Raw genomic sequence first — 62,495 nt, 5'->3', positions numbered from 1 at the left:
GCCCAGTTACCAGAAAAGCCCACAAGCCCTACACCCTGGGCTTCTATTGATGTGTGGTGATGCCTAGCCTCACTGGTAGGATAAAAAAGACTCAAGACAGACCAGACCTATACCCCCGGAACCTTCTGGATCCTAAGGGGGTTGCGTCGAAGCCCTCCTTCCCCTGCTTGGTCTGTATCTTTCTGCTGGAAAACCAGTATATTGGAGTCTCAGCCTAGAATCCTATGCTGTCACCCAGGGCCCTGACACTGTCCTACTCCTTGGCAGCTTCCAATGGGCTAAGGCGGGTGTGTGTGTGTGTCCGTGTCCTATTCTGCTGTCTCCACAAGATTCTTGCCCCTCTGGCTCTCAGTATCCCCAGGGAAACCAAGATAGACTGGCAGTCCTAGCCTGACGGACTTGGAGCTGGAATGGCCTTGGTGACTCCTGGGCAGTCAGCAACTCTGCAGGGACAGACTGAGCTAACAGGGTAGGGAAAGGGGTGTTCAGGTGTCCCCTACCTCCATCCCCTTGGCCACCAGTTCAGCATCTGTTAAACTTTTGCCAGCAGCCACTTACTGTCCCCTGCACCTGCTCCACCTCCATAGCATTCCTGGATAACCTACTACATACTCAGTGACCCCCTGGTCTTTGGGAAAGCCTGGAGGCAGTGTTCCCTGGATTTGCTGGACTTGTTCTCCAGAGCAGAGCAGAGCTCTGATTTCCAGATCCTTGTCCAGGTTCAGTCACTGGGTCTCTGCGGAGGTCATTGACTCAATGTGGTGGCATTGGGCATTTCATGATTGCCATCTGCTGCTGGTCCCCATCCTAGAAGTGTAAGACTCCTAGAATGGGCTCTGTCAGTGATGTTGGCATGTGCCAAGGTCAGTGTGTTGTTCTGGTGTGCATCCCACTATGTAGGGGCCTCCTCCTCATCTCTGCAGCGGCCAGCAGCACCCTCTTGGAGCACTGATACACACATGAGGACTAAAAAGAGGCTGAGAACGCCTGTTGTCCTACTCAAATTTCTCTCTGAGGGTTTTCCTTCCTCAAAATGCTCTGGCTGAAGGACCTGGTAGCTAAATGCACAGAGAAAATATCCCCAGGGTTTGACTCAGGATCTGCCGAGTTCAAGGACCCATGGTTGGTCAAGTAAGTGGACATATGTATGCATGGGTATTCTTGAGGTGACCGAAGAAGACAGGTGTTCAGATGATGGCCCTAGCATCCTCAGTCAGCAAGTAGGGGCTATCTCTGCAGAGCCTGGGGGCTGTGGAGGTGCCTGACTCACTCTGTGAAGCTCAGTCTGCTACTCTGAGCCTCAGTGTTGGTTCTCTAGAGAAATGGGTAGCAATGATACCCCCAATTCATCTGCTCTACAGGGCAGGCAGGTGACTATTTCTTCTACTCCACTTTCCAGAGGCTTTTGCTGTGTTGCCTGGGGCTCTACAGATGGTAGGGCCATAAGGCACCCAGTGGCTTCCCAAGACTGGGCACTGTCCACCACTGACCCATTTTTACACCTGGACAAGGCTCATGGCTGGCTCTCCCTCCCGTCAGGCCACAGTTCAATGCTGTTGATCACACCCTGTGGCACTCAACCCCACCTTTCACCAGTGATTGTTTTGTCCCATCCTCCCTGGCAAACTTGACTCAACCCTCAGAATATCCAGCAAGCTTGAAGGCAGAATGCCACTCACAACTGCAGGAAACAGATTGTTTCCCTCCCAAAGGGCAAAGGCCACACCCACTAAAGCCTTTAATGGTCCAGCCTTCTCTGAGTAGAGAAAAAGACAAGGGACAATGGCAAGTAAGACCCTCTGGCTAGCCATAAGGCACTAGGCTGCCCCCTTGCCCAGCTGACAGGGCCTCAGCAGTCATCTCTGGAAGGCTACTCAGGCTCCCAAACCCTTTTCAGAGTCCCACCCTGGGTCCCAGTCCAATAAACACAAGATATCCATTATATACCAAAACATTTAATTGAAATACCTGTATAAAAAATATGATTTTCAGACACTTTTGAACTTAAACAACCCCCACCCCTGATGCCTACTCACATCAGGGTCACAAAAACACAGCTGCTAAAATAAATTAAGGGCTTGAGACTCTGTCCCCCACCCCAGCTTTCAGAGCCAGCAAGCAGACTGTACAAGGTCAATAATTTAAAACCCACCCCCCAAGGCAAAGGTGCCCAGGGTGGCAGGGTCCCCCACTTCCCTTAAATTAGCCACTGTACAAGTTCTTCCTCCCACAGACATGTGGGCTGGGGACCTACTCCAGGTGCAGGAAGGAGGATGGGTTCTGTGGACTACAGAGCCACCCTTGACTGTCCTGTATACCCCAGGGGCCTGGAGGAGGTGGCTGTTTGGAGGAAGTAACCTCAGTAAATAAATTAAACAATAAATAGCCCCAGCAGGGCAGGGGCGCCCTCCAGGGTGGTCACACCATAAATAAGAGACCCTGGCACGCCTAAGTTGCATGCCTGGGGTGGCAGATGGGCATCAGTGGCCCAGCCGTTGCATTGCTTGTGCAGACATGCCCAGACGAACACCATGAGACTGGAGGGTGGGATGTGGGCACCACAGAGGTGCTCCATGTCAGACACAGTTGGTCAGGAAGGCTGCCTCCAAGATGCAGCAGCAGGATAGGGGTCTCTGGTTCAAGTATCCACCCGAAGCAGGCGGGACCTTGCTTAGCCCGCAGCCATCTTTGGACAGAAGAGCTCAAGAAAACCCAGGCCCTGTGGAGCAGCGTTCAAAAAGGCACTCAAAGCAAAGGAAACAGGCCCGGTGCCGAGAGCAAAGGTCACCAGGGGTCAGAGGTCACTGCTTTTGCAGGAGACATCCCAGGCAGAGAATGTTCATTCTGGGAGGGGACTGTCTAGGCTGAGCCCAGGCCCCCAGTGTGGACTTCAGGCTCCTCCTCCTCACAAGCTCTCACTGCTAGAAGTGGTGCTGGCTCCGTCATCAGGGTCCAGAGCACAGAGCCGAAGGTCACAGTTTTCTGGAACGCTCCCCTCTGTCCCCAGCATCCAGGGGTGGGCAGCAATTTGGTCCAGTGAGGGCCTCTCTGAGGGCCGCAGGGAGAGACACCACTCAATGAGCTGCTGGCACTCTGCAAGGAGAACAGGGGTCAGAGTCCTACCACTGCACTGCCCTGCTCCCAACCCAGATCTAGGCTATACAACACACACCTGGAGAGACCCTCCTCCGGAAAAACAGCCTGCCACGCAAGATTTCCTCATCCTGCTCGAAGGGAATGTCCCCACACACCATGTCATAGAGCAGTACACCCAGAGACCACACAGTGGCAGAGCGCCCGTGATAGCGGTGATAGCGGATCCACTCTGGGGGACTGTACACACGAGTGCCTAGGTAAGAGTCGGGATTAGCAACAATTAAGATATATAATGGAAGCTCGGCCGCACGCACTGGGCGCCCGCCCTCATTAGCTGGCAGCCTGCCTCCACCCTGGCCTCCCGAATCTTGCTTGTCATCACCCTGGAAAAACCCCAACACAGCAGCAGGCGGGGCTCAGGAAAGGAGGGACGTGGCGGGCAGGGGAGGGGCAGGAGTGAAAGGGAGGTGAAGGCCCACCCCCAACAGGCCCCACTGCAGGAGCACGTCACATGAGCTCCGGCTCCGGTTTCACAACAAACAGATACAAACGTAAGCTACAAGGAACCAAGCCGAGTGTTCCAGCTCCTCCCGCCCGGCTTGCAGGCTCAGCTCTGCGTGGCCAGAAAGGGAGGAGAGGAGCTCGGGAAGAGGAGGGGCGGGAGAGACAGGAGGAGGGAGGAGGCGTGGGGGAGCCCCGGCTTCCCCGCGCTCCGCAATGCGGGGATTTCTACTGCGGCGCCCCCGCGCTCCGCACGCACGCACGCGAGGGAGGCCCGCGAGCGCCCTCCCCGACACAGGGAGGGGCCAAGGCGCCGAGACGACTGGCTGTACCCTGCGTCACGCGCGCACCGCGGGTCTCCCTGGCTGCCACCCACCGTCCCCAGACCCTGCGCCCTAACACCGCAGAGGGCTACCCCGGTGTCCCCACTCGCCGTCCCCACCCCTCCCCCCCACCGCAAGCCCGACACGGCGCGCGGCCGCCCAACAGTCGCCGGAATGCTACCACCTGCTTACCGTCAAAGTCAGTGTAGACCGTGTCCTTGAGCAGCGCGCCCGAGCCGAAGTCGATGAGCTTCAGCTCTCCCGAGCGCAGGTCCACTAACAGGTTCTCGTCCTTGATGTCTCGGTGCACAACCCCGCAACCGTGGCAGTGCCGCACAGCGGCAAGCACCTGCGCGAAGAAGCGGCGCGCCAGGGGCTCGTCCAGGGCGCCGCGCTCCGTGATGAAGTCGAAGAGGTCCTGTGCCGGTTCCGGCCGCTCCAACACCAGCAGGAAGCCGTCGGGCCGCTCGAACCAGTCCAGCAGGCGGATGACGCCGCGTGCGCCGCCCGCCGCGCCCACCTTGCGCAGCAGCACCACCTCCAGGGGCACGGCCACTCCGCCCTGGGGGGACAAGACGGTCAGCGGACAAAGCCAAGGCGGCCCGCGCCTGCCCGCACCCGCACCCCCCGCGCCCGCACACTTACGAGGCTGCCCCACTCGGTCACCCGCTCCTTCACCACGTGCTTCACCGCCACCTGCGGGGGGGAAGGCGACACGCGAGCGGTCAGCCGGGTGGCAGAGCGTGGCCAGCGACCACGCGGGTGCGCCCGGAGCCCCGACTCACCGGGAGTCCGTCGGCGATGCGGCTACCCGCGTAGACCGTGCCGAAGCCCCCGCTGCCCAGCACGGCGCCCACCTGGTACACCTTCTCGAAGCTCTCCTTGTCCGCCTTGGCTGTGGGGGGACACGCAATCCGGTTGGTGATGGCCCAAAGCCCCTCCAGCCATCGCCCCGGCCCCCTCCCCGGCCCGCGCACGTACCTGGCTGCAGGATTTTCACCGGAAGGTGGTCCACGCCGCCAGGCCCGCAGAGGTGCGCCAGGGAGCCGAACTTAGACAGCAGCATCGCGGGTGGCCTCGCGTGCGGTGCCGCCTCTGACCCGTCCGGCACGGACGCGGGAGGGCGGTCTTCCCGACCGCAGACAGCGCGGCGGATCCCGCGGCCCCGAGGCCGAGCGCTCAGCGAGGCAGTCGCGCGGCGCAGTTACCCGGTGGCCGCGCGAAAGCGCGTAGACGGCAGCTGGCCGAGCGGCTCACACGCCCCGGCCGCCTCGCCCCGGGGTTTTGGACTACGGAGGTGCGTATCCTTCCGCGAAGGCGGGGCCGCCCGAGGCTCCGCCCCCCAGCCCGAGGCTTGCTTTGCTGTGCTGCTCTAGTATCGCAAGGCGTTGCTGGGAAAGCCGGACGTTCCCTGTCGGTTTGTCAAGGGCCCGTGGTGCGCGGGGACGGCGACCCGTCCGGACTAGCTTGCCGTAGTAGAGTCGCGGAGGCGCACGGCGTTCCGCGGCTATCCACACCACGCTCACTCTCCCTGCGCTTGCGCAGCTCGCGCGCGGGCGGCGGCCCCTCCGCCTCTGGCAGCGCGGGCGGGGCCGCATAAGCCAATGAAAACCGAGGTTTTGAAAGGACACGGGGACTCAGCCAATGGCGATGCGGGGCGGGGCCTTCCGAGCCTCACCCCCAGGCCGCGCAAAGGAAGGTCACTCTCCGGCTCCGTGAGTTACGCGTGTTCTTCCCCCGCTCTCCGTGGGCGTCCATTGCGCGTGGAGCGCGAGGAGCCGGCTCCGTCAGAGAGACGGAAGTCCGGGAGGACACCCATGCGGTTCTAAGCCTTCGCTGACACTCGCCTTGTGTGCGTCACCCACTGCTCGCGCGCCACGGTGCGCACGTGGCTGGCCGAGGGAGAAAGCATCGCCCTCAGACCTTTCAGCCCAGCCCCACCTCCCTGTAGCACGCCTTGTGTTTGCCCATCATCTGAGCTCAGACCTCATGATCCTAGCTGGGTACAATGGTAGCCTGCCTAACCTCTAGATCCTCTGCCCTGGGGTCCTGTCCCTCCGCTTTACAGCCACCTGACAATGTGTCCATCGGCTGCCCACAGCTACCAGTTGGCCTTCGTTGATGGCGATCATGTCCTTAGTCCCCTTCTGAGCAGTCCCTGTGCCCTTTTTAAGGCACTGGTGAAATTGGACTCTACTGTTGTTGACCCCAGGCCAAGTCACTGGCCCAAGAGCAGCCCAGGAGTTGACGATGTCAGCGGTCATCTGCCAGTCTTAGCTGAACCATGACGGTTGAGAGCAGGGAACTAAACATATTTCCCATCTCTCCCCGGACGATAGATAGAAGTCTAAACAATTCAGCTGATATTCCTGGGTAACTGGAGCCTGACCTCTTGCTCCTTGTAATTGTCCCTCTGCTTCATGCCACAGGTCACACGAGTTTCCCCACTCTGGAACCCTTCTGAGGTGTCACCTGTCTTGATCCAATCCAGGGCCCACCCAGTTTCCTTACCCCACCCCACCCACCCATCCCACCCCCCCGCCACACACACACACACACACACACACACACACACACACACACACTAGCTAGTGCTCTGAATGGGTCTCAAGTTCTTGGAGCTCCCTCTGGCTCTCCCCTGAAGAGCTTCCAGGCGCTGACCATATCTGTCCAAAACACCTGCAGCACCTACCAGTGGGATTCACAGGGTGGAGAGTCTGCCTATGGATGCTTTCAAAGGGCCAGCTAAGAGTCCAACAGGACCTGTCCTTTTCCTGGCCAAAATACTCTGGTTGTTTTGGACCCCAGACTTTGGGACCCAGAGGAGAGGGGAAGAGTGTTCCAGAGCTATCTGGATCTAGGTGGATAGTAAATTCAACGGTAAAGAATGGCTGGGGTTCCCCCTGGTTCCTCTCTAGTGACCCCTACCCAGCATGTGAATGTCTAAGCCAGTTCTCTCCAGATCATCCTGGTCTTCACCTTGGCTAGTTCCTCATAAAGTCAGCCTTACAAGACCAGAACTGGGGAGGATCATGCCATTCTTGCTCCCTAAACTCCTGAGGGGTGCTCCCAACACCTAGTATTTCCTCAAACTAACAGCAATGAGGAACTGATCCTCAAAGGTGCTCAGTCACCCATAGCTCCTCCCCCCTCACTTTGAAGGTAGACCGAAGACCCCTTGCAGTCCTAGAGGACCTGAGGAGAAGGAAGGGATCTGTGGAACAGAGCAGCCTTCTCCTCGGGTGGGGCTTTATCTTTATTGTGTTGAAGAGCGATTACTCTGTGGACCTCTGTGTGTGTGGAGGGCCCCAAACCTACTAAGCTCTGTGACATATCAGGATAGACCCTGGCCCTCACCCCCAGGGAACCATAGGAGCCTTATCATATTCAATTTGGCCTGAGGGAAGGTCTGGTAAGAGACTTGATCTGAACAGCTACCCACACATCTGTTCTGGAGTGGCATTGAGAAATTCCTGTGTCACCAAATAATCCCGCCTCATCCTATCCCCTACCAGCAGTTTATCAAATGGAGGTTCTGTTGGGTCCTGTCTGTGGAGCCTCCTTCCTCTTTGCACCGGAGTCTGTGCTCCCGCTAGGCACAGCTGTTGGAAGCTGGACCTCAGGCCGTCCCTGCTCTACAGGCTTCAACACCCCCAGCCAGTTCCTGTGCAAGGTACCAGTCCTCCGCCTGTTTTTTCCTGGTTCCTGGAAAGTCCATCCGGTAAGCCTTAAAAATAGCTCTGCGCCCCACAGGTCAGTTGTTCCATAGGTGGTGGCAGCAGAGCCAGAGTACTCCAGATGAGAAGGGTCTTGCTGCAGATACCCACGCCCTGTTCCTTGCCTTCCTACCACTCAAAGGCTGCCCTGGGTCCAGATCAGCGTGACACAGGTGCCCCATCTGTTGGCCTTCCTCTCTTAACCAGGTGTTACTCAAGGGAGGGTCTGTGGAGCCAGATAGATTCTACCAGACGGTCTGTACCCTTTTTCTCACTCAGCTCCCAAGTCATCCTCTCCCCATCTGCATGCAAGCTTGGAAACAGCCATTCCTGCCCTGCAGTGGGCACAGACAGAATGCACAGCCAGCCCCACCGGGTCACTCTGTCCTGCTGGTGGGAGGGGCTATGCTGTTGCTGTGGTGACAAGAGCCAGGCTGTCTTTCCTGGTAGGAAAGAAGAGGTGATGTACTGGACTGGAGGATGGTCAGGGCCTCAGCCTGCACGCGCGCACATGCACACACACACACACACACACACACACACACACACGTCATATGTATTTACAAACCCAGTCTCAAGTCATTGTCCTCAAAACAACATGCACGCATAGACACACAAAAGCACACTTCAGACACTCTACAGGTCTGTGATACTACAGAGGAGGGCGAAGTGGGGCACCTCCCACACTCTCCCCAAGCTGTCCTGCTCTGGCCCCTCAGATGCCTCCAAGTCTTCACCTCCCTGGGGATCTCATCCACATCGAGTGTTCTTGCCTATGACAACCCATGTCTGACTGCCCCATTGGTAGGCCCTGGGTCTTCTTAACCCTTGGCTGTCACTGACGTCCCTCCATCCTGAGAGTCTCCTCGCTTGCCCTTTGTTTACTACAGAGACCCATAGCTCTATTCTCTCCTTCCCATCAACCATTGTCTCTGGTTCCTTTGCTCATCCCAAGCCAGGCCCAGTTCAGGCCTCTGTGGCCATCGGGGTCAATCCTTTCCACAAACAGTTCCTGCTTGACCCTGAGCCACCTCTGACCTTGTTCCCCATGCAAGAACTGATGACCCCCAACTGAGCAGGCTCCTCCTTAGCCCCCCTCACCTAGCCAGGCACTCTCCCAGATAGGCACACACACCTGGCACCAGTCTCACACCCCTGGCCCTGGGCCCCAGATCTAGGCTTGGTGTTGTGCCAGGCCAACCTCTCCCTGAGCCTGGCCCTGGCCAGCTGATTAACCAACAGGGCCTGGCTGCACACACTGTCAGGCCTGTCCGAGGCCAGGCCCCCAGGCTGGCTAGAGGCAGAGTTCTCAGTTTAAGGCAGGCAAGGCCCTTTCCCCTCTTGCCTCCACACTCCTTGGCAAATGTCTCCTGTATGAGGAGAGGAGCCAGAGGAGCCAGCCAGGATTTTGCAACATTTTGCCAAAGGCGTCCCTGGGTTGGGGAGGCCCAACAGGGTCGGAAACAGAATACCAGCCTGTGTGAACTCTGGCCCAGCTGCTGTGGCGGCCTCTTCCAACCTCATCCCAGAGGCTGATGGATACCCTCTCCCTTCCCAGAGTCCTAAGCCCTCAACCCAGGCCCATCCACCTTTGACAAATTGCACTCCCCATTGGCATGGCTCTTACTGCCACTCAGGAGCTTCTGCTCGTGTCCTGCTATAACCAGAGTACACACACAGCCATATCCAACCGGCCTCAGCGCCTAGACTCAGCATTAAAAGACCCCGAAAAACAAAGAAGATGCCATGGGTACCCAGGCGTAAACCAGGTCTTCAACATCAATGAATGCCCTCTGTCATTCACCCAAAGCAACTCGCACTCTGTCCTCTGGTGAGCCTTGCAGGAAGTGATGACGGTGGATATAATGGCATCAGCCCAGCCCATCTGGATTCAGCTGCCCAGAAAGCTTCAGCCACCTTGGTCCTAACAGAGTCAGCTTGAGCTGGGGCTATAGGTCCATGTAGCCATGTAGGATGGTCTGGCAAGGGTCCAGGCAGACTGGGTTAAAGGTCCTCCTCTTCACAAGGCTCTGGCTTGTGGCTAAACCCAGCTGCCTATACCCTCAGTGATGGACCAAGTTTGCCTTCACCCCCATTTACTCTCAACCTCTTTCTAGCTCACCCCTGAGGATCACCTTCAGAATCTCAACCTGTGTACCACAGCCAAGGACCCACCTAGCACCCAAGCATTGCCTTGCCACTGACTGACCTACCCTTCCAGCTTCAGCCCCCCCCCCCGCATAGAACAGGACTTCCGAAGGCTGGTAAGCACCTGTGAAATACTGCCCATAGTGTCTAGTGGGTGCCTGGTGGACACATAGCCTGGAATTTCATAATAGAGTCTCAAAACCAACATGGGTTGGTTTATGGTAGGGCCTGTCATGCCTTTCAAAAGCTACACCATATGAGGGACACCTTTGGGGCAAATCCAACTATGTATGTGGTATAGGAATAGGAGTACCAGCCAGGCAGTAGTGGTACACACCTTTAATCCCAGCACTCGGGAGGCAGAGACAGGCGGATCTCTGTGAGTTTGAGGCCAGCCTGATCTACAGAGAGAGTTCCAGGACAGCCAGAGCTGTTACACAGAGAAAACCTGTCTTGAAAAGCAAAACAAAAGCAACAGCAAAAGGAACAGGAATACCCATTCTCACTCCTCCTCTTTTCCTACCAGGTCCACACAGGTAGGCAGGTGCTTAGCTTAACTCCTGGTGGAAGACTCTTGTCTCCTTAGGATGCAGAGGGGCCAGGAGAAATGTCCAGCTCAAGTGTGGTTATGACCTCAGAGATGCGTGTTTAGTGGGCATGTCCATCAGCTTGGCATGCTCCATGCCTCGAGTCAGCCTAGCACATTGATGTTGTGGGTTCTTCCTGCCTCCTATACGTGCATGTGGCCAAAGAGAACAGCAGTCTTTGCTGGACTAAAGATGTTGGGGCCCAGGACAATAAGCCTGTGGACAGCAGCGGGATCTACGGAGCTCTACCAGGAGCATTTCTGCCAGGCATGACCTCTGCCCAAGAATAAGTAGGGCTTGGAGAGAAAGAAGGCAGGACAGAAGATCGCTGCAGGTCAGATGTGAGTCAGCCTCCTCTGATAGTTGTGGGCACAAACCCACAGAGTGGAACTGGAAAGCCTAGGTACCAGTCTCCGTAGACCACCTTTAATGGCTCAAAAATAGAGGAGGATTTAGTAAGTCCCCAACACCTGGGCATGAGAAGGGGACAGGTGAGGTGTTGAGGAAGAAGTATGGGCTCGAATTCTACTGTAGAAAAAGAGGTAGAAAAGAACCGGCATGTCTTCAGCACCTGCAGGTGTGTGTTGGTGTATCAGGTTGCCAGGAGCCTACCCTCACCTTCTCCTTTCATACCTGTGGGGATTGGACCCAGGCCTGCAGTCAGCAGGGTCTAGATCCTGGAAACCACAGTGTGGATACAGAGCCAGCGAGGCCAGGTCTGGGCTCCAGGACTAGCCCATGAAACTGATGCTACCTCAGGCTGTGTCCTGTTGCTCTTTCCTCTTGTTGAAAGGACGCTGATCTGGCTTTTGAGTGTCCACTGAGCCAGGTGCCAACGGGCACCAGGAGCATTCATATCCCAGGATGCCCCAGGAACAAAAGTGAGGGTATCAGTGTCCATACCAGCTGGCCAGGTCTACAGAGGAGTGGCGAATCCAAGCTGTGGCTCCCTCGTCTGGAACCCACATAAGACTCTCAGGCCCTTCCTGCCTCTTCAAGCAGTTCTAGGTGAAAACCCAGCAGGGTCAGGAGCCACTAAAGGTGACAGGGCCAGGGCTGCTGAAGCTCTGAGGCAGTCCTTTGAGTCTACCCTGGAAGCCAGCTGTATGAGAGTCAAAGAGACCCTCGGAGACCAGACAAAGGTCTTGCCTTGACCCCTATCTCTGGGCAGGGTTTCACAAACCCATCTTGACCCCGGGACTCTGAGGTGGCCTGGGCAGGGCATTTAGTTCAGAAGTGGCTAAGCTTTGTTCCAACCGCAAGACTACTTCCCTATTCCTAGGAAATGACAGGGATGGCAGTGGGGGGAGGGGAATGCCCTACTCTGTACATAGGTTGAGTTGGCTTCTGCCAAGGGGGCGCCCCAACTCTTGTCCCATTCGCCATGAATTTCCAGGGATTGTTCTTATCCCCCCCCCCCCCCAAAGTAGATTGTGCTGGGGCATCTTGGAGGAAGCAGGGAGTCCAGTTCTCCAGATCCCGATCAGAGGGGTCCAGTCTGGCCTGGCGGACACTCCAAAATGTCCCAATGGCTAGCCAGTCTGGATCAGCACCAAAGTACAAATGCGCTTGGTGTACATTGGTCCCCAGATGGGCAATGGGCTGTAGGCCCTGTAGGCAGCACCCCCGTGTACTTTCATGTACCCCCATGAACCTTCATTCCTTTTTCCTAAGCATTCCCCAAGCTGGAGAGACCCACACATCACAACTGCCTCAGGGACACCAGGCCCATGGGCACAACTTTCTGGCTTCTAGCTTTGTCCCACCTCTCAGGAGAAAGATCCAGGGACCTTCATCTGGGGTGGTCAAGGGTGGTCCATTCTCTGGAGCCTGGGGGCCAGAGACCCAGAGGGAGGCTATACTCTACCTGCTTACCTATACCCATACCCATACCCAAGGGAGGCAGCTGAGTCCTCCTGGGATAGGGTAGGATCTATCATCACTCACTATGGGACCCTCCTCACAATGTTCAGGTTCCTGCCCCCGGTTCTGTACGGTGTTGTAATGGAGAGCTGGCTTGGGGGTTGAGACAGGGTGGAGTGGGCACCTGAGATTGAAAGCTGGGGTTGCAGGGTCCCCGGGCAGTCACACTCCTTATTTCCCTCCTAGGGACCAAAAGGCATGGGAAACCCAAAGGCTGAGTCAGGGCTCCGAACGGAAGGCATGGGAAGAATTCTTCACTTTCACTCTGGTGGGGTTCCCGCCCCGAGATCTTGTTCATTTCCCCCAACTCCACTCCACATCTACCACCATCCACATTAGTGAACTACAGGCCCCCATTCCTTCTCCTATAGAACTCCCTTCACCTCCCACTTTCTCTTCCGGCTTTAGTGATTCTTGAGCTCTTATTGGCTCCTTGTGGATGACAGGCCACAGTCTGGCACTAGAAGACATGCTGTCCACAGTCCGTCTATCTGTGCCTGCACTGCCCTCTGAGGTCTAGACAGGCAGTCTCTCCATCTCCGCAGGGCTCTGCTTGGCTTCCTGGGCTTAAGCTGCAAAGCTAAGCTGTGTTGGAGTACCCGGGGGTCCATGGTCGTCTCCTGGATCAGAGCACAGCTGGCCACATAGAGCCTGCCCGTGCCTCCTGCCTCACACCTGACCATCCTGCCCTCTGAACACACCTGCTTTTCTGAGCACATTCTGCTGTCCCTCAGATAGAGAAAAGTCGGCCTCAGGCAGGCAGGCTGTATGAGGGTAGAGGGAGATAAAAGCTGATGGGGGTGGGGGTTGAAGCTGAGAAAGGGAAGAGATGAGCAGATACCCCACTAAGCTTGTCGACCATCACCAAGTTAAAGTGCTGGTGTTGCCCAAAAATCGGTGGTTCGATTCTTTTGAAAGATTTGGGGACAAGGTTATGGTTGTGAGTTTCCTGAGCCAGGTTCAGGCCCGGGTTGTGTAAGGAGGGAGAAGGGAAAAGCTCAGAGTTCCCCAGGATCTAGTGGGGCCAGGGATATGAAATCCAGCCAACCACTCTTGCTAACCCCAAGTCCTGTCTAAGCACATTTATGCATCTACTAGGAAATAGTAAGGAGGTGATCTAATTGGGGGTAGGAGATCCCCAGAGCAGGGGACCAGCTTTCTGGTCCCCTGGGGGAAAGAACTGACAACCTAAGCAGGTAGCCCCAGGTCCAGTATCCATTCCAAGGAGAGATTTATGGACCCCAGGGAATATGTGCAAAGGAGAGCTCTACTGGCTCCTCTCTCTCTGCTCTCCCTAGGTCCCAGTCCCAGCCACACCCTTGCCTGGGTGTTCCCAGAACCGCTTCAGCTTCCCTAGAGGCTGTGGGAGGGGAGCCGCTGACTCGTAGTTTCTGGGACGCAGTTTTGGGGTTTCGACCCGGCCCTGGTAACCTGCCCAAGTGAGCAAGTTGGCTGCTTTTGGACACTAGGCAGAGGATGCCCCATGGGCAGCCGTAAGAAGGTCATTCCCTTGGTGCCATCCAGTCTGCTGCATAGGCTCCAGGACTCAGCTAGCCCTCAACTGACTCTCCTGCAGCCCAGCCCCGAGGCCCCACCATGGCTCTGTAACTGAGAGTCCTCCTCAGCTTTGTGAATCGCCTGCTCATAACCCTTCCCTGAATCCCTATTGCCTGAGGAAGGACAGCAGGAATTGGGCCTCGGTGCTCAGCTGTAGAATGGGTTTGCTGGGCGCCCCACCCACTTGTAGGACTTCAGAAGACATCTCCAGTGTCTGTAAGCAGATCCTGACCCGCTCTGGCATCTCAACTCTTCCCGGTGCCCAGAAGAACCACCTTTCACCTGCAGGACCTGGCTTGATGTTCCCTGCATGTCCTAGGACCTCAGCCAGGGCTTTGTCTCTTCCAGGGGCCCTAAAACCTAGCTAGGTGAGCTTCACAGGCCCTCAAGAGGGTGAGTGCTGGATTGGAATGGCCTGGAGCCTATGGGAGTTTGTTCAGGCCCTGGTAGGGTCCTCCTAGGCCTTGGTAGCCTGACTGGCAGGGGATGGGGAGGGACAGTAGAACCCATACATTTAAGACCTGCACGCAGGTTGTTCTTGACATCTTCTTGATTATTGTTTATAGGTGGGAAAACTGAGGCTCAAGAAAGCAAAGTGGATGGCCTCAAGATAGTCATAAGGGAGCTGGGTATATGGCCATTCTCAGGTTTGGTCCAGGCCCACGAAGGCTGTGCTGGAGGAGCAGGGCCTCTGGCCCTCACAGTTCACTGTGCTAGGTATGTCTGCTGATCAGGTAGGAAGCCCATAGGCTGGGAGCAAGGGCTACTTGAAATGATTGAGCTGGCTCCAGTAGGGGTGAGGGATCCTCAGCCAGGTCTGCCTTTTGGAAATCTTGCTTGGTTAGAAACAGTCTCTCAGAAGAGGTGATTTAGTGACCTGTCCAGCAGGTGTGGCGCCCCTTAGTGACACCTGGACAAGGCCAGCATGAAGCCAACCTGGCCACTAGGGTCAAAGGAATGAGGAGCAGGGCAGCCATCAGACCAGCCCTTCCACAGCCAGCTCAAGGGCTTAGAGTGTTGGCTGGCTTCTCAGGGCTGAGGTTAGGATGGGCAGGGCCAGGGATGGGGCTAGAGTCTGTCTTTCAACACCCAGGGACGCAGTCCAGGTTTGGCCTCCTGGTGAGGTTGCCTTCCCCCGGCTCTGCTGTGTCCTTTGTGCTTCTGACCTACGAAGAAGGGTGGAGTGCGCATTTGGGCGCTGTCCAGCCCACCTATTCCTCTCTATATCTTAGCCTTCAAGGCTCAACTGTACCTGCTTTGCCACTCCCAGCTGAGCCAACACCCCCAGCAGGTGGCCACCTGATGGAGGTAATGCCCATGACGCAGGCCAGAGCTCTGTCCTGTCTGCCTCCTGGCTGGGCCCCAGTACACACGTCCACGTGAGCAAGCAAGCACACACACACACACACACACACTCACTCACGCACACAGTCACCAGTCAGACCGGTTCTGCACCATCAGCCTGGCCTCTGTAAAGTTCACATTGGCATAAAGCTCACGCACTAAACACTCCGAATTCATATACTCACCATGCCCAGCCCCCAGCACATGCCCTAGAGATGTTCAGCCTCGGCTTTCTTACTGGTGAGCCAGATAGTGCGGCTTAACGCAAGGGTTTTGTGAGACTGAGCATGAGGAGATACTCTGGAGCTGAGTTGATTGTGGAGATGTATGGAGACTCCGCTCCGCCCCCACCCCATCTGGCTGAGCTGGCACTTACCTGCCATTTCACAGCTTACCTCCTGAGGGACCCTTGCAGACATGGAGGACGCCAGCTGGGCTCTGCCTCGCCGCCGAGTCCAGGCCGCTGGGTCCAGGAAAGGACTGCCACAGCCCTGGTGTGTGGAGTAGGCTGGCAGGGTGCCCCAGATGAAGCCCAGTGGGCATCTATCAGTTTATTCCTTAGCCGTGGGCTAGCTGATTGGGCGACTCGGTCACCAACCTGATGTTCCCCCAGACCAGACTCAAAGTCTTGCTTCTCTGTTCCCCAGGGCTGCTATGATCACACTCCCTTCCATCTCCGGGATCACTAAGACACCCTGAGGGAGACTCCGGGGCTACCGAGGGGTGCATTTGTGCTAGGGAAGGGGACTTGCATGAGTCTGGGGTACGCATCAGGATGTGTGAGGATGTGGGGATGTGCTGCATATGCCCTGACCTGTGTGGACTTGGGGACACTGGGTGGTGATGAGGATGGGAGGGCAGAGGGCAGCATGTGTGGGGGAGGGGAGGGAAGGGTATAGGTGAGGGTCACGGTTCATGGAGGTCTCAGGGAATTAAATGTATACACAGTCTTATTGGCGAGGTGATGTGGGTGCATGCTGAGGGGCAAGAATACTGTGGGCAGTGGTGAGAGGTCACAGGGCAGAGATGGAGGTGGGGAAGTATGGATGGGCCCGTGGGGCAGGACTAGCCAGGATGCTTGGGGACACAATGGGCCCTTGTCCCATGCCGGGCTCCAGGCGCCCTGAGCAAACACACACCCTGTTCTCCCTGCACACTGTGTCCCCAACTGGCCGTGGCTTGGGGCCAGCAGGGAAAGTAGCCTGGCCAGGACACGTGCCGAGCTTGTCCCTGTGGCCTCCACAGAGCCCTCTACATAGCACCCAGGAGTCCCTCGTGCCGGGTACGCCACATAGCCACTCTCCGCTGCCTCACTGCATCCCGTCATTTCTGGAGCCCCATGGAACCTCCACTCTACCCTGGCTGTCCTCTCTGGCCCTGTGGACCCAACTGCAGTCGTTTGCTGTCTCTGGATGCTTTCCTTGTGATGGAAGCCAAACTTGTCAGGTCTGGCTCCAATCCTTGCTGAGGCCCCTCCTAGGCACTAGCCCTCTCTGGACAGTGACTAGCTGCAGCAATAGCTTTGCCAGACATCCTGCCCACACCCAACTCTCCCATGGCCTGGCCCAGATCTGTTCTATGACAGGGTGGCTGGGTCCCCAACACGCACTGAAAAGGTCCCTGGTCAGGACTGAGAGTCAGGAAGGACAGGGATGGAATCCCCTCACAGAGGCCAGAGCCAGGGGTAGGAAGAATTACCTCTTACTGAGTTTCTAAACGGGGCTGGAAGGGGTCCAGTGCTGATGTGGCTAGTGGCAGGGCTGCTCTCCGGCGCTGGAGCTAGCTAGAGAGGATGCTCCAGAGTTACCTACATCTCTTGGCACGTCTCTAGCGCCAGTTAGATGAGTTAGTGGCTAAAAGCGCCTGCTATGTAAACCCGATGACCTAAGTCTGGTACCTGCAGCCTGCAATGGAAGGAGAGAATCATCTCACCAAAGCTGTTCTCTAACCTCCATATACATGTCATGGTAGGCGCGAACTCTTAATCAAATAAGATTAAGATCTCGATCTGTCTCTGTCTCTGCGCCCCCCACTCTCTTTCTCTCCCTCTCTCCCTCCCTCTCTCCCTCTCTCTCTCTCTCTCTCTCTCTCTCACACACACACACACACACACACAATTTAATTAAAAACAGCAACAAATAAAAAGCCAAATGAACGAGGCAATAGTGGTGCATGCCTTTAATCCCAGCACTCAGGAGGCAGAGGCAGGCAGATCTCTGTGAGTTTGAGGCCAGCCTGGTCTATAAGCGCTAGTTCCAGGACATGCTCCAAACCTACAGAGAAACCCTGTCTCAAGAAGCTTCTCTTTGGAACAGGATTGACCATTTGCCCCTCCCTACACAGGATACCTAGGTTCTTCTGGGAACAGGATGTATGTTCTAGGTACTCTGCTGGGTCCATGGGATGGCAAGAGAGTCCCTGTCACCCCGCCAGTGTCCCAGTGCCCAGCCACCCTAGTCCTACACGACACTTGGTTCAGAGGCTGACTAGTATCGGTACTGGGGCCCAGAATTGGTCGGGTATAGACTCCCTAGCTGACTGAAGAGTAAACGATGGGAGGGCTGAGATCCCTCTCCTTCCCTCTTGGTGTTAGGATGCCATATGGTCATGCTGAGGTCAGGGTTCAGTAAGTAGAGCTGGAGACTGAGGTTGTGACTGCCTCATATCCAGGGGAGCAGGGGTCAAATCCCAGGCCAGGCCAGGAGAGCAACCCTCTGTTAAAGGGATGTCTCTCAGCTGTTATCTGCTGCAGGGGAGGGACTCTTGATGTAGCAGGCCAGTACCCCACCTTGGCCAGACAAACAGTGTGACTGGCAGGGCCTAGGATTCCTAGGAAGTCCTTGTGCACACATATACAGAGGTGAGGTGTAGCTCACAGGCCCACAGCAACCACCTGCATCTAGACCAGCCTCAATTTAGAACCACACTGAGCCTAGCCATTATCACCAAGTAAGGCCTGTACCCACATACCACTGGCTCCCCAATCTTCAACCCAGTCTATTCTGCATCTCCAGCTGAAAGTCAGTCATGGACCACAGTCACGGCCTAGACTATTCTGGGTCCCAAAGTGTCTCCTCACTTACAGGTCAGTTGGGAGGACCTGGTCCTGACCCAGTTTGAGTTCAGGGAGAGTCAACATCTCAGGCCCAGAGATATCATCCCAAGCACCTCAGCTGGTGGGGGGAGCTGTAGGGTAGCAGGCAGGAAGTGTCTTCTAAGCAGGACAGCATCTCCTGGTAATAGTCCATCTGCTTTCCCCAGGGCCCTGGCCTTGAACTCACAGAGATCCACATGCATCTGCCTTCTGAGTGCTGGAATTAAAGATATGTGCCACCATGCTTGGTCCCAGCCTATCCTGCGGGCCTGGGGCTAAGGGCTGGGGAGTGGCCTTCTGAGCAGGCCCTGTGCCTCCTTCCTCTGATATGCAGTAGGGACAGTGGAGTGAGGCCAATGACCAACCCTGGGAGGCTTTGGGCATGAGTCAAGTTTGGAGACAGAGATCTGGATAAATCTGCCTGCCTAAGGATAACTGGTGAGTGCCAAGGTGAGCCTGAGATGTGTGGTAACTGAAAATCCAGGGGAGGTGGAGCCCCTCTGAGTCCAGGTGCCTATTAGAAACCATTGAGCTTCAAGTCCATGGCAACGGAGGTGACAAAGGTATCTGTAAGAATGCACACACTGGGCTTAGGGTGGTGCTAGGGGGCCAAGAGCTTGCTAGCATGCACAAGGATTTCAGTTTTATCTCTAGCACCCATGTTTTAATGCTTACACTATTAAATGTCTCAGGTCATAGGTAGAGCCAGGGGCCTGAGCTGCCTGGCAAACCTGCCCTATAGAAGAATAGGTGTTAAAGGGTTCCTGACTTTCCTCTATGGTTCACAACCTATGAGAGGCCACGGTATCCACTTCTTTAGGCTACTTATGGCCACCCCTTCCATGAGGGATCAAGTTCAAGCTTGCAAAGGGCATTGCAGGCAGCCCCACTTCAACCTATTCTCCTCACCCAGCATCTAGCTCTTCTTCCCAACCTTTGGCCCTACAGGGTCTAGCAAGTGATGGAAATTCACAATCCCCAAATTCAAGGTTCCTTGCTCAAGAATTATGGAAAAGCGATGCTATAGGTGTTAAAACACACAGATTTTTCCCCAATAGTTTCAACTTGTCACATTTTTTGTCATACAATGTTATTCTGAATGAAGAAAAATTTAAGATTGAATTTTACGCCCCTGGAAGTACTGGGGTTCAAACCCTAAGCAATCTGCCTGCTAGGCAAGCACTCAACCCCTGAGCAACACTTCCGGTGGCGGCCCTCCCCCACCCCACTTTGTTTTTGAAACAGGGTCTCAGTTTGTAGCCTTTGCAGTCTGGACTCTATATAGACCAAGCTGACCTTGAACTCACAGTGATCCGCCTCCCAAGCGCTGGGATTAATGATGTTCACCACACCTAGCGCCCTTCCACTTTTAAAATTTCCAGACAGGATCTCACTCAGTTGCCCAGGCTGGCCTTAAACTTGTATTCCCCCTGTTTCAGCCTCCTGAGCAAATGGCAGATTTTCAGTAGCTGTACTGAGACCTTACCAGGCTGCTAGAGGCACTGCTATTTTGTTTCAACGATGGTAATACGTTAAAGCTTAAAAGTTGCATTTTTGCCATTGTTAAGTCTACAGTTCATGTCACCAGGCACATTCACAATTGCAGGCATCACCACCACCATCTCCAGGATCACTGAAGAGCACCAAATTCTGTGCCTGTTGCACGCCTCCTGGTCCCAACCCCAGCTGCTGCGACCACCATCCTTTGTGTGTCTAGGACTGTGACTGCTCCAGGAACCTCACATGACCAGAACCCCCAATATTTTGCTCTTGCATCCAGCTTCCCTGACTATGCCCAACTCTATGTAGTAGCGTCCATCATCGTCCTCTTTCTTTTCAAGCCCAAACTGTATTCCATTGTGTGTCTGTGCCCTGCTCGGGTCATCTGCTCCCATCCGTCCTGGACACTGGAGCCGCTGCCATGTCGGGACCTTGATAGCTGGCACTGCTGTGTGTGAAGCCAGCTGGGCAGTGAAGTGTCTGATATAGTTTTCCATATCCTAGACCTGGAAGTGGGATGCCTGGGCCACACAGTACCACAACCTGAATGTGTCCTTAAAACTCAAACGTGGGGCATTCGGTGGTCCCCAAATGGGTGATGCTGAGAGACGGATGAGTCCCAAAGCATGGCCCTCAAGGACGGGGGCTTTGCCTGGGTACCCTTGTCGTGGGGTTGGCTCCTCCTGCTCATGCTCATTGACTTCTGTCTTGTCGTCTCTGTCGTTTTCTACCTGCTTTCTCCTCTCCCTTGTCTCTCTCGGTGCTCTGCATTCTACCATGGGATAACGGGAAGAAAGTCCTCACCGGATTCCCACCCCCCTAAGTCCCCGGCTTTTAGAGCTATGAGCCTTTTCAGTTCCGCCTGTGAATGACCAGATCTCGGGAACTGTGCTGTAACTACACAGAACAGAGGGGCCCATAGGAACTTGTGACCAGCCATCTGAATAACGGCAGCCGCCCTGTGTTTTATGCGCGCTGACCCTTGCCATTTTCTCTCCACAGCCATCCCTGCAGGTATGGAGGGATCTGACTGTAGGTTTAGAATGGAAGTGCCATGCCTTTCCTGCCCCCTTCCTGCTCCCACCCCAACTCAGACTATGCTTATTCTTGTGCCCCCCCACCTCCACCGCCACCAAGTCTGTGCTCTTGCAGCTCTTGTAGCTGGACTTGGCTGGAGAAACCCCACTTTGGACCTCCTATGCCAACCTTCCCCACCCAAACTCTAGCATCCCATCCTGGCTGCCCTTTCCTGTGAGTCTCCATAGACCACCAGCTGTGGGACTCCAGGCAGAGCAAGCTTCTCACCCAGTGTGTGTGTCAAGCTAGCTCCCATACTGCCTCTGTGGCCAGCACAGTTCCTGGACCCTACCTCCAAGCCCTGCCTTCCTTGATGGACCTAGGACCATCCACATTGGTTTCTTAGACAGGGCCTTTTAACGAGACCCAGGACTCATTTAAGGTAGGCTGGGCGGCCGCTAAGCGGTAAGAATCCTCCCGTCTCTGCCATCCCTGTGTTGACATTAGAAACATGCATTACCACACCCATTTTTTTTAACCAGGGGTGCTGGGAGGTAGAGCTCAGCTCCTCTGCTTTCACACCGAGCACGTTAGTAGCTGATCTACGTCCCAATCCCCTCCCTGCTCCTTTCTCCCTCTGCTCACAGCCGAGTCTTTGATACAGTTTAGGGGAGTTCTCCCTCTGCCCTCCTGAGGACACAGCCTGTGTTTGCCCATCTACTCCAGAATCTCCTACACCACCCTCCTTGCTGCCCCCAATGACAGGTCCAGCTTGGCTCATGAGGTTCTGGTCTTGCCACCCTCTCTCTTCTACCTCAGCTATCAGGCTAAGGTCAGTGTCGTGTTCTACTTCAACACTATAGGACTGACTTTCTGGACCCGACATCCATTCATAATCGCAGTTTCTGAGTGAGTTGAAGCCCCGGCTATGGTTTAGCTGCCTCCTTCCATCTTGAAGTGCCCACAGGTGAAAACCTGGGGTCTGGTTGGGCTGTGATGCTCTGAGCATCTACAAAGGACCCCTCTGGTGTCACAGAACCCAAGGATGGGATGGAGGACAAATCCTCAAAGCAGCCTTTGCCTCCAAGGTCCTGAGAACCTGAGTGCCTGGTGAGCAGTGAAACCATTAGGGTCATGATCCCATTTCCCAGGGCAGCTCTGGGGACTAGGCACTCTGAAGTCTTCACACGTACACACCTTCTGGCGCTATCCCTGTGGGTTACTGCTGGCTACCGGTGTGAGGGCTGTATGTTCTGGGCTTCCGGGTGTTCACACTACAGAGGTCCCTGGGTTGAGGTCATTACTTTGGTGTGCTGACAACTATCTTCTCAATTCTGTGAGGAATCGGTAAGACTCAGGACTCCAGCGGAGAGAACAGTGTTGAGGCTGAGCAGGAGTGTGGGACTAGAAAAAGTGGTATGGAGGGGGCTTAGGTCTAAAGTGACTCATTCTCTCTCTCTCTCTCTCTCCCTCTCTCCTCTCCACACACACACACACACACACACACACACACACACACACACACACACACATCTGCCAGCCTGCATGGGGCCATGAACAGCTGCAGCTTTGTCTCTTGAGAAACAGGAGGTGGTGGCCTCAGCGACTCCAGACTCGCAGGCGCTGCCTGCAGCCTCAGAGTTAACGTGGTAGGGCATCTTGGGCTATTTCTTGTTTCCCACACATGGCTTCTGCTACCTGGGGGCTCCCCTCAAGGGCCTGGGGTTTGCAGTGAGGAGCTGTGGCGGGGTGGGGGGGGGAGTCACATTCCCGCACGCACAGCCATTCATTCAGTCTCTCAACCTCTCATTCACACTCATTCATTCACCACTTGTTCACTCTGCCCATTCACGCACTCATTTATTCACTTACCCTTATTCACTCATTCGCTAACACATGCGTTCGCTCATGGCTCCTTCATTCATTCACCCACTCCTCCTTCAGTCATTCACTGACCACCATTCACTCCTTCATTCATTCACCACTCATTTGCCCTGGTCAGTGAATTCTCTTTTCGTGGGAGCTAACCCTGGCTGGGAGGCCCCTTTCCTGCTGTTGTGCTAACCCAACTGGCATGTCCAGAGGGGACTCCATGATTTCCTCTTGCCGAATACATGCCACAACAGGGGATGGTTCTGCCTTCCCTTTCTTTTATCAGATAGGTTTCTGGCTTTTGTGCTTGATCTGCATACAAATCCTTGGACTTTGGAAAGATCAAGAGGGGTGATGCCAATGAGGTCAGGGCTTTTAGGGGTCATAGCATATACCACCTAAACATCTACTTTCTGTCTGGCCTAGTGTGGCTCATGAGTCCCCTTGACAAGAAAATGAGGGACACTGACCTGAAGGGGGCCTTGAATAATGGGAAGAAGACTGTAGGACATTCAAAAACCACAGAGGCGTTAGACACAGGGACCACAACACAAGGTTAGCACCATGGATGTTACATCTGGACCATAAGTACCTTGACCCAGACGGCAGCAGGTTCCCTGCAGTTCTCCCGCTCCGAACAAGGGTAGTATTCCCTGAGCTGTTCTGTGCCAGGTAGCGCCAAGGTCACTAGGTCTAGACCACCCTCCTTCACCTCCATATGACCTTCTGGCTTTACCTTGACCTTATAGGAAATCCCACCCAGCTCCACCAGTCTTAGCCTTCCAGCCTCAAGCCAACCTCAAGCCTGAAGTGCACGTGGCCTAGCTTCAACCTCCACCCAAGGGCTCCCTCCTATCAGCCTGCAGCATTGAGGTATGAGAGGGTGGGGGCATCAGCCAGACTACCCCACCCCCACCTCACCTCAGAACCCCATCCCACATCTCACCAGTGATGTAACTCAACCCTCACCCGGACATGGCACAAGAGGTGTTGCGTGGTGGCTGAGTGGAAGGGCAGCATCTGGGATCCTTCCTAGGCAGGTTGCAGAGCCACCCCCTCGGCAGTCAGGTCACACAACATTGCTGGCCCAGCTTCTGCCGTGCCAGGCACCACACAGTGCCCCCCAGCTGTCTGACTAGGGTGACTCTGACAGGGGCCCAGCGCTGCCTTTAGACGCAGGGAAGACCTGCGATCTCTTGCCTCCCCGGTAGGCATTGTTGGCGTTGAGAGCACCTGCTCTCGGGCCAGGTGGAGGAGGGACTGCTGAGTATGGGCAAGTGACTTGTTTTTTTTTTTGTGTGTGTGTATGTGTGTGTACACGAACATGTCTGTGCTGTGTAAGCGCACATGTAAGCATGTAAGCATGCCTGGGTTGATGTACGGTATTGGGACATGTCTGACACGTGAATGCACACTTGCTCATGCAGCGACGGGTTAACCAATGACTAGCAAGCAGCGTGTGGACTGTCACCTAGTGCTGGCATGGGTAACCGGAACACATGGTCACTGATCCAGGACCAGGACCTCTCTGGCCTTCAGTGTGTGTTTGTGTTTCTTGGGCTTTTGGCTACTTTGGTCTCCTGACTCCTGTATAGCTCACCCCCCTTGCCCACCCCCACCCCCCATTTTCCAGTCCTTCTCTGTGAGACTGTCCTATGTTGGAGTATTACTCCTTGGTTTATTTAGTTCATAGAGTGCCCTTAGAGGCAACCTTGGCTAAGGGACCTAACAGGAACACACACACACACACACACACACACACAATGAAAGCTTGGGGCTGGTCTGTCAGTGGGCTTCCCTCAGGGACTGGTGGCTTATGGATCAAGAGGCTGGCTGTGCCTGTCAGATTCCCAGCTATGTATAAGGTGGACAGTGGGCTCTCTGAGATACCTGCCCCTCTGAAGGAGAGTCCTATCTCTATACTGCAAGCTTTGACAGACAGCTTTGCCGGAAAACTGGAGGCCTGAGTACCAGCCAAAGGGACGGACCAAACGAGGATGGACAAGAGAGCGGCTGATGACTGGCAGAAGCTATGAGAATTGGCGGAAGCTGGGGCAAGTGGCCTGCGGGTGGCCTGGCAGGTCCTGGAAATCCTGGCTTCCTGTTTTTCCAACAAAGGACCTCTGTCCCCCCAGGAAGGCCACTGGCCGGAGGTAACTTTTCCGTAAACAGGGCTGTTTTCTTCTTTTCCTCTCTACACAATACTAGAATCCCCAAGTCCCCCGCCCTGACGCCTGTCACCACCAGCCACTGGGCCTAGGCGGACGGAGAGGAGAAGTCTAGCAAGCAGGCCAAACAGTCACCCTTTACCAGGGAACTGGGCAAGGGTTCACAGTTTGCCTGGCATGGTGAGGAGGAGGACACAGAACAGGCATTCAGAGGTACCTGCTCTACAGGGCAGGTGGAGGCTGAACCGGCTTTGGGGTGAACTGAAATGGTTGAACCTATGCCCCTTAGGACTTGGTGGGATTCGGTGACCCTTCTGGCCAGACTTAGCAGTTTCCAGAGCAGGAACCAGGGTTGGATCTGTGTGGTGGGCAGTCCCCTAGGAAGGGGCAGCAGATTTAGGGCCTTCCTTCAGGCAGGTTTCCCTTCAGGCTACTTATCAGTTGCTTCATAGATGAAGAGCAAGAGGTCCAGAAAGTACCCCACTGTGCCAAAGTCCCTGATGGCGTAAACTGAGGGGCAAAGGAAGCCAGACCAGTTCCAGGCTCTGATAACAGAGATGAGTACAAGCTCCCTGCCCCGACTGTGGGTGGACCCCGAAGGAGTACAGGGACAGAGTCTTTCTGGAAGCAAGATGAGGTGGGGGGTGCCCTCTCCATGTGCCTGACTCTGGAGGAGCCAAGAGTGGGCAAGGTGCCCAGTGGACGATTCTGAGGCACAGTGTGCGGTGTGTATGGGTGATTGTATGCAGCCCAGCGGCAGGCGCCTGAATGGGCCTGTGTAAGGGGCTGGAGGCTATTTATAGTGGCTCTTGCAGGGAGAGTGCACTATTAATAGTTAGGGCTAAGGGTGAGTGGAAAATGTGCCTGTCCCTGCTGCCCAGGCGGTGGGGGTGGGGCCTTCGCTGCTGGAGACACGCGGGGCTGGTACTAGCCCCCACTCAGGCAGCCCAAAAGGGCCACTGTTATCTGGACAGCAGCTGGGTCAAGGATTCATGGCTTACCTAAGGCTACAGGCTGAAGCGCCCTCCTGTTCTCCTCCACACTTCACCTGAGGGTTGCTGGGTATGGGTCAGGGGGACCTGGAACCACCAGACTCAGTGGGGCAATAGGGAGGGTGTATGTCACAGAGATGGCATTTTCCTGCCAGGAATCTGTGTGGCAATCTCTTTGCCATAGGTTGCACTTCTGAAAGCTCAAGAAGGTGTCTTGGCAGTAAACAGGTGACCCTAGGAGGATGTCGGCAGCTCTCAACTATAGGAGTGGCTTCCCTGGGCTCCGTCTCAGGGGATACAGCCCTGGATTGCTCTTGAATTTTGAAGAACAGGAATGTAGCAAGAGATATTTAGATTAATAATAAAAGAAGCCATTGGGGTCTGCAAGATAGCTAAGCGGGTAAACAGATTTGCTGTCAAGCCTGAGGAGCTGAGTTCAGTGTTGGGGACCCACATGATGGAAGGAGAGAATTGACTCCCCACGTGCTGTCCTCTGACTTCCACATATCCACCCACCCACCCCACCCCACCCCATCCTATCCTACCCCCCACCAAATAAATAAAAATAAGAAAGAAGAGCAGGAGGAAGCAACAGCAGGAGCAGCAGCCAATGGCAGAAAGATTGTAACCCTTCCCCCACTTGGGCTACAGCTAACAAAAGGGAAGCGGAGAGGGAAAAGCTCTGGATCTAGGAATGCGGGGGAAAAGGTGGACACTATGTTAACGACCTATGAATGAAGGACTATCCTGGCAGGAGGCCTTAGAACCCTAGACCTGGCCCAGCACTTTAGCCCACTTCCACTCTCGGAAGTGCCTTTTCTTTTTTTCTCTTTCTTATAATAAATTCTCAGTTCCTATCACTATCCACGTGATGTTGCTCCCAATGCTTTGTCCTGGGGCACAGGAACCGGGAGCCCTCCAGGTTGCAGGCCACATTCCTAACAATACAACTGGTGAAAATATGAACCCGACCCCCAAAAGCTAGCTACCAGCAGTGAGTGTGGTGCTTCGCCCCAACCCGGCGCACGGGATCTCAAGCGGAGGGTTCGCCCCACTGTGTCCCAAAGCTACGAACCCACACACAGCAATCCTAGCCTAGGCACACAAGGGAGGGCCCGCGCGGCCCGGGGGCTCATCTCCTACAAGAACCATGGGTGCATAGGATGACGAGGGGTGCCAGCGCCCGCCCACGTTCATTTGTTGCCAAGTGCTTTCCAGGAAGGTCGTGGCCTTCGCCCTGAATGGGATGGTGTAGAGCTGTTATTTGCTTCTGTGTCGGGGGCGGGTGTTCCAAGAGCCTTGACCGGGGCTGGGGCGGGGCAAGGGGCGGGACATGTGACTCTGAGTTCTGTCGATCCCTCTGCGTGTCCCCATCCCTCCCGGTTCCTCATCACCGGAAACCCTCCAGGATTCCTTTTCCAGCCACGCTGCTCTGCGCGCTTCTCAGGGCCAGAGCCCGCTGGTGCCGGCTGCGGACCTGGATCCCTGCGGCTCCGGAAGGGCCTGGAGGGGTTGTGGGAGTGCTCTTGGGTTCACTGGCCCGTGAAGGGACGGGGTCACTGAGGCCGGCTGCAACGCATCTCAAGGGGCGTGGCAAGCCTGATCAGAAGCCCGCTGCTGGCGGTGGGTGCAGCTGGGTGCGGGTCTTGGACAGAGGCGGGGGCAAGGGCTTTTCTGTGTTGGGGCAGCCGACCTGGCTCAGTCTAACGATGTTGCCTGGGAACCTGTCTCCAAAGGAGCTGGCCTGGCGTCTGGAGCCATCAGCCACAATGAGCGCTTTGAGAGAGGGATGGAAAGAGAGGGAGGGATGAAGACGGGGCAGGGGGGGGGGGTGGGGAGGAGAGAGAGAGAGAAATTTTAAGCCAGTCACTGTCCTGCACTCTCCTGAAGGTCAGTTCTGTCACCTAGGGCCAACCATCTGCTGCTCCTCGGGGTTTTAACACCGGTAGAGCTTAATCTTGTTACAGACCAGTATCTCTCCCAGTGACCTCACTATGAGACACCCTGCTCCACCAGGCTAGATCACCCACCCCAGGCCTGCCTGCCTGTCTGCTTTCTTGGCCATAAGATCAATAGCTCACAGTTCCACGGAGCAGGGAGGCCAGAGGGAGGTTGCACTGGGGATAAGGGGAGCAAAGAGTGGCAAGGCCAGGAGTCTCTGGGGGCCAATTCTGTACCAAGACACAAGTTTAGGAGGACATCCATAAGAGGGGCACTCAGAGAACTTCTGCTGGAGGCTGGGGAAGGATGACTCCCTAGCTCACCCCGCTCAGTCTCTGAGAGGTGCAGGAGTAGTCCCCTGGCATTTCTAGGAACAGGCTGGCGTTGTCTGGTAAGGGCCAAACGGTGCAGACTGAAGTAGCTGTTAGTGAACAGGCATTGGTTATGGGATTAGGTTTAGGGATATGCAGGCTGGGTTTGGGGAGAATAGAGGTCCAGCACTGGGAATATGGGGAGGCAGGAGCTACCCCAGCTGTTGGGAGCTCAAGGGAAAGAAGAGGCCGCCTGCCTCAGGCTAGAGCCTTTCCTTCTATGCAGCCCATGTGGGTCCCAGTTCCCTTGCCACAGCTCAGAACACTTCAAAGGGTCATCTCAAGGGCTTCACAGTTGACTGCCCCTCAGAGCTGACTGTTACCAAGCAGATAGGGGTTGAAGGGCTTGGGCTTCTGCCCAAGCAGGTGTCCAGATGGCGTGACTGTCCCTGTGCGGTGGGTTGAGAGTTGACGAGAAGGTACTGTTTACTGGGCAGAGTCCGGAACCACACATCAGAGTCAGCTGTCTGTCATGGTTTTAGATGTTTCCGTCTGGGTCACCTTTGAGCTGATGAAAGTGTGCAAAGAGCCTCATTTCATGGCCAGGTTGTGAACTGAGGCAGCAGGACAGAGGAAGGGTCCCACGACCTCTCCCCAGCTTTAAAAAACATTTATTTTTATTTTATGTGTATGAGTGTTTTACCTGCATGTATGTGCGTGTGTGTACCATGTGCTTGCCTTGTGTCAGATCTCTTTGAACTGGAGTTACAGGTGGTTGTGAACTGCCATGTGCATACTGGGAATCTAACCTGGGTCCTCTGCAAGAGAAGAATTTGCGTCATACACCAACCCCACTCATTTCCCAGGTCTTCCATACCCATCCTTCACCCCTGTAACCTCCCCCCAAAAGGAAATAAAAAAATAAGAAATCAAAATGAAATAAAAAGGCCTTGGGGTAGTGGTGACCACTTTTAATCCCAGCACTCTGGAGGTAGAGGCAAGGCAACACAGAGAAACCTTGTCTCAACGACAGGCAAGCAAACAAAGAAAAAAAAAATTCTTTTGCCAGGTGGTGGCCACCTTTGATCGCAATACTCAGGCAGAGGCAGATGGATCTCTGAGTTCAAGGCCAGCCTGGTCTACAAAGCGAGTTCCAGGGTAGCCAGAGCTGTTACACGAAGAAACTCAGTCATAAAACAAAATAAAACAAACAAACAAACAAAAAGCGTCTCACCACAGAGCTGCAGTACGCTGTGCTGGTCACACAATGTATCTTTTTGTCTAAATGGCTTTACTTGCAAATGTTCATTGCGATGAGTCACTGGTCTCTCTCGAGGCTTCTGGCCTCTGCCACACCATCAGTACTGGACCCTCACCGAGACTCTTATTGGATATCCTGCTGCTGCCCTGAGTCATGGAGATGCTACAGCTTTGGTTCTGCAGGACCGGCCCCTTCATGTGATCCAGCAGTTCATAGATGGGGTAGATGTTGGGGTGGGCTAACTCAAAGCCCTGGATCTGGGCCTGGGTGGTAGCTGAGTTGGTCAGCCCACCTGTTCTACTTGCCCTCACCACCAGGGCCAAGTCTCCTGCAATGCCCAGATGAAGGGCGGAACCTGCTCTCTCTAGTGTCACAGTCTTTGAGTAGTAGGGCCAGTTCTCCCATGCTCAGGCCATCAGGGTAAGCTCCAATCTCTTCTATTTTATTTGCCAGCAGATATTTATTGACAGGGAACACCACTGGCTAACACCAGGGTCTTCATGATCCAATTAGCTAGCAGGCACATAGGTCACAGTGCCCAATCTGCAGCAAGAGGGTCTTCTGCACCTCCAGGCTATAGACTATTTTCCGAAAGTCATGAAGGGTGTGCTGCATGAACTCAAGTGTGTAGCAATCACCCACACACACACACACACACACACTTGGCTCGAGCCAGGCTCATCAATAGTACCAGCAGCAGACTTGGCAATGACAGCAAGGATAAGGGCATGGGCACAGGTCAAGAGCTGCCATGACTGGCAGTTAAATGGCAACTCAGGAAGAGAACTGAACAAACCCCTTGAAGGGCAGATCAATCACAGTGTTCAGAAACTTCCCACGAGGCCCTACCTCTTAAAGTCTTCCAATCCTCCCAATAACACCATGCTGGGGACTAAAGCCCTCAACACATGGGCCTTTGGAGGGGACACTTAAGATACAAACAGTAGGGGCTGGAGAGATGGCTCTGTGACTAAGATCACTTACTGCTCTTACAAAGGGTCCGGGTTCTGTTCCTAGTACCTACATGATGGCTCACAACTGCCTTTAACTCTAATTCCATGGTATCCAGTGCCCTCTTTTCACCTCACACATGCTGTACGTGTGTATGTGTGTGCATGCATGCACGCTTGTGTGCATTTGTTGTCCCTAGGGTGTTGGTAGGGATATAGTAGAATCTCCAAACCCTTCACATAGCTACTGCATCAGATGGGAAATATGCAAAACCTGCTGAGGATTTGCCCATTTACCTCCTGGACACTGAGCCCATAGCTAGGATTAAGTTCTAGTACATCTTGGTAGGGTCAAGCTGGCTTGGAAGAAACGAAAAGACTGTACCCAATAGAAACCTTACAGGAACCTTGGGGCCTACTATGTGCTCTTGGCAGAAGCTCCCCTAGTGGGTGGGGGGATCTTGGTGGTCATGGAGTTCTTTCCTGAGGACACGGGTTGAAGAACATGGTGTGGACACAGCATTAGGAGGCTCCCAGCAGGGCTGGAGAGATGGCTCAGTGATCAAGAGCACTGACTGTTCTTCCGGAGGACCTGAGTTCAATTCCCAGCAACCACATGGTGGCTCACAACCATCTGTAATGAGATCTGGCACCCTCTTCTGGCCTGTAGGCATACATGGAGGCAGAATGTTATATACATAATAAATAAATAAAAATCTAAAAAAAAAAAAAGGAGGCTCCCAGCAACACAGGAGACACACTAAAAGGCATATGTTAGCACAGCCAAGGAGACAGACTACAGGACCTGCATGGTGGGCATGAGGGAAGACACAGAAGAGAAGCAGGTATCTTGCACCTGGGGGATAGAGGACATGCTATGTAGCCACACCCTAGGGAATACCGAGTGAGGCCAGGCCATGTGGAGCACTGACGGAAGCTGTGACAGGAAGCTGTGACAATGACGTGGACGGTGATGCAGGTGGCTGCTTTTGGCTGTCAGTGGCTGGAATGCGGCTGGCTGTTTGAGAAGCAGGTTGGCCTCTGGCCAAAGGCCTGGCTAAGGTGAACAGAACACCGTGTTCCTGGGGGGTAGTTGGGCAATCAACCAGGGAACTTAGCCTGTAGGGCAGAAGAAAGCAAAGATGCGTGACTAGAGGCCAGGGCAGTCACTGGTAAAGTCATGACCCATTGCCCAGTTTCCAGACTCAAAACCCTCTAAGGAAGCTGGGTCCCAGGCCTCTGGCTTGGGGGATTCTACAGAGAGAGGGATGCATCAGACATGCAGAGAACCACTGCCCGGTCCTGACTCTGATGGCCTGAGGTCCCATTGTGGCTGCCTAAGTGTGGAGTTGTAGCCACATCTGACTTGCTAACTGTGAGTTCATACCTCCAGACACCAGGCAACAACAACAAGACTCCGAACAGAGTGGGATGTCAGTGTGGATTCTGCCCTTGGTCACTCACAAGGAAGGTCACTGGGGACACAGTTTAAAAACCCAAAAGATGAGAGGGTGCCAACTTCACAGCAGCTCCATCCATGCCTCTAGTATGTCTACTACAAGGCAAGTGGATAGACATGGGGAAGGAGAGTAGGTGTCACAAAAAAATGGTCTGAATAGGAGCCAGAGGTGGCATCTTTGCCACAGCAGGGCTCTCCAGCTCTAGGCTCACATATCCCTTGCATTGTGTGTTCTTTGCCACCTTACTTAGCAGAGGACCCATACACTTGTGTTCATGTCATGGTTCTATGCATGTGTGCTTCTGCCCAGGGCTGTAGTAAGTCTCATCTTGGTAGACTAGTGCCTTGAACCTGCTGGGTGACTGACAGCAGCGAGACCTGTGGGCCCAGGGTGTTTGAGTAAGAGAGTTGAAAGGAGGTCTCTCAGTTGCAGCCAGTGCCCTCCACTAGAGGACGCACAACTTAGGGAGCTCAAATGGTGAGTGGTGGCTGCTACACTTGGGAAATCTTTAGCCCCAAACCAAGGACATGGAAGGGGAGTTTTAAATAGGGAGAGCCCCCAGTGAACCACACAGAAGTGGCCGGGCTTCCACACATACTGCAATCTGACTCCAGATTGAGGGGCTGGGTAGGAAATATGGAGTTCATGGCTGTCCCTATGGGACCTGTCACAGAAGCTCAGGTTGCAGGGCCAGGCCATTCACGCACAGTGAGAGACTGTGCCTGCTGAGTTGGAGATGAAACAGCTGGCCACAGACTATTCTGTGACCATCTTCTTCTTAGACTGACTGACCACTAGCCTGGGCTTTCATGCTCAACAAACCCAGGCACAGTCACTGGGTAATGCGGTGCTTCTGGAATGGCAGGGTACACAGCTTGCCACATGTATGGGTGGCTCAACCTTTGTGGGCTTTGCTACATGGTACTCACTACCCACATACCTTTGCCTGACCCTGCCTGGGCTCACAACATGGCCTGTTAGGAGTGCCTATCACAAACTGTAATGTCGCCATGGTGTTTGGACACAAATAGTCAGTCATCAATTGTTGTGGAATAGAATATTTATTTAACTACGCGAAGATGTGTTGCATTTGTTTAACAATGTAAAGATGTGTTGCTTTTATCTTGCCTGCCTAAGGCACCTGATTGGTCTAATAAAGAGCTGAACAGCCAATTGCTAGGCAGAGGAGGGATAGGCGGGGTTGGTGGGCAGAGAAAAGGGCAGCCAGGGTATAGCCAGCCGGGGATCAGCCACCCAGACATGGAGGAAGCAGGAAAGCAGGGTGGACAGTACATAGATAAGATCCAGAAGCCTCGGGCAGCATGACTATAAATGGGTTAAGTTAAAAAAAAAAAAGCTAGAAAAAACAAGCCTTAGCTAAGGTCGGGCATTCATAATTAATAATAAGTCTCCATGTCATGATTTGGGGGACTGGCAGTCCAAGAAAACCTGCTACAATCAACAGTGTGGTCAGGTATGGGAAGAGTTAGTGCTTCTGTGTGACTCTGGCCATGTGCTTGAATGGAGAAAGAAATAGACTCACAGACATGTGGTCTGTTTGATTGGGGGCTGCTGGGAGGAGAAAGATGGACATGCCAGAGAGCAGGGGTCTGCTGTGAGACAGGTGGAAGGACTGGGGTGTAGACACAGGTGTTGCCAGTGAAGTATCACCCCAACCAACCCCCAAAGGACATACCTACCTCACCATGGAAACACAGTGCCCATGGCTAAGAAAAGCAGACAAATCTACAATGGACAGAGGATTGTCGAGGAATGCTGACCTCGGGCATGATGCGGTCATGCCATCTTGAAACTGAAGCAGCTGTTGATCATCTGTGGGAGACCCGCACACGATGGAAGACAGTTAATATTCCCCTGGAGCGAGTTGGAGAAGGGTCTCCAACCCTTTACTGTAAATCCAGCCACTCCCTCATGTCTTGGTTTAGTGTGTTTTGGGGTGGTTGGACTATATAGGATATGAAAGTGTAAGTAAAGTGTGTCGTCGGCTTTCGGGTTGTCACTCACTCTAAGGTGGGGACTTTCGGGTGATATAGCTGTTTTAGAGGGCCACCTATGCTCCTGGAACTCTTAGCAAATAAACTCACTGTTTTGGCAAGCTGGACTTGGATGATATTGGTTTCTTCTACAGCTGGCCTTTTTGGGGTGAGGAGATGTTTTTCATGTATCTGCAGTAATTAACTACACACACCTACCATAGGAGGTTTCTGGACAGCCAGGTAGACAGGACGACGTAGTTGGGTGACACCAGTCATCCTATCTGTCTCTGACGTGTCACAGCGAGCATAGGAGTGGAAGGCTGCGACGGTTTGGGCAGAAGCTCTGCGCTCACTGGATAACAAGGCTGCCCCAGTCTCCAGGGGTGCACCCAGGACAGTGCCGCCAGGAGATTGGCACTGCCACAGTGGGAGGCTTATTCTCACCCAGCCGCCCATGTGCACAGTGTCGCTCTCTTCTCCCCAGAGATCTTGGCTGAGAGTCAGGCTGCCCTGCCAGGTGATGCTGCCAGCATTTCTCCTCCGCTGTCGACTGGGGTTAGCCAGTGTGTGTGTGTGTGTGTGTGTGTGTGTGTGTGTGTGTGTGTGTGGCGCGTGCATGCACTCGGGTGTCATCGTACTGTGCACCCAGGAATGCAGAGTAACCCCCCTGGACCTACCTCCTCCTGGCAGTCACTCTGGCCACTCAGTTGTGATACAGCATTTTCAGACATTGTACCTCATCACCAGGGCCACAGTGGCTGCCTGCTGATAACCACTGCCTTGAAGGATGGTTTACTCTCCAGTGTTCCCAGAAGGCCACTTGGAGCTACACTTTCTAACAAAGCCAGCCCTGGAAAGAACTTCCATCAGCCATGTTTCCGCTATGCCTGCCAAAGGCCAGGGAAGGTTGTACCTGGCAAGGCTCCAAGCCTGGGTTTATGCTCAGACCCCAAAGACCCTGCTGGATCTAGAAATCAAGGGTGAGCTCCTTTTGATTCTACAGGTGTATGTGTGTACACGCGTCATTCCTTAACAGTGTGACAAAGATGTGATTGGGACAGAAAAATCAGCATAGGCCCTAGGTTCATGCCCTGAGGACTGTTGGGCATGACCTGGCTGTCCTGGAACTCTCTTTGTAGACCAGGCTGGCCTTGAACGCACAGAGATCCACCTGCCTCTGCTTCCCAAGTGCTGAGATTAAAGGCGTGTGTCGCCACCGCCTGGCTTTTGTGCAGTTTTGAAGATGCTCACAAGCACTAGTGGGAAGGAAGAACACAAGCTTGACAGGCTCCTCCTGGCTAGACCAGCTAGGAACTCTGGGGCAGGGTCACTGTAGTCCAGGATTGGCCCAACCCAGAAACAGCAATTCTTTACTGGAACACGGGCTTTCGCCGATTGAGTCAGTACAGGGCCACAGTGCCACCTGCTGGCCGTACACCCCGGGATGATCTATGTGATTGATTCCTGCAGGCCGTTCGTAGGTAGGGGGAACAGCTCTGCCTCCTTAGCCCCTGCCCCAACACAGAAGGCAGAGCGCTGGCACAGGGGTGCCTGCATTCAAACCCCGGGATCCATGTCCCCGATCTCTAGCTTGTGACCATCTCCAATCCTCCCCCACCCTCCCCCACCCCCATTCTCACCCCACCGCCTCCGTGGTCAGGGACCCTGCCTGTATCATTTGTGTGCCATGTAGGATTCTCTTGGAGCCTGTCCACCTCTCTTTTCAGTCTATACCCATCTAGGTCCCTCCGCTGCCAAGCAATAGGCCCCCTCTGCTGCGTATGGCCCCAGCTTCCTCCACCAGAAACATTCGTCTATTTAAAGAGGTAAAAGTAGCAGCCACCCACCCTAGCCCGAGAAAGGATGCCAGGTCATCAAGTTGGTGAACTAAGGTTCAAGGCCACTGTGGTCAGTGCTTAAAGAGCAGCAATTCACACCCAGGTCCTGGATACCTGCAGTACCATTCAAGGGAAGAAGGCTGCCCAGGCCACCTACCCTTCACTAGCATGTGTGCCTCTCCACTGACCATGTGGAAACAGCGCCACTTAGGGATGCCTCTGCTTTCAGAAGGTGGCTGACTGTGGAGTTCAGCTCTTGTCTATAAACCCTGGGGAACCAGCAGGGAGCAGGGCCGGCACATACAGGTCTGTTAGCTTGTCAACCACAGCAGAGTCCTAACATAAATACTCTCTCCCAGTTGGGTAAGAACATCTAGCAGACAGAGCCAGGCAGGTACGATGGAGCAGAAGTCAGGCTGAAGCATTGGCCTGCCAGGTTCCATTTTAGTGTCCGGGTGGAATTTGACCACCAAGGGTCAGAGTTGGTATGGTATTACTTGTAAGTCCAGTACAGGGGTGTCTTAACTAGGGTTTCTATTGCTGTGAAGAGGCACTAAGACCATGGAAACTCTTATCTATCTATCTCTCTATCTATCTCTCTATCTATCTCTATCTATCTATCTATTTACTTGCATTTTATGTGCATTGGTGTTTTGCCCACATGTATGTTCTGTGTAAAGGTGTTGGAGTCCCTGGAACAGGAGCTACAGACAGTTGTGAGCTGCCATGTGGGTGCTGGGAATTGAACCTTGGTCTTCTGGACGAATGCCAATGCCCTTAACCACTGAGTCATCTCTCCAGCCCTGACCATGGCAACTCTTATAAAAGAAAGACATTTAATTGGGGTAGCTTACATTTTCAGAGGTTTAGTCCATTATCATCGTGGCAGGACATGGTGGTGTGCAGGCAGACATGGTGTTAGCTCTATCTTGAGTGGACTGTCTCACTAGACATGGCTTGGACACGTATGACTCAAAGCCCACCTCCACGGTGACACACTTCCTCCAACCGGACCACATCTACTCCAAAGCCACACTTCCTAATTGTGTCACTTGGAGCCATTTTCTTTCAACCATCACATTCCATATTCCTTGGTCCCCAAAGGTTGTAGCCATATCATAATGCAAAAATGCATTCACTCCAACTTCAAAAGTCCCCATAGCCTATCACAGCCTCAACAATGTTTAAAAGTTTAAGGCTCAAAGTCTCTTCTGAGATTCATGCAATCTATTAGTTATAATCCCCTATAAAATCAAAATAAAAAAGCAAACCACATACTTCCAACATATAACGGTACAGGATATACACTACCATTCCAAAACATAGGGAAGGGGGGCATAGTGAAGAATACTGGACCAAAGCAAGACTGAAAACCAGCTGGGCAAACTCCAAACTCTGCATCTCCATGTCTGACGTTAAATTGTTCTTCACATCGCCAACTCCATTCAGCTATGTTGACTGCAACACACTTCTTTCTCTCGGGCTGGTTCCACTCCTTGTTAGCAACTCTCCTCAGCAGGCATCCTACAGTTCTGGCATCTCCAACATTTTGGGGTCTTCAAGGCAATCAACTTCACAGCTTCACACAATGGCCTCTCTAGACCTCAATTCAGGAACACCTCTGACACATGCCTGGCCCCAGTGGCTTTCATTAGGCACAGAGGCAAATTCCATAACTTCTTCTTCTATCCTTGTCATCTTCTTCTCCCTCTCCCCCTCTCTCGCCCCCTCCCTCTTTCTCTTTCTCCTTCTCCTTCTTCCTCTTCTTCTCCTCCTCCTCCTCTTCTTCTTCTAGGTTTTTTGAGACAGGGTTTCTCTGTGTAACAGTCCTAACTGTCCCGAAACTAGCTCTTGTAGACCAGGCTGGCTCCAAACTCATGGAGATCTGCCTGCCTCTGCCTCTGCCTCTGCCTCCCGAGTGCTGGGATTAAAGGCATGTGCCACCACCGCCTGGCTCTTTTTCCTATCCTTGACTCTAAAGTCAGAACCATGTGGCTAAAGCCTGCCAAGTTCTGCTGTTTACTGGGGCTGGAACATTGCCCCTCATTTAATTACATCTTTACCAGCTTTCTGTTCTCCATCGTTTCCTTCACTGTCTAAGATTGGGTGTTCTGGAACTTGCTCTGTAAACCAGGCTAGCCTTGAACTCTGTCATCCTCTGCCTCTGGAGTGCTGGGATTAAAGGCTTTAAACTTTAATTCCTTTCACAAATTAGAAACTTAACTTAAGGTGGGATCTTGCCCCAAGGTCATTGTTGCAGGCTTTCTTGAACCACCAACCAGCTCCCAAGCCAAGACATGAAGACTTGTTATCAATTATGAATGCTCGGCCTTATCCTATGCTTGTCCCACCAGCTCTTATAACTTAACCTGTTTCTCTTCATCTATGTTTTTTGCCTTGGAATTTTTTTTTAACCTTTCATTCATCCTACTTTTCCTGCTTCCTCCATGTCTTGCTTTCTGGCAATTGTCTGGCTGGGCCCCAGCCTTCCCTTCATTCTCTTCTCTCAAGCCTAAATTCCTCTTCCTACTTATTCTCTCTGCCTGCCAGTCCCACCCATTCCTCCTGTGTCAAGCTATTGGCCATTTAGCTTTTGATTAGACCAATCAGGTGCCTTGGGCAGGCAAAGCAAGACATCTTTACATCGTTAACAAATGCAGTGTAATCAAATATAATACATCTTTATATAGTTAAACAAATGCAGAATAAACAAATGTAACACACCTTTACATAGTTAAAGTAATAACCCACAAAGGTCACCACTCCCTTTATTCCATTTCTTAATCTGTTTATCTCCTTGAACACAGGATTTAGCTCTATTCCACTTCCTGGTACCCCTTTTCTCAACCTGTACATTTTGTATTTTTATTTGCTAAGCTTGCTCCTTTTCATTATAAATCTTCATTAGAGTTAACATTAATAACCACACAACAGAGTCTATACTAGGCGACTTTGAGATTCCCTCTGCCAACGGAATTAATCTAAAACTCTTCATTTTAGCCTGAGGCTGACTTTTCCGACAAGGGCAAAAAAGCAGCCACATTCTCACAAAATATTAAAAGATCAGTCTCGAGACCACATCCTAACATTCTTCTCTAGAACCTCTTTAGCTAGGTACCCACAGGTCAAATCACACTCAGCACCACTGTCTTCCATGTTCCTACTAGAATGGCCCACTAAGTAATACTTAAAGTGTTCATCTGCTTTTCTTTTCTTTCTTCCCTTCCCTTCCCTTCTCTCCTTCTCCTCCTCCTCCTCCTTCTCTTCTTCTTCTTCTTCTTTTTTTTTTTTTTTTTTTTTTTTGGTTTCTCAAGACAGAGTTTCTCTGTGGAACAGTCTTGGCTGTCCTGGAACTCACTCTGTAGACCAGACTTGCCTTGAATTCACTCACAGAGATCCACCTGCCTCTGCCTCCTGAGTGCTGAGATTAAAGGTGTGTGCCACCACTGGCCAACTGCTTTTCTAATCCATAATCCCAAGGTCCATATTCCTTCGAACAGAAGCATGGTCAGGCCTCTCACAGCAATACTACAGTCCCTGGTACCAACAACTATCTTAGTTAGGATTTCTATAGTTGTGAAGAGATACCATGACCACAGAATCTCTTATGAAGAAAAAACATTGGGCTTGCTTACATTTTCAGATGTTTAGTCCATTATCATCATGGTGGGACACAGTGGTATGCAGGCAGACATGGTGCTGGCTACATCTTGATCAGAAGAGTAGTCTATCTCATTGGTTGTGGCTTGAACATACATGAGCCCCCAAAGCCCACCTCTACAGTGACACACTTCCTCCAACAAGGCCACGCCTCCTAACTGTGCCACTTCCTTTGGGTGCCATTTTCTTTCAAACCATCACAAGCGGAAAGGATATATGTAATAGATATCCACTCCCTTCATTTGTGTGCACAGGGCTGCAGGGACACATGCGGTTCACAGCTTGGGGCAGTATGGCAGGTAAGGGAGTGGAGAGGTAAGACCAGACCAAGAGGGCCCCCACAGATCATCAGGACCCCAGATCCCTGGAGAGTTGCAACAGAGGGGCATGATCTAGCACCATGCTAGCAAGGTCAGGGCTCCCCTAGAGGCCACAGATACTCAACCTATATCCTAATTTTTTTCTGATTTTCTTCATGCCCAGATGAACTTTCTGTCCAGCTCAATTCTGAAGTTGGTGCCTTCCTCTTTGAATACTGCTGCCAACACTGCCACAGCAGGCTCATAGGCTGAGTCCCGGAGCGAGTCAGCTTTTTGTTACTGAGGCAATCAACTTCAATAGAGGAAAGGCTATGCTGGCTTAGTTCAGGGTTCCAGTACAGGTTCACCTGACCCCACTGCTCTGGGATGTGCTGAGTGGCACATCATGGGGTCAGTAGTAGAGAAGATGCCCTTATGGTCAAGAAAGGAAAAGAGAGCCAGGACCTCAACACCTCCCCACTTGGAAGGCATGCCTACCTTCCACTGGGTTCCAACTCCCCAGAAGACCACAGCAGGAGGCAGGTCTTTAGAAAATGTATTTGGCAGCTCCTGAACCTACATCTTACACAATTTGTTTGTCTGAGGCAGACAGACCATAGGGCAGGGCAGGACCCCTTCTATCCTCTACCACACTGGACACTGACTCGGACAACTCGCAAGGTGCCCACCAAGGGAAGACATGGGGTCCCATCTATGTCCCAGTTCTGGCAGGACAGGTACAAACTGAATAGTGATGAAGGTCACATGTTCTCAATGAAACAAACCAACACATTTTGTTCCTGGTGATCTTCAATGATCAATTTTATTATAAAGAACAGTATCAAAATATACGAATCTGTTTAAGAACCACCAAGAAGTGCAGCTTTTTAAAGGGCCAAGTGAGTAGCAACTGTTTCAAAGTAGGCAGCCTCTCCCTCCAAAATCTCCTGGAGAAATGGGGTTGATGTCCATGGGCCACATTTTCTATAGGATGTCCTTTCAATAACTTAAAAGGGTGAGTCTCGCTTCTGAACTCGGATGCCCGTCACAAATCCTCATGGGAGGGTGGCTGTGTGGAGTTTTCTTCTGTCACTTCTGTCAGAAGACAGGTAGGTCACTGAATGAGTACTCAGTGCTGGAGGGCCTCGAGGATGGGTTTGGATGGGGTAGGAGCTGTGTGTAGAGGCGCTGGTGTCCCAGTACCCAGTGGGGTGCCCAGGCAGGCACTTTACAGACTTAACCAGAGGCTGAGCAGCAAGGGTGAGAGATCTGAGGTAGAGCAGGCGGTGACAGCAGGCAATCCTGTCATATGGTGGCTAAATTCCTTTTTATCCTTAGTATCTCACTGACCACAGTCGTGACCTAGGTGCACAACTATTTGCCCTGCTCAGGGTGGGCTTTTGGGAAACTGTTGTCACTACTGACCTCTCTAAATACTGCCTGCTCCTACTTTCCACAACCCCTAGAGTCTGTCAGACTGAACTGTCTCTCTCAAGGAGAGGAGCTGATGCCCAGGCTAGCACCCATCAATGTAGCTCGACTTAGAAACAGATAACTGGGGAAATAAGGGTGGGCCCAGTCAAGGTGACTAGTGGTGTCCTTATGAAAAGGGAAAACTTGGACACATGGAGATCATGCAAGAACTAGGAAGATTCTGTAAGGTCTGAACAGACCCTACTTTACAGTCTCAGAACCAGACACAGACCCGACCCTGGGCCGGAGTTCCAGGACCAAGATCACTCTGGGAATCCTGGAGGGGCTGGTGCCTCATGAGGCTGTTGCATTCTGCTCTTCCTTCCCCTCAGTGGGACTAGTATGCTCTGCTTTCCCTTTCTCCACAGCCATCTGTAGACCCAATCTGAAGGCATTAACTGAATGCTCCGCTGGACTGGCCTCTCTCATACTCCTGCTGAGTCCTCCCGCTCCATGACCCTGGGTGTGCACTGAACACAGGTTTTATCTGTTCATTTCTTATTTGGCAGTTTCCAAGGGTCTGGTTAGGCCCGTCCCTGGGGAGGCAGGCCGCACTGCCCCTCGCCTTCTGCCACTCACCGCCTTCTGTTTTCTGTATACAAGCATCTTCTGTCTCCTCAAAACCGTCCGGACACACACAGACAAAGCTCCCTGGAGTATTGTAGCAGTTCTCATTTTTCTTCTTACACACCTTGTCTACTAGTGAGCATTCATCTATATCTGAAATAAAAAGACTCCATTTCAATAAATGGTTGCAAATACACGCACACACACATACACACCCAAGAAATTTGCTCATTCACAATTCATTCATCAATGAAAGCAATGGGATCATGAATGATCATCAGAGAAAGAAGCAGAGGTCAGGGAGATGATCAGAGGAGAGCTTCCTGGTCCTTGGTGGCAAGGATATAACTGGTGGAGAAGGACATGAAGATGGGAAGCCCAGTGCCCTGGGCAGTGCCCAAGACAATAGAAATGACTCAAGTCAAGACAGCCAAGTCCCCTGGGAGCTGATGATGACATAGGGGCTCAGTCCAGTGTGGCCACAACAGGAACAACACTGTCTGTGCAGGAGCAGACCCCACAGTCAGCCATCTACCAGAGGTTGAAAGGTTCCCACCCACAAGGGCTCCTTGACAAGTGATATGTTCCTTCTAGAAAGTTCACCTTCTTCAGCAGACAGCTCACTGACCTGTACACTCGCCGTTCTGCTTGCTGTAACCAGAGATACACTCTTTACAATTGGCTGGGCCTTTTCCCGTGCAGCCCACACAGGTAGAATCACATTCTAGAATCAAGGAGGGAAGGTATTCGACAAATTTTACTTCAGGCAGGACAGGGCAAACAAACCATAAAACAGACCCTAGCAACATGGAGGAACTTAAACACAAAGCCACCTCAAGCCCAGGGACAGTCTGTTTCCCCAACCAAGAAAGACCTCAGTAAGAACAGCCATGCGGAGACTGCAAGCTCTATGGGCCTAATGTCATATTTCACCGAGGACACTGCAGCCTGCTGGCTTATTAGAGTTGCAGACACTGGGCGGCAACCCCACCCCTGCTGCTCTGTGAACTGCATAAGTTCCGAAAATATTCAGACCCTTGACTGGCAAATTTGGAAAGCAAAAAATAATGTGAAATGTTTTCTAAGCTGGGAATGACGGCACACACCTTTAATCCCAGTGCTTAGGAAGCAGAGGATCTCTGAGTTTGAGGCTAGCCTGGTCTACATGGTGAGCTCCAGGATAGCCAGGGCTACATAGAGAGATCCTGTCTCAAAAAAAAAGTGTGAAAAGTTTTCCCTTGAGGGAAAAGACTGCCATGGCTAACATGAAGGACCTGAAACAGCAGCATGCTATAGACTACTACGATGTGTGAGACACTTGATGACAGAGACTGAGGCTTTTCTGCAGCATGTCTACTGCTGAGGTCACCGCTTCCAAGTTCCTGAGCAGACCGTACAGGGTCATCCTAGTCTCACATGTTGAAGGAAGACCGAGAAGCCCTATGGAGGATGACAAGTCCCAACACTCTGGTCACCTTCACATGTGTACGAGCCGTTGACATTCTCACAGTACTGTGCATCGCTGCAGGGAGGGGTCTCTGCTGCACACTCATCCACATCTGGAACAAAACAACGAGGCTGTGAGCAGAGCGCAGGTGGCAAGGCTGAGGCACCACCCACACGACTGCAAGAGCTTCCATACAAGCTCAAACCATCCCTCCCTTCGCTCCCCTCCTCATGGTTTGAAACCAGCTTGGGGCTGAGTTCTGAATTTGCCTAAGGCTATGCAGCTGTGGAGGGGTGAAACCGAAACCAGGACTAAAGAGGAGGAGGGCAGATAGTGGGCATCTGGAGTGGCAGAGCCCAAGCAGCGCCAGTTCCTCGGATGCCCACAGGACAGGGTTTGCAGCATGAAAGGGGCAAGGGCACACAATAGCAGTGCCATGGCAGGACCACATGCCCCAGTACTGTGATGTTACCAGTTGTGGTGGGGACACCTGCTTAATCTAGATCTGAGTCTTTCTCAAAATGAAGGCCCTAAGAGTGGCCTTCCACCACCCTGAGAGGGGCAGAGATAAAAAGCACCATCAGGTGGGAGTCAGATCTCTCTGGGGGTGAGGGAGTCTCCTCAGTAAAGAACCTTTTTCCCTTCCACCCGGTGCCCTTCTCACCCACACAGGCACCGTCCACACGTTCCCAGCCCACTTCGCACTCCACACAGTCTTTGTTGGTCGGACCTGAGCATGTCTTGCAGGACTCATCACAGGCTGGAAAGCAAAAGCTGTATTAGCAGGGCCCTTCAGGGAACTGGGTCCCACCCTCTTCCATAGAGGGACCTTACTTTAGAAATGAGAATTTAGGCTCAGCAGGAAAATAACAAAAACTGAAAACAATAAGAAGATGTCTTTGCATGCAACATCCCTCGTGAATTCATGAAAATGTGAAAACACGAAGAATGTGAAGTCAACCAAGGATGCTGCCTTGTGCAGACAGCAACCATAGGGCCCTTGGAGGCTGGCAAGGACTGCTTTGCTCAGTGAGGAGACAGGCAGAGCTGACCACATCGTGGGAAGCACCTGATCGGGTAACCTTGACAACCAGGTAAAAACAAAGGAGTTGGTGAAGCCAGTGCTCAGAAGTAGCCTCCAAGGGTTCTGGTTCCCATGTGTGGCCATCTCTTATGGATCCAGAAAGTCCTTATTCTCTCTGAGAAGTTATTTTATGGACTGCGGACACATCCTTGCTCTCCACCTTGCCTCTCCTCTCCAAGGCACCTGGCAGGAAACTCAAGGACCTGTCCACCCTTCAGGGACAGCCATGGCTGGGAGCAAGCCTTCCTTCAGAATATTCCAGGTGATCATATGGAATATGGCCCATTACTAGGTGCTAGGTCAAAAAGCCAAGGGCATTTGGTATAGGAATGACAGAAGCTGACACACATGCACTCAAGATCCATGTCAGGCCCACAAGAAGCTTTTCCTTCTGGTGTAGTTTATGGATACTTGAAAAAGGCCACACCTTTAGGCCTTCTGCACTGGTCTGGACACCTGGGGTTAGGGGGTTAGGGTGCACTATGTTCCTAGCTATGCAGCTTCAGGAGGGACTGCTCCGCACAGCCTCACCATCAACCAAGCTGGCCAGACTCTGAGTGCTGCGGCTTACCTGTGCAGAAGCTGTGTGTCTCGTTCCTCAACAAGCTGAAGTAGCCATCCATGCAGTCGATACACAGTGGCCCCTTGTATCCTACGTGACACTGGCAGGACCCGTCGCCCTGTCTGCTGCCATCTCCACTGCAGTGGCCGTTTCCGCTGCAAGGCCTCTCAGACCCACCCTGGCATGCTTGGAAGACAGAAACCTTTGCTTGGAGCATGTCCCAGGGGGTGGCCACGATGTTCTCAAACAGGGAGAATCACAGCACCTCTCAACATGCTCACAGCCCAACAGCCATCAGGATGCTTGACAATTTAAACCTGCATCATTCCTGCTGAGCAAACAGTGGCCTGAAAGCTAAAGGAAAGGGCTAGAGACAGACACTGACTACCTAGAACCTGCAGGATCAACACTGTAGTTGCCTGTGTGGCAACTGTGGGGCAACACATTATGTGCCCTGGGAGAGAAATCTGATGCTATATCCAGCACACAGCCAGGTAGACAAGCAAGAGGCATCTCAGCCGTGTGCATTGCCTGAAACCGAAACTGCTGTCACCTGACCCAGTCCGATATACGTGACTAGCTCCAGTCTCCAGGCTCACTTCATAGAAGGGCCAGAAACAATTAAGCATGTCTATAACCTCCATCTCCTTGTCAACAGTACCGATGAGCTCCCGAGTCTGTGATCAGTACCCTAAAAACACACATTAGGACCAGAGGCTCTGAGCTCCACAGTGCAAAGGGGAACTTTCCTAAAGTTCGCAGTGATGCAGGAGCCTATGGTCCAGGTTCACAGCCCCAGAGAGCAGGTGGACAGTTACCCATCTGAAGAAAGAGGCAGGGTCCCTAACTCCATAGAAAGTTGATGAGTTCAAGTCCCCTCTGTGCTTTTAAACACAAGGGAGTCAGAGAGGAGTAACAGGAAAGATGCAGACTTGGGACTTCCCAAGAAAAACGTACCCTGACAGTCTGGCCCATAGGTGCCCGGAAGACAGCATGCTTTCAGTGTGTGTACACAGAACCACTCAAATAGGTTAGGGTACTCCTTCTTCCTGAGGATTTAGAAATGGTCATTAAATCCCATGAAATGCTGGACTGGGGTCATGGCTCTGTGGCGAAGCACACACAACACCCCTAGGAGACGCCTGAAGCCTTGGACAGTGTCAAGCCCTAAATAGACTATAGGCCTTCACAAACATACTGGTGGGAAGTTTAATCTGTAAATTAGGCATAGTAAGAGATCCACGACAATATCGAAACAGAATATGATACACTGCAATGAGATTTAGCTCTGGAATTTTCCATGTCTTATCTTCAGGCTGAAGTAACTTCCTCTGGTGACTTGGGATGGGAGGCACTGTACAAGCCCCCAAAGGCTTGTGTGATGGGGGAAGCCGGAGTCAGGAGTGCACAGGACCTCTTTGCGAGCTTCCTGACTCTAAGAGCTGTGCTCTGCTAGGAGACAATGGCAGTAAGTGGAGAAAATGGGACAGGGATGTAGGATTGCTACTGCTTCTCTGTCTCTCCTGGGAAGGGACTGCAAAACTACCCATAAGAAGACAGGGTCCCGACCACTCACAGTGAATGCCACCAGGTCTCTAGCTGCTCCTCCTGCTGTTCCAAGAGTTGGTTGCACTCAAAGTCGCTGCTGTCACACAAGCCCTCCATGATCTCCAGAAGCCGGATCTCACTGAAACACAACCTGTCAGCACCCCCAAAAGCACCAGCACCAAAAAGCACCAGTCTGCTCACTTTAGACACGTCCCACCTAGAGACTACTTCAGTGAAGAGGGGAACATCCCTAACTAACGGGCAGGGTTAGTCGGTAAAGGGTGTCCAGGGAACCCAGGGAGAGCAGGCGCCTTTGCATCACCGCATGGGAAGGAAAGCTTATTCCATTACCCAAGGAAGCCAGAAGCCCTTAGGAGGGCTGGGGGTTCCAGTCCATGGCCGCCAATCCGCGCAGTTCTTGGGCACCCACCTGGATTCGTACTTGGACAGCGTCTTCTCCTCCCACGCCGTGTTGCCGCCGCCGAAGTTCTTCCTGGCCGTGTTGGCCATCCCCTGCGGAGGAGGTGGCACCGGCTCGGTGGTCCGCTGTGAACCCCGCTAGCTCCCCGCCCTGAGCCGCTGTCCCGGGCCCGCCGCCCGCTCACCTGGTTGAACTTGTCCACCAGCGTCCGGCACTTCTGGCACAGTGTCGTCTTCCGGGAGGTCATAGCCGCAGGCGGCGGCAACAGCAGCAGCAGCAGCCCGAATGCGGCAGCGGGCGGCAAGTGCATGGCGGGCGGGCTGCCGGGCGACCGGCGAAGAACTGAGGAGTCTCGGCCTCCGCCCACCGGCCCGCGCGCCGGCCGTTCCCCGGGCTACTTCACTGCGTCGCCGAAGCCCCGCCCAGCTCTCAGCCGGCGCGCTGCCATTGGCCGGAAGAATTCTCCCTGCCTGATGTGGACCAATTCGGGTTCGCCACGAGCAGCGACCAATGAGAAGGCCCCGGGTCAGCGTCCCGCGAGAGCGGGGCGGGACCGCAGCCTTTTATTCTGCCCTCGCGCCCCGCCCCCTACTCACGGCCCGCGGCGGCCATCTTTACTCAGGGCCGCGAGCCCTCTCCTCTGTCGTTTGTCTGCGCTGTGGTGGCCATGTTAAGTTCGGGCAAAGACTTCGCTTGTGGGCCGAGTTTCCGCCTCCCGCTTCCTGCTGAGGGCGGTCGGCTGAGCTCCGAGGAGTCAGGACCAGAGAGAGCTGAAGAGTCCAGAGCTCGCCGTGGGGATTGAGGTACTCGGGAGGTGGCGAGGCTGGGGCTCTTCAGAGAGGGCTGCCTTAGCGCGCGTGTCGGCCTTTGAGTTCCCCACCTGGGGACTGAACAACTCACCTGGGTATCGGACCTCTGTCACATGGGGGCTGGACGTCTCACCTGAGGCCTGGACCTTTCGTCTGTCCCCCACCCTCCCGACCTGGTGGCCGACCTTTCACCTGTAAACTGAGCTCTGCTCTAGGGGACCGGCTCAGTGTGTTTGGGGGCCTCAGGCAGTGGGCACACAGTGACCTACCGAATTTTAAATGGCTTGAATGAGAAGTCATACGCAATTGTCTGGATTTTAGAGAGCACCTGTTTGTGCAGATCATCTGGTCTTTGATTGACAAGTAGGCCTCGTTTGCACCAGATCGTTTATGTTTCCAGCTTAAAGCCACAATTTGAACGAGTGATTCCGACAATTTCCGTGGAAGCCTTGGAATCCCCATTGACAGGGACCACAGGATCTTTGAAGGGTACTACCTAGTCTGAGGTGCCCTCCTTCTCCAAGCCACACTTGCTAACAGTATGGCCTTTTTGAACTTGGCCGCTCGAAGGCGGTTAGCCACCTGTCTGCCCAGCAGCTCCCCCAATTCCCTTGGTAGGTGGTTTTTTTGTACCGGTGACTACCTTAACGTTGTTTTTTGCGCCTGGTTGAACATTCTGACTTACCCTGAGCTTCTGTTGTCTTTGAAAATAGCTGCTGTTGGTCCTCAGCAGAAAACATCCCTCTCTGGCTGGGAGGAAGTGTCCTGGCTGGGAGGAAGGAGGATCAGGTGAGTTTGAAGGATAATTTCAGCCTAAATCTTTGATTTCCTTTAAAGGTATGAGGAGCAGAAGGTTGGGACAACTAAGTCAGAGTCCCTCAGGCAGCACATCCCACACTCTGCTGTCTCAGTGGCGTGGGTTCCACCCTCCTCTCTTTTTGTGACTGGGTCTCATATAGCTATGGCTGACCTGGACAACCAAGGATGACCTTGAACTTCTGATCCTCTTGCCTCTACCTCATACCTCCTAGGTGCTGGGTATTCACACATCTATCAACACACATAGGTTTTATGTGGTTCTGGGATTGAACCCAGGGTTTTGCACTCTTACCAAGTTGCTCAGGTTGGCCTTGAACTCTTGTTCCTCCTGTGTCAGCCTCTCAACTGCTAGGGTTATAGCTGTGCATCGCCATGCCCTTGTCTGTTTTTGTGCTAGGTTGAGAATATTATGTGCACATTGTTCCATAACCTGACATTTTTCTTTTAATCAAAAATCATACCTTGCAGCCAAATCTGGGACAAAGAAACGCAAGCTGGGCATTATTTACACTTTACTAAAGTCCTCGTGACATGCCTTCATGCAGGACTGATAAATGACTTTGGGGCATTTTCTTAGTTCATGTTGTGGGACAGCCTAGCTCATTGTGGGCTGTGCCGTCACTGGACTGGTGGTCCTGGGTGCTATAGGAAGGCAGGCTGAGCAGGCCATGAGGAGTAAGCCAGTAAGCAGCGCTCCTGCCTCCAGGTTCCTCCTGCCTTTGATTTCCTTGGATGACGGACTGTAAGCTGTAAGATGAAATAAACCATTTTCTCCCCAAGCTGCTCTTGGTCATGCTGTTTTATCACAGCAATATAAACCCTAACTAAGACAATAGGAATTGCAAGAATCATTGTATTTCAAAGGGTTGGAGTTGGAGAGATGTCTCTGTGGTTAGGAGTTCTGACTATTCTTTCAGAGGACCAGGATTCAGTTCCCAGTATGCACATAGTTCCTCACAACTGTCTGTAATTTCAGTTCCAAGGGATCAGATGCCCAGGCATACACATAGGCAAACCATCCATACACATAAAAAATAATTTTCAAAAAATTAGAAAGGTGTGTTGAACCTTTCTAGAGGAACAGAACTGATAGAATGAAGTATATGTAAATATGCATGCATGTGTATGTATATAGGAGATTTATTTATTAGAATGGCTTACAGACTGTGGTCTAGCTAGTCTAACAATGGCTGTCTACCAACAAAAGGTCCAAGAATCCAGTAGTTGTTCGGTCCACGAGGCTGGATGCTTCAGATGCTTTTCAGTGTACATTGAAATCCTAAAGAAGGAGGTTCTATTGCCAATGAAGGAATGGAATTGCCAGCAAGAGTGAAAAGAACAAGGAGGCGAAGAGAGCAAGCTTGCTTCTTCCATGTTCTTTATGTAGGCTGCCAGCAGCAAGGGTGACCCAGATTGCAGGTGGAGCTTCCCGCCTCAAAAGATTTACTTAAGAAAAAAATTCCTCACAGGTGTATCCAACTGCTTGGACTTTAGTTAATTTCAGATGTAGTCAAGGGCAGCTGTGATTCCTCTCCCCCAACATGTTACCAATGTGACCTCAAGCAGAGTATGACATTGAGGAGCCGTGTTTCTGTTCTCTCTGAATGTGTAGGGTAACAGTGTTAATGATGGGCACTTCTTGTCTTTGGTTCTGTGAAGGTCCATGAAGTTTAAAGCACCACATGGCTGGCAAGAAATCATCAGGCAAGCCGGGAGGTTTTGGTCGCACACCTTTAATTCCAGCACTCGGGATGCAGAGGCAGGCGAATCTCTGTGAGTTTGAGGGCAACAGAGCAAGTTCCAGGACAGCCAAAGCTACACAAAGGGACCCTGTCTCGAAGAACCAAAAGAAAAAGAAAAAAACCAAATCACCGGGGAGGCAGCCCCTGCTGTTTCTGGGCCTGTTGGTCACTGCAGCCGCTATTCACCTTGTTGCCTGTCCCTATACCAAGGTGGAGGAAAGCTTTAACCTACAGGCTACACATGATCTGCTGTACCACCAGCTGAATATAGACAAGGTGAGGCTGCTGCTTGGTGCTGAGACCTGCTTTCCCTCCCCAGACTCTGTGTTGATCACCCATTTTTCTTGCAGTATGATCACCACGAGTTTCCTGGAGTTGTTCCCCGGACGTTCCTTGGGCCACTGTTGATTGCAGTGTTCTCCAGTCCTGTGGTTTATGTGCTTTCACTGTTGGAAGTATCCAAGTTTTATTCTCAGTTGACAGGTAAGAGCCTGGCATGGGTGAGACCTGTAACATCATCACTGGGAGAGGGGGGGAGAATAGGGTGGGAGTTGGCAGGACTTGCTGTAGCCTTGCCACCAAACTTGGGACAAGAAAGTAGGAGCTGTACCTTAGACTCCACTGAAGTCCTCATGACATCGCATGGATGTAGGGCTAGTGAAGAAGGTGGCAACAGCTTCTCCTGCTCCTCTTTCAGCTTTAGGGCCGTAGCAGTAACTCCCAGAGCCTTAGCTGCCGCAGTGTGCATACTCCACAGGTTGGAATGAGCAGACAGCCTTTGAGGTCAGACATTATCATACTGGTCTGCATACAGAACCCCTGGTCCCTTCTCTGTGCTCCTGAGTACTTTGTAAAGTTTTTTATTGATGCAGAAGATTTCTTCTTAGTAGTACAATAATACAATACAGTATTTTAGCACAGGTTTATGATATAGCAAAAAGACCAGAACATTTAACTTTTTTTGTTTATTTGTTTCTTCAGATACTTGTTTTGGGGTATTGAGAACATTGTGATTCCTCTTTATTTTTATATATGTATTTGCTTGTTTGAAGCCAGGGTCTCACTATGTATCCCAGGATGGCCTAGGACTCACAGTCCTCCTGCCTCGTCTTCTGAAAGCTGGTTTGGCAGGTGTGTGCCATCACACCTGACTTCTCCAGCTGTCTTTTTTTTTTTTTAAATTTTTTTATGATTTATTTATCTTTTATTTTATGTGCATTGGTGTGAAGGTGTCAGGTCCCCTGGAATTGGATTTTCAGACAGTTGTGAGCTGCCATGTGGGTGCTGGGAATTGAACCCGGGTCCTCTGGAAGAGCAGTCAGTGTTCTTAACCGCTGAGCTATTTCTCCAGCCCCCTCCAGCTGTCTTAAAGTGAGTCTCCATTGGTGACAGACACACTGCCACGTTGGAGATCAGAGCTCATCCCACTTCTATAGTTGGGACCCATTCTTTTGTTTTTGTTTTTTAATGTGACTGAGTGTTTTTGCTACACATGTGTATGTGCACCATGGATGTGTCTCGTGCCTGTGGTAGTCAGAAGAGAGCAGATTCCTTGGAACTGGAGTTACAGATGGTTGTGAGCTACTGTGTGGGTAGTAGGAATTGAACTGGGGTCCTCTATAATTGCACTTTAAGTACTCTTAACTGCTGAGATACCTCTCCAGCACCCCTGACTCATCTGTATTTTTGTTTTCTTTTTTAAGACATTTTTTTTCACTATGTAACTTTGGCTGTTTGGATGTCCTGGAGTGCATGCTATAGACCAGGCTGGCCTTGAACTCATAGAGATCTGCCTGCTTCTGCCTCCTGCATGCTGGGGATTAAAGATGTTTGCCACCACACCAAGCCATCTCTCATACCCACCCACCTACCTCCACCCCTGAGCTGAAGACTGAACCCAGAGCCTTTGCACTCAATGCGCAAGCGCTCTACCACTGAGCTAAATCCCTGACTCTATACTTTTTTTTTTTAATATATACTAGGTTAAGAAGATTATATGCACATTGTTCTATAACCTGACATCTTTTTAGTCAAAATCACACTTTTCCAATTCAGAATATTTGTGTCTAACAAAGCTGGCCATAGTCAGATTTCAGTTTGTCTAGCCTATGTGGAATTATTTTTTTTTTAATTTTATGTACATTCATGTTTTTGCCTGCATGTGTGTCTGTGTAAAGGTGTTAGATCCCCTGAAACTGGAGTTACAGATAGGTATGAGCTGCCATGTGGGTGCTGGGACTTGAACCTGGGTCCTCTGGAAGAGCAATCACTGCTCTTAACAGCTGAGCCATCTCTCTAACCCCCATGGAAAGTTTTAAAAGCTAAATTCCTGAGGGAAACTCAGCCCACTTCTCAGAAAGGCTAATTAGGGTGGGGAGACCTGTCACTGCCCAGGGCAGCTTGTAGGCCTCGGCTCCTATGTAGGTGGGATCAAGGAGCCTTAAATGGGGCGGGGCCAAGCCTCAGCCCCTGAAGGAAATCTGTGGTGGTTTTGTTTTGGGGAGCTGAGTATGCCAACTGCTTTAGCACAATGACATTTTGTTCTCATCTGCTTTAAGCATGGGATTTCTGATGATGCCAGCTCCTGTAAGTGGCCCGAGCAAGTCCTCTCAGGGATGTGATAGCCATCCTAGAATAGAAGTTGTATGATCAACTGTCCTTGTCCAGGACTCAGGCAGAAGTTTGGGAAGAAGGGAGCCTTAGGATTCAGGTGACAGATTGAGCAGATGGGACCTTAAAGGAAGGAAAAGAGCTTTGGACATCATAAACAGAAGTGCGGTACAGACTCCTGGTAGCATCAGTACAGCAACTGGACCTAGATTCTCATGGACTCAGGTCCCAAAGTGAGACATCAGTGCTTTGAATCCAAAATCCAGTAGTACACAGGAAGAGGGAAGCCCAGTGCTGCACAGGTCCCACTCTGAATGCCTGGGTTAGCTTCTAAAAGTTTGCAGCTTCCATTCTGAGGTTGCTCCCATGGCTAACAGTTTCTTGGGCCATCGCTTTAGGCCTTGGCACCCACTGGCCAGTGGCTAATAAGGCTTGTCTACTCTGAGGATATGTGGGCTGGCCCTGCCCAGGGGTACCTGTCTCACCTGTCTTCAAAAGCTCACTTGCTCCAGGGATAGTTTCCATTCATTCTCCTGCCCCTGAAGCTGGTGTTCCCACCACAGTATGATCTGGATGCTTCACAGGGTTGGATTTGAGTCGACCCTTAATCAGCACTGTCCCCCACAACCACCTAGTCTAGAGGTCCCTGGTTACCCTGCCCTTCCAACACTGCTCTCCAGCTTTGCCCAGCATTCAGCAAACACTCAGCCAGGCCTGTGGGACTGCAAGGAGGAAAGAAGCTTGGATGATGTGGGTCTCGGTGTAAACACAGGCCTAGGTCTCTCATGGCCACTTTTGGTACCAAATGTGTACTCCCAGGTGGTCCCCTGCATATTGTCACTGACTAGCACTGCAAGTGACACTCGAAGAGCCCCTGGCTTCATCATCCGTGTGTGCTCTTGAGTCACTCACAACATGATTTTGTTGCTCATCTTACTTAGTCAGAGGAGTCCTTGGACTTGGAGTGATTTTTGGACTCTGGACGTTACAAAAAGAAGTGAGACGACAGTTTGGGGCCACAGTGGCTGCCATGTTCTGCTGGATATCAGCCACACAGTTTCACCTCATGTTCTACTGTACGAGGACCCTTCCCAACGTGCTGGCTCTGACTGTGGGTATGTAGCTTCAGAGTATACCTTCTGGTCTCTCACCTCAGCTAAGCACACACACATCAGCCCACGCACTGTACCCATTCCATTGGCTCTTCATAAACTGCTCAGGGTCTCCTGTTATGGAAGCAGGAATCTCAGTATTCACGGTTGGCACTTTGTAGAAAACGCTACCCTGGAGTACCTGTGTGCCATCCCAGCAGGCAAGTGTGAGTCTTTGGAGTTTGTCTGTATGTGTTTTGGGACATAGTTCCACTATGTAGTCAGGGCTAGCGTTGAATACTAGATCCTCCTGCCTTAAACCCTACAGTGCTGAGCAGTCACAGCTTCTAGAGTAATTTTTTTAAAGATTTATTTTGTGTACATGAGTGTTCTATATGTATTTAAACAGATCGTGTGTATGCAGTGCCTGCAGAGGGCAGAAGAGGGCATCCGGTCCTCTGGAACGGGAATTACAGATAGTTGTGAGCTGTCCTGTGCCACCACCACCCAGCCGAGCAGCCAGTCTTTTAATGACTGAGCCATTACTCCAGCCCCCATAGAGTGATTTGTGTGTGTGTGTGTGTCTTTTATAATAAGAAAGCAAGCCTGGTGGTAGCACAGCCTTTAATCTCAGCACTCTAGAGGCAGAGGCAGGCGGATCTCTGAGTTTGAGGCCAGCCTGGTCTACAGAACAAGTTCCATGGCAGCCAGGATTGTTACACAGAGAAACCTTGTCTCGAAAAACAGAAACAAACAAAACAAAACAAAACAAAAAAAGAAAGGAAGAAAGTGAATCTCCTTTATTGTGTGTGTTTTGTGTTTTGCAGTTCTTCCAGCCCTCACAGCCTGGCTGCAGCATAAGTGGGCTCTCTTTATCTGGCTCTCAGCCTTCGCCATTATTGCCTTCAGGGCTGAGCTGTGCATGCTGCTGGGCCTTATGCTGCTGCTGACCTTATACCAAAGAAGATTGTCTGTAGCCAGATTGCTCCAGCATGCTGTCCCAGCAGGGATTCTCTGTCTAGGCAAGTAAACATCTCGGGTGTGTCTGTGCGTATTTCAGTTTTGGTATTTTGAGACAGAGTCCTACTGTCTTAGTTACTGTTCAATTGCTGTGAAGACACACCAGGACCAAGGCAGCTTATGAAAAAAGCTTTTTAACTGGGGGCTGGCTTACAGTTTTAGAAAGTTCGTCCTTGATCATCATTGCTTGATCATCATTGCAGGAAGCATGGCAGCAGGCAGGCATGGCACTGGAGCAATAGCTGGGAGCTTACATCCTGATTTGCAGGCAGCAGGAAGAAACAGAAAGAAAAATTGAGATTGGGCCTGGTGTGGCCTCATTGAAACCTCAAAGCTCAGCTCTAGTGACACACCTCCTCCAGTATGGCCACACCTAATCATTCTTAGACTCCCACCAACTAGGAACCAAACATTCAAATTTATTGGCTTATGGGGGATATTCTCTTTCAGACCACCACACTCACTGTGTAGCCCAGGCTGGCCTCAAATTCAAGTTCCTCCTGTGTTAGCCTTCATCGTGCTAAAATTACAAGTGTGCCAGTGCAACAGTGTGTACATGTGCGTATAGCATCCAGAGCTCAACCTCTGTCGTTCCTCACTGAGTTAGCCACCTTGGTTTGGTTTTTTTTTTTTTTTTTCTAATTTTTGAGAAATATTTATTTCTATTTTATGTGTATGGGTACTTTGCCTGTATCTATGTCTGTGTACTGCATGTGTGCCTGGTGCCCTTGGAGGCCATATAGAGCATCAGATTCTCAGGAATTAGAGTTACGGACAGTTGTTAGCCACTGTGTGTGTGTGCTAATAAGATGTCTCGCCAATCTCATACTCATATACTCATACATATACACACACACATACACACACAAGACAGGGTCTTCTTTGTAGTCCTGTCCTGGAACTCACTCTGTAAATAAAGTTGTCCTTGAACTCAGAGATCCACCAGCCTCTACCTCCTGAGTATTGGGATTAAAGGCATGCACCACTACATGCAACCCATTCCTAGTTTTTTAATGCGGGCTCTGGGATGAAATACAGGCCTTCATGCTTGTAAGGACAGCTCCTTACTAAGCTGTTGTCTCAACCCTTCAGATTTGTTTTTTTTGCTTTTTTTAATTTTATTACACTTAACTTTTTTTAGTGAGTGTGTCTGTCAGTCTGTCTGTGTGCATGGCCACACATGAGCCACACAGTGCACATTTGGAGGTCAGAGCACAACTTGTGGGAGTTAGGTTCCAGGGATTGAACTCAGATCATTAGGCTTGGCAGCAAGTTCCTTTACCCACTGGCCCCCAAAAGATTTTTTAATCTTCATTTACTTTTAGTTATGTTTATACACATGTATCCTGGTGTGGTAATAATGGGTGTGTGATTGTAGGCACCTGTAGAATCCAGAAGACTATATTGTATTTCCTAGAACTGAAGTAACAGGCAGTTGTGAGCCTTTGTTTGTGGGTTCTGGAAACTGAACTTGGGCCCTCTGAAAATCTGTACTCTTAACTACTGAGTCCTCTCTCCAGCCCCAACCTTTTTTGTTTTTTGTTTTTTTAAAGATGGAAATAGATGATCCAAACTTTGACAGCAGTAGAACCTCCCACTTCTGTCTCTTAGTGGTTTCTGTCTGGAAGCCTGCATCCACCCACTGTTCTTTAAGCTACCTGACCAGGCAAGAGGAGGGCAGTGTGCCCTGTGCTAGGGATGATACTTGATGGGAATTGGTGTCACACACTACTAGCTCCATTTATGGGATGCTTCTGGCAGTTTCTGTGACCATGCAGCCACTTTGTGGGGTTAGTTAAGTACAGTGCACATGTGGATTGAGGCTTGAATTTTAGTTGACAATGTTCCTTACTGAGACTCTTTTGTTCTGTTATTAGGACTGACAGTTGCTGTGGACTCCTATTTCTGGAGATACCTTGTATGGCCAGAAGGAGAGGTGCTTTGGTACAACACTGTCCTGAACAAAAGTTCCAACTGGGGCGTATCCTTTCAGCATTCGAGAAGGAGTGCACAGGCTTGTCAGCCCCATGACCCTGGCCTCCGCCTCCTGTCTCCCTGTCAGGCAGCTGATCCGGCACAGGTAGGGTGGCTGTCTAAAGAAGCTTCTGTTGCTCACACCTGGGATTCATTTGCCCTGGGTGGCACTGAGGACTGTAATGCCTTCTGCATATTTTAACGTGCCAACATCTCCTCAAGCATCGCCTAGTCTTAGGGAGCATCGCCATGGTTCATCATATAGTCTGCCTTCAACAGTGTTTATCACCAAGTACTTCAGGTAGACTCGTGGTTAGAAAGGACAGCATAGCTATGATTTGACGACATGCCATCTTCATCTATTAATGCTGTAAAAAATTGGGAATGCTGTGCCCAAGATCGTTCATCCTATAGCTTCTGAGCAGGTCTCTGCTGTGTCTTTGGCATAACTGTCTTTGGGGCCACTTCAGCCTTGATGCTGTTACCATCCTAGTTCATTTAAGTGGACAATGACTCAGTCTCTGACATTATCAGTGCTTCCTTAACCTAACCTCAAGACCTCCCCGCTCCTGTGGTATTTCTACTCTGCCCTGCCCCGAGGCCTGGGCTGCAGCCTTCTCTTCATACCCTTGGGGGCAGTGGACAAGAGGACCCATGCACTGGCCCTGCCAAGCCTGGGATTCGTGGCTTTGTACTCGCTCCTCCCGCATAAGGAACTGCGGTTCATCATCTATACCTTCCCTGCACTCAACATCATGGCTGCCAGAGGATGCACCTATGTGTGAGGATTTCATCCTTGAGATTCTTGTCTGCTGTCTCACTTTTACTGTATTTTCTGGGGGTGCTGGGGATTACCCAGCTGATAGGTTTTTGGTTTTTTGAGGCAGGGTTTCTCTGTATAGCTTATGGAGCCTGTCCTGGAACTTTCTCTATGGACCAGGCTGGCCTCGAACTCACAGAGATTCACCTGCCTCTGCCTCCAAAGTGCTGGGATTAAAGGTGTGCGCCACCACCGCCTGGCTGCTGATAGATATTTTTAACACTGCATTAAAAATAGGTTTGCTGGGCTGGGTGTGATAGCACACGCCTTTGATCCCAAAAGCAAGGGTAAGTGGGTCTCTGAGTTCAAGGCTAGTGTGCTCTATATAGTGAGATCTTGTCTCAAAAAAGAAAAAAAAATGACTGTTTGCTGGTTTAACATTCAAATCACAACGTACCTCTTGCTGCTTTTATCTTTGTGTGCTTTCTGCCTTTAGTCAGCTCAAAATTGCATGGAAGGTACAGACCCTGGCTTGGGTCACCGATGAAGGTGGATGTTAATTTGTGTGCAAGAACAGACTTGTGGATGACAAGTCCTCCTCCTCTATTTTGTTTACTTGTTTTTCAAGACAGGGTTTCTTTATATAACATCCTTGGCTGTCCTGGAACTTGCTTTATAGACCAGGCTGGTCTCGAACTCACTGAGATCTGGCTGCTTCTGCCTCCCAAATGCTGGGATTAAAGGCATATGCCACCTCCACCTGATCTCTCTCTCTCTCTTTCTCTCTCTCTCTCTCAACCTCAACCCTGTCATAGTTTACTCAGGTACCTTAGTTGGAATAGAGTTGGTGAAATTGTACTGAAAAAATCTGTGTTTGAGGCCAACAGTTTAAAATTTTGTTTGGTAGACTATTTCTTAAATGTCCAGAGAGCAGGTGTTCTCCTCTCTGTCATGGTCTTTGTCATAGTCTGCACAGCTGTTAACAGCCATTGTTTAAAGGCATCTTCAGATGGCTGACAGTGAAAACGAAGGCAGTGTCATGTCCCATCAACTGAGATAGAACAGAAGACAACCTGGAGTTTATTTGGGGGTGACCTAAGCTGCAGTTTAGAAACCAGGTTCAAGCTGAAGTGGGCTGTGATCTTACAGACCTAATTGAGTCTTAAAGGCAAAACTTCAGGGAAGGTGGGGGTGCCATCCGTTGCCTCCAGAAATCTAATGGAGCAGGTGGAGTGACTCACACCTATAAGCCCAGTCCTTGGGAACACCAGCTTGAGCCATCCCAAGCTACATAATGAGTTTCAGATCATCCTGAGCTATAGGATGAGCCTTTCTCAAAAATAAAAATTAGGAAAAAGGCTGGGATGAAGCTCAGTTTGTTAAGAGTACCTGCTTAGCATGCACAATGCTCTTGATTCAACCTCAGCACCACATAAATTGGGTGCAGTTGTACATGCATGTAACTGCTCAGGAGGTGGAGGTTCAAGGTTATCTTTGGCTCTATAGCCATTTCAAAACCAACCTGAACTACACAAAGACCCTAAACAAATAAATAAACAAACAAATTTAAAATGTCTAGATCAGTGCAGGTGAGTAGCAAACTGACTTAGACAGGATGACTTAGAGAATGCATGTAAAGCTATTCCTAGAAATTGACCAAGAAGATCAAAGATAAAGACATCTTGGAGCTGGGTATGATAGTGCACACCTGAAAGCCCAGTGTTCAGGAAGGGAGATGGACCATAGGTAAAAATGCCTGCTATACAAGCGTGGGGTCTGCATCTGGGTCCCCAGCACCTCTGTAAAAAGCTAGATATTGCCACATGGTAACCTGTAACTCCAGTGATGGGGAACAGAGGCAGGAGGATTGCTATGACTCGGCTTAATTGAAAAACTGGCAGATTCCATGTTCAGTGAGAGGCATTATTTCAAAGGAATGAGATAGTGAGTGATAGAGGACGATTCCTGATGTTCTCTGACTTCTGCATGTGCACACCTGAATGTGTGCATTTGTGCACAGAGGTGCACACACAGACCACACTCATGCCCCCATAGAAAATGGCAACCCCTTCTTTCAATCAAAGATAGTCTTGGGAAGGAAGAAAGGGTGAACCAATCCCAGGACCTGGTACAGGGTTGGACTGTTGGGCTTGAGATTCCAAGCACACTGAAAGAAGATACCCCAGAACTGAGCACCTTGTTGAAGTCTGCCTCCCTGTCCTCAGGCTGGCATTTTGGAGGCTTTGATTTGCTTTGTGTGGTTTGTGAGCTGGACTTCTGCCCTAAATGAGGAGTCTTTTTAAATGCCTTTTAAAAAATCTAGTATAAACTTGAATTGGCATCTTGAGTGGAAATTTGAAGTTTTTATTTACTTATATTATTAATACACCCCCCAAGTGTGCATTTTGGGGGGTACACATGCTATGGCAAGAATGTGGAGGTCAGAGGAGCCAGTGGAGCCAGTTCTCTCTTTACATGTGTATGTGGGTTTGCGGATTGTACTCAAGTTACCAGGAATACATGACAAGTGCTTTACCCACTGAGCTATCTCATTGGCCCTTTTTGTTTGAGACAGTCCTACTGTGTGACCCAGGCTGACTTCAAATTTGCCATCATTATTCATCAGCCTTTCCAGTGCTGGGATTCCAGGCCTGTACCACTCCGCACAACTGCAGAGTTCTTCAGATGGGATTTTAGTCACTTTGGTTACTTGTGTATTTTAGGGCATGCTTAGCTTAAGCTCAGGAGTTACAACTGTCTGTCCCCATATGCCAGTAAAAAAGACTAAGCACATTAAAAAGAACAGATAAGGGAGCACTGACATGAGCTTTAGTTTAAACAGAATTAGGTAGGGGCAAGAGGTACGCATAATTAAGAAGTCTTGGTCACAGTGTGGTCTGGTTGATGATTATCTCAGTTCTGGTTCTACAAGGAGGTGAGAAGACAGTCCAGTTACCCTGAGATGACCATTCCTGCTGGGGGTGATCTCATCATGAGATGATCTGTCTGTGGGGTTTAGGACAACTGGAGATTTAAGGTGCCTTCTGTGGATTTGGAGCAGGCCATTGTCAAAGTGGACAGTAAGATGCCTCAGTTACTCTGTGCCTTCAACCTTGAAGGAACATGAAATGGATTCACTGTCGTCAGCTTATAGACAAGACTCCTTGATATGTGACATATCTAGACTCAGAACTAAACCAGTGAGGGACCCAGAGTCTCAAGACAGAAGACATGCAGAAAGAACCTGGGAATGCCAGGCTTTTGTCTGCTTTTAGTTAGCATGTGGTCCCAGGTGAGGAACTGGTACTTTTTAGCAAAAGCAGTTTCAAAGTCCTTTTATTCTTTGGCTGATTACCCAGATGTATCCTTGATTAGCTTCCCTGCTTGTAATGACTTGGTGAAGTTGGAGTGGCTGATATTCTAGGACCACTTTTCCTAGATGTGCCTGGATAATGCTGGTGTTCTTGCCACCATATGCTTTTCATTGAATATCTTTCTTTTTACAGCCTGAATAACTATAAAAAGTCTTGGTTGTACAAGATGGGAGCTCTGTTTGTGATAGGACACATCATGGTAAATGTGGCATATTCAGCCACATCCCTCTATGTATCCCATTTCAACTATCCTGGTGGTGTTGCAATGCAGCGGCTACATGAATTGGTGCCACCCCAGACAGGTTGGTACAGAGTGCTTCCTGGGGACCAGGCTGACCCTGAGTAAGGTACCATGTTGACATCTAACTGAGATTTGGTTTTCTAGATGTCCATCTGCACATTGATGTGGCTGCTGCCCAGACAGGTGTATCACGATTTCTACAGGTCAACGATGACTGGAGGTTTGTTTCTGAAACATTATGCTACAGGTGGAGTTGCTTCTCACAGAGGCCACCTAGAAGTCACTTCAGTGGCACCCAGGTGGTAGGGAGAGGTGGTGTGAGACAGGCGAAGGTGAGTGCAGTGGAGACAGGTGGCTTTTTCTCTCCCAGGTATGACAAGAGGGAGGACGTGCAGCCTGGAGCAAAGCGCATGCTGGACTACACACACATCCTCATGGGGGCAGCACCCAGGCACCTGGCCCTCTACAGGGAGACACACCGTGTCCTGGCCAGTATTGAGGGCACTACAGGTGTGAGTCTGGCTCTGACAAAGCTGCCGCCCTTTGATGTCAACCTACAGACAAAACTGGTGCTTCTGGAGCGGCTGCTTAGGCCAGCCTGAGAGGGTGGTCGTTCACCATGAGCCTCAAGTGGATCGTCCTTCTGACTCGGTGCCGACAGTTCAGGAAAACAAAGAAAAGGACCAAGGACTTCCAGCATGTCCTTGGTGTTGACTTGTAGCAGGAGGGCCCTGCCATAGCCACACCTAGGGCACAGGGCTAAGAGTGTGGAGCCCAGGACCTACTACCAAATGTGATAGTGGCCTGCTCAGACCTGTCTGCCATGGTTAGGTGGCCCACAGGATCATATATATTAAAATTGGGAACTATTCATAACCAGCAGGGGACAGTGAGCAGGCTACAGCACCCTGCCACCCTAGCTCTGCAGTGATCCTTGGTGTGTATTTCCTGCCCCTGAACCACACTTGTGGCCATGACCTCAGGAGACCATAATATAAACCCGGAGCTTCGGCACAGGGAAGCCCCCCCCTCCCCCGTTATTGCAGCTGTTGATTCTTAGGACATAAACATGTTTATAAAAGAACAGAAATAAAAATTATGGTTTCTTATAGTGTCTTGTTCTGTGGTTGCTTCCAGGGATAGTCTCTGCCTTGGTTTCACAGTTGGGGTCACTGGCTCTATCACATTGTACTGAACATTCATTTATGAAGTGTGACAGTGCCAGTCATACAGGCAACAGATGATGTGTGCACATCATGCATCCAATATGCAGGCAGAAACCACACACACACAGCCTGCATAGCACAGATATGTACGGATACTACACAGCTATGAAGACTTGTGCCTGCGTGCGCACTCTTCAAATGTGTACAACAGGTGCTGTGTGTTTAGGCTAGG

At 51.7% G+C, this 62,495-nt stretch overlaps 3 protein-coding genes across 7 annotated transcripts; 1 reads left to right on the top strand and 2 right to left on the bottom strand.

The window, feature by feature from the left end:
• Positions 1–1,939: 1,939 nt before the first annotated feature.
• Pim3 (Pim-3 proto-oncogene, serine/threonine kinase) lies at positions 1,940–5,443 on the bottom strand. Its single transcript, XM_048444898.3, has 6 exons — positions 4,902–5,443; positions 4,706–4,815; positions 4,566–4,616; positions 4,113–4,482; positions 3,173–3,349; positions 1,940–3,093 (listed from the first exon to the last, which is right to left on the bottom strand). The coding sequence occupies exons 1-6, from the start codon at positions 4,984–4,986 to the stop codon at positions 2,906–2,908; spliced, it is 981 nt and encodes a 326-aa protein (XP_048300855.1). The 5' UTR covers positions 4,987–5,443; the 3' UTR covers positions 1,940–2,905.
• Positions 5,444–40,347: 34,904 nt separating this feature from the next.
• Creld2 (CRELD disulfide isomerase 2) lies at positions 40,348–47,043 on the bottom strand. The gene is made up of 10 exons (XM_048444899.3): positions 46,842–47,043; positions 46,667–46,749; positions 46,265–46,375; positions 45,646–45,737; positions 44,698–44,874; positions 43,707–43,802; positions 43,071–43,154; positions 42,224–42,319; positions 41,608–41,748; positions 40,348–40,650 (listed from the first exon to the last, which is right to left on the bottom strand). Exons 1-10 carry the CDS (start codon positions 46,965–46,967, stop codon positions 40,601–40,603), a joined length of 1,056 nt encoding a protein of 351 aa, XP_048300856.1. The 5' UTR covers positions 46,968–47,043; the 3' UTR covers positions 40,348–40,600.
• A 221-nt stretch (positions 47,044–47,264) lies between these two features.
• Positions 47,265–62,208, top strand: Alg12 (ALG12 alpha-1,6-mannosyltransferase). Of its 5 annotated transcripts, XM_048444903.3 has the most exons (12): positions 47,268–47,460; positions 47,867–48,080; positions 48,180–48,255; positions 49,945–50,303; positions 50,378–50,510; positions 53,579–53,752; positions 54,556–54,750; positions 56,626–56,729; positions 57,280–57,503; positions 60,989–61,158; positions 61,242–61,317; positions 61,468–62,208. In XM_048444903.3, the coding sequence occupies exons 4-12, from the start codon at positions 49,968–49,970 to the stop codon at positions 61,697–61,699; spliced, it is 1,644 nt and encodes a 547-aa protein (XP_048300860.3). In that variant the 5' UTR covers positions 47,268–47,460; positions 47,867–48,080; positions 48,180–48,255; positions 49,945–49,967; the 3' UTR covers positions 61,700–62,208. The 5 variants fall into 5 exon arrangements, with proteins under 5 accessions (XP_048300862.3, XP_048300861.3, XP_048300860.3 ...); XM_048444901.3 differs by lacking the exon at positions 47,867–48,080; XM_048444902.3 differs by lacking the exon at positions 47,268–47,460 and having other exon boundaries at positions 47,469–48,080.
• Positions 62,209–62,495: the final 287 nt, after the last annotated feature.

The sequence above is a fragment of the Myodes glareolus genome, chromosome 19, assembly GCF_982192425.1.
Source record: "Myodes glareolus chromosome 19, mMyoGla1.1, whole genome shotgun sequence".
In the NCBI taxonomy this organism is placed as follows: Eukaryota; Metazoa; Chordata; class Mammalia; order Rodentia; family Cricetidae; genus Myodes; species Myodes glareolus.
This window is presented reverse-complemented; position numbering and strand designations above follow the sequence as displayed.

Coding starts and splice junctions, on each gene's coding strand:
- Pim3 (XM_048444898.3), bottom strand. CDS start 4,986: ATGCTGCTGTCTAAGTTCGGCTCCCTGGCGCACCTCTGCGGGCCTGGC. Junction 4,617..4,705: donor GCATCGCCGACGGACTCCCG/GTGAGTCGGGGC, acceptor TCCCCCCCGCAG/GTGGCGGTGAAGCACGTGGT. Junction 4,483..4,565: donor TGACCGAGTGGGGCAGCCTC/GTAAGTGTGCGG, acceptor TTGTCCCCCCAG/GGCGGAGTGGCCGTGCCCCT.
- Creld2 (XM_048444899.3), bottom strand. CDS start 46,967: ATGCACTTGCCGCCCGCTGCCGCATTCGGGCTGCTGCTGCTGCTGTTG. Junction 45,738..46,264: donor GAGACCTGGTGGCATTCACT/GTGAGTGGTCGG, acceptor CTAAATCCTCAG/GAAGAAGGAGTACCCTAACC. Junction 41,749..42,223: donor GCAGAACGGCGAGTGTACAG/GTCAGTGAGCTG, acceptor TTTTTATTTCAG/ATATAGATGAATGCTCACTA.
- Alg12 (XM_048444904.3), top strand. CDS start 49,968: ATGGCTGGCAAGAAATCATCAGGCAAGCCGGGAGGTTTTGGTCGCACA. Junction 53,753..54,555: donor CGTGCTGGCTCTGACTGTGG/GTATGTAGCTTC, acceptor TGTGTTTTGCAG/TTCTTCCAGCCCTCACAGCC. Junction 61,159..61,241: donor ATTGGTGCCACCCCAGACAG/GTTGGTACAGAG, acceptor TTGGTTTTCTAG/ATGTCCATCTGCACATTGAT.